This window comes from Bidens hawaiensis, unplaced genomic scaffold (assembly GCF_021521415.1).
Source record: "Bidens hawaiensis isolate Kalapana, Puna unplaced genomic scaffold, B.hawaiensis_p1.1 tig00039279_1, whole genome shotgun sequence".
Lineage (NCBI taxonomy): Eukaryota > Viridiplantae > Streptophyta > Magnoliopsida > Asterales > Asteraceae > Bidens > Bidens hawaiensis.
This window is the reverse complement of record NW_027496917.1, coordinates 52,913-124,823: the sequence shown is the minus strand read 5'-3', so window position 1 is coordinate 124,823 and position 71,911 is coordinate 52,913. Positions and strand designations below refer to the sequence as shown.

General features: G+C 35.2%; 6 protein-coding genes and 2 long non-coding RNA genes across 8 annotated transcripts; 6 read left to right on the top strand and 2 right to left on the bottom strand.

The window, feature by feature from the left end:
* Window positions 1-20,812: 20,812 nt before the first annotated feature.
* Window positions 20,813-24,070, bottom strand: LOC143591134 (mitochondrial uncoupling protein 3-like). Its single transcript, XM_077071434.1, has 2 exons — window positions 23,699-24,070; window positions 20,813-21,379 (listed from the first exon to the last, which is right to left on the bottom strand). The coding sequence occupies exons 1-2, from the start codon at window positions 24,068-24,070 to the stop codon at window positions 20,852-20,854; spliced, it is 900 nt and encodes a 299-aa protein (XP_076927549.1). The 3' UTR covers window positions 20,813-20,851.
* A 2,580-nt stretch (window positions 24,071-26,650) lies between these two features.
* LOC143591123 (anaphase-promoting complex subunit 2-like) lies at window positions 26,651-39,431 on the top strand. Its single transcript, XM_077071426.1, has 15 exons — window positions 26,651-26,903; window positions 29,135-29,224; window positions 29,318-29,549; window positions 30,042-30,280; window positions 30,368-30,681; window positions 36,227-36,640; window positions 37,244-37,445; window positions 37,533-37,647; window positions 37,732-37,820; window positions 37,897-38,016; window positions 38,105-38,193; window positions 38,399-38,480; window positions 38,762-38,938; window positions 39,024-39,092; window positions 39,176-39,431. The coding sequence occupies exons 1-15, from the start codon at window positions 26,664-26,666 to the stop codon at window positions 39,296-39,298; spliced, it is 2,595 nt and encodes an 864-aa protein (XP_076927541.1). The 5' UTR covers window positions 26,651-26,663; the 3' UTR covers window positions 39,299-39,431.
* Window positions 39,432-47,137: 7,706 nt separating this feature from the next.
* Window positions 47,138-48,254, top strand: LOC143591124 (NAC domain-containing protein 2-like). Its single transcript, XM_077071427.1, has 3 exons — window positions 47,138-47,398; window positions 47,477-47,757; window positions 47,844-48,254. Exons 1-3 carry the CDS (start codon window positions 47,233-47,235, stop codon window positions 48,219-48,221), a joined length of 825 nt encoding a protein of 274 aa, XP_076927542.1. The 5' UTR covers window positions 47,138-47,232; the 3' UTR covers window positions 48,222-48,254.
* A 3,671-nt stretch (window positions 48,255-51,925) lies between these two features.
* Window positions 51,926-53,684, top strand: LOC143591126 (photosynthetic NDH subunit of lumenal location 2, chloroplastic-like). Its single transcript, XM_077071429.1, has 2 exons — window positions 51,926-52,405; window positions 53,207-53,684. Exons 1-2 carry the CDS (start codon window positions 51,944-51,946, stop codon window positions 53,303-53,305), a joined length of 561 nt encoding a protein of 186 aa, XP_076927544.1. The 5' UTR covers window positions 51,926-51,943; the 3' UTR covers window positions 53,306-53,684.
* Window positions 53,462-54,462, bottom strand: LOC143591125 (casparian strip membrane protein 1-like). The gene is made up of 3 exons (XM_077071428.1): window positions 54,107-54,462; window positions 53,844-53,967; window positions 53,462-53,692 (listed from the first exon to the last, which is right to left on the bottom strand). The coding sequence occupies exons 1-3, from the start codon at window positions 54,451-54,453 to the stop codon at window positions 53,462-53,464; spliced, it is 702 nt and encodes a 233-aa protein (XP_076927543.1). The 5' UTR covers window positions 54,454-54,462.
* A 1,558-nt stretch (window positions 54,463-56,020) lies between these two features.
* LOC143591132 (uncharacterized) lies at window positions 56,021-57,461 on the top strand. The gene is made up of 4 exons (XR_013145607.1): window positions 56,021-56,090; window positions 57,064-57,138; window positions 57,232-57,294; window positions 57,392-57,461. It is a non-coding gene; the product is annotated as an uncharacterized LOC143591132 (long non-coding RNA).
* Window positions 57,462-57,840: 379 nt separating this feature from the next.
* On the top strand, window positions 57,841-58,566 carry LOC143591133 (uncharacterized). Its single transcript, XR_013145608.1, has 3 exons — window positions 57,841-57,982; window positions 58,173-58,236; window positions 58,326-58,566. It is a non-coding gene; the product is annotated as an uncharacterized LOC143591133 (long non-coding RNA).
* An 8,662-nt stretch (window positions 58,567-67,228) lies between these two features.
* LOC143591127 (uncharacterized) lies at window positions 67,229-69,458 on the top strand. Its single transcript, XM_077071430.1, has 3 exons — window positions 67,229-67,559; window positions 68,227-68,550; window positions 69,151-69,458. Exons 1-3 carry the CDS (start codon window positions 67,229-67,231, stop codon window positions 69,456-69,458), a joined length of 963 nt encoding a protein of 320 aa, XP_076927545.1.
* Window positions 69,459-71,911: the final 2,453 nt, after the last annotated feature.

Here is a 71,911-nt window from a genome sequence, read left to right as displayed (position 1 = left end):
AACGTACTTTTCTTGGTGAATCAAAGTCCCGTCCTTCTTTTGCTCAACTTGTAAGCCCAGGAAGAAAGTCATCTCCCCTAAGGAACTCATCTCAAATCGCTGTTGCATAACCTCAGAGAACTCCTTGCACAGATCCTCATTCGTGGACCTGAGGATAATGTCATCGACATATACTTGAACCAGAATCAAATCACTGTTGCCCTTTTTGACAAAGAGAGTTTGATCGACGATTCCTCTCTTGTAACCATTCTTCACTAAATGATTAGCCAGTGTGGCATACCATGCACGAGGTGCTTGGTGAAGACCATATAGAGCTTTGTCAAGGCGGTAAACATGATCAGGATGAGTTGGATCCTCAAAACCTGGAGGTTGACTGACATAGATTTCTTCTTTTACTTTCCTGTACAAGAAAGCAGTCTTTACGTCCATTTGATACACTTTGAGGTTCACGTACGAGGCGTATGCCAAAAAGATGCGGATTGCTTCTAATCTGGCTACCGGTGCATAGACTTCATCGTAATCAAGACTTTCACGTTGCCAAAAACCTTGTACAACAAGCCGGGCTTTATTTCTAATGATCACCCCTTGTCATCCTTCTTATTTCGGAACACCCATTTCGTTCCAATTGGCCTTTTATTTTCTGGTTTCTTTACTAGCCTCCAAACATTCATCTTCTTAAACTGTAACAGCTCTTCTTGCATGGCCTCTACCCAGGAGTTGTCTTTCAGTGCGACTTTGTAGTCCTTCGGATCCACCTGTGAAATAAAACAAGCAAAAAAACATCTGTTAATGTTACCCGAAGTACTGCGTGTTTGGATGCCAGCGGACGTATCTCCGACGATGTTCTCAGTCGGATGTCGACGATGAATTGGTAGCTGTGGAATTTGGTCGACATGCTCGACTGGTGTGGCCTCAAGTTGAATGGTCAGGCTCTCTATGGGATGAAAGACAGTGTTCATAGGGACAAAAACATTCGGTTGAGGATTAGTTCCATCTTCTTGTGGTTCAACCAAATGTTCTGCAGCAATGGGACCTTCCCATAGGTTGTCATAGAATGGAACATCAACAGCTAGAACAGAAGTTGTGTTGGTGTTATCAAAAGTTTCATTCGGACTTTGTTCAACCTGCACACTTGATGCATCAACCTCCATTACAGGACCTTGATTGTCTTCTTCTGAGGGAGGTGTGGGGACCGATTCTACCACACTTGGTTCTGCTGGAGGTGGCTCTGCTTGATCTACCTGAACATTTTGATTGTTGTCGGCTGACATATATGAATCAGAAACTGAATCAGTCATGTCTTCAACAACTGGCAATTCAGTGGTGTCGGCAGAGGGCTGCTCAATGACAACCGGTGCTTGTTGATTAGCCACAGGTTGAAAATTAAGTATAGGTGCAGCAGCAGCTATGTCAACATGTTCAAGATCTTTCAAGACAGCATGCATCAGGATAGATTGATCATCATCAGGTTGAACAAGAGGAGAAACAACAGAGGAAACCTTTGGTACAACTGGTGCCATGTACATTCCACAAAATTGCTTGAACAATCCTTCATAATCAAACATCCAGTCAGGACCATTGTGTGCATCAGTAGGGTTTAACTCTTGCCAATCAATGTTGAAGGACTCCAAGATTACTCTTGATTTCTTGTTGTATACATGATAAGCACTTTTATCAGCATAATAACCAACAAAGTAGCACTCATCCGCCTTTTCAGCAAACTTGGAAGTTGTTCCAACATTGTTTGGAGTATGGTATAAGGACATCCAAAGGTTCTGAAGAAATTTACCCTTGGCTTTGTTCCATAGAAAACTTCATACGGAGTCTAGTTCAGTCTTTGGTTTAGGAGCACACGATTCTGGGTAAAGCAAGCAACGTTGATAGCTTCACCCCAGAAAATCAATAGTAGTTTGGAGTATGAGAGCATTGTTCTGGCGGCTTCCACCAAAGTACGATTTCTTCTCTCAGCCACCCCATTTTGTTCGGGAGAGTAAGGTGCGCTGAGTTGGTGAACAATTCCCTTGTTTTGGCAGAATTCATTAACCACCTTGTTGCAGAATTCGGTGCCATTGTCACTTCTAATACATTTCACCTTCTTATCAGTTTGATTCTCAACCAACATGATAAACCTGAGCAGAAAATGTGACGCCTCGTCCTTGTGCCCTAACAGAAATGTCCAACTGAAACGTGAGAAGTCATCAGTAATAACCAGACAATAGGCTTTTCGACCTATTGCCATTGGTTGAATTGGACCGAAAAGATCCATGTGCAACAACTAAAGAGTGGAATTGATGGAATTGACAAGCTTGGGCCTATGAGGGAGTTTGTGCTGTTAGCATTTAGAGCAAGATAAACATTTTTCAGCACAGTGAAAAGATTTTACTGGCAAACCCCTCACATGGTCACCTTTAACCAACTTGTTCAAGTTCTTAAAGTTGACGTGACCCAAGCGTTGATGCCATAAGGATGAATCGTTCTCCGAGGCCTTGGACATTAAGCAAGAAATAGACCGCATGGAATAATTTCTTCTCATGTCCAGAATGTAGGCATCGTTGTGCCTTGGAGTACGCATCATAATCCATTCTTCAGGGACTTTAAAACCTAGTTTCAGAATGAGACATTCATTTTCAGTAAATAGGGTTGAAAATTCTTATCACAGATTTGAGAGACACTGAGCAGGTTGTGGTTGAGCTGTTCCACCAGATTGACTTCATCGAATGTCAAAGTACCATTCGAGACCTTCCCTTGTTTCGTTATCTCTCCTCCAATATCACCGGCAAAGAAACGTGACCACCGTTGAATGGTTTGATATCGAACAACAGCGACTCATCTCCTGTCATGTGTCGGGTGCAGCCACTGTCTAAGTACCAAATACTGTTGACATGCCGTCCAGGCTGTCCCTGCACACACGAAGAACCAGTTAGTGGAGGGTTTCCTGAGACACTCCTGTCTCGGGAAGGTTAAACACAAAATCACCAAGTTTAATTTTATGATTTCTGAAAATATAATCCTTTGGTGAATCAGAATCTGAAGAACAATCCCTCGACGAACTTGAATTATGGTTTCCTCGGTTTTGGAAAATTTTTCTGGATTGCCTTCGTTTTGGTTTAAGCTTAACCACAAAATCTTCTTGATTATCCTTTGAGAAAACTTTTGAAAGGTTCTTGGGCTTTTTAGCTTCAGACCCCTTTGCTAACCTCTTTCTTTCTCTTTAACTTAGCCAAAATGGTTTCTTGGGTTTTTCGGTTCTTTTGGATCTTAAATTTGTCTCACTGGCTGAAGTGTAAGTTTGGTTAGGCATTTTCTTGGTTTGAGCATTATACCTAGGAAATGTCTGACCAAACTTACTGTTGAAGTCTTTTTGTTGTTTATGCCAGTTCTTGCAATGCCTTACAAGATGAGACGGATTTCCACAAATGAAGCAACATTTTCTTTGGTTGCATTTATAGACATCTTGCTCACTGAGATATGTGGGATGAGGTGATGTTGTTTGGTTAACATGTTGGTGACCTCTATTTGACTGATAATTGTAAGCATTTGAATAATGAGTTGCAAAATAATTTGATTGTCTAGGTTTCTGTCGAGAGTAGTAAAAGTCACTATCAAATTGATCATAATATTGAGAACTATTGTTATAATTTGTATTTTGAGAAAATGAAGTTTTCTTGGATGGCACATATTTACATGAAGTGCTTGGTTTTTCATTTTCATAGCAAATTTTCTCTTTTATTAAGTTCTCAATTTTATTATCAGTTGATGAGCAGTTTTGACTAGTCTGTTCATTAACCTTGACTTCAATGGTTTCATCAAATACAGTTTCACATTCTGAATCAGAAGAGGAACATTCACTTTCATTGCAAACATTTATACAATTGTCATCACTTGATGATTCACAAAATACATCCTTTGATCTAGACATTAAACTTCCTATCATTGATTCACACACTTTGTTACAAACAGGATTGTTAATTGATTTTGTTAGACCCACACAGGATTCAAAACGTGGTTCTAATTCTCCCTTTGGTTTACAATCCTGGTTAACCTTCCCACCACTTACATCACCTGCTACACAAGACATGCTGACGTTAGAATTATCAGATGCTGAAATTTGAGCTGTTGATGGAGAGGCGGCTGAAACAAATTTCACTGGTTTTGGTAGTTTACCAATACCATAGGCCATCTCTTCATCAGGAGAAGTATTATAGCTAAAATGGGGTAGGCAAGTGTAATTATCATTCATTGGTGGAGGCACAGCTGAATAATCGCAACCTAATCCCGTTTTAACTTTAGTACTTCTCTGAGCTCTGATGAGATCATCTAATTGTTCAGATGATGCTTCAAATCTTTCAACTTGTTTTTCCTTTTCTCGTTTATCAGAAAGATCAAGTTTCAACTTTTCAATGTCATCTTTTAATTTATTTACAATGTCCTTGTAATAGATGACATTGTGCTCTCCTTGAAAGATTTTAAGCTTAAGATTTGCAACATCATCGTGATGTGTTTTAATCTTTGCAACATATATCTTGTCAGCCTTTATACATTCAGCATTTAGTTGACGAAGTTTTGCGTTTTCTTTCAAAACTTCGTCCTGAAGATATCTATAATATGTAACTTTATTTACGCAAGCTTGAGAGCAAAGATTTCTTTTCACCTCATCAGATGGTGACGCATCAGAACTTGCAGCAGCAGATGAAGAAGCTTCATTGTTTGTGAGAGCCATGCCAGCCATGTTGAGAGGATTCTGTAGCTCTTGGAATTGATCATCCCAATCCACGCCAACTTGGACCTCCGATTGGGAGACAAGGGCCTTTGAGTTTGAGCTTGAGTGTCCTTTGTGTGGATGACCTCCAATTCTTTGTGATGAGCTGCTTGGCTTGTGCACCTCACTCCTTTTTCCTGTAGCCTTGCTGCTCTCCTCCTCTGTCACTTCAGTCACACGAATATCATTGGCAGGTTCTGACGGATTCATGCATTCTCGTGAAAAATGGCCCATCTTACCACAGTTGTAGCAACGCAGCTTTGACTTATCAAACCCGATCCTTTTCCTGTCTGAATCATTGAAGCTATCCTTCCCGTACGTCTTCATGAAGTTAGTAGCCCTTTGCACCGCCATTGCCATCTGGTACTTGATGTCCATTTTCTCAAGATCCTTCTGATTTATATCTCTCAGATCTCCAGCTTCAAACTGTGGTGGCAATAGATTTCCTTGCATCAACTCTTCATGGCTTGACAGAAAAGCGTGAACTATTGCGATGTTGGAGTCATTTAACATGGGTAGTGCTTCACAGAAACTTGAAGGTTTGCTTGATTGGGGTTTTGAGGATGAGGAAATCCCTTGAGCTTTTAAGGCTTGGGCAACCGCACTGTCGACTGCCTTTTGAAACGAACTTGTATTGGAAGAATCTGATTGATTATTTGTTGAGATGAATGTTGTTGGTTGTGAAGGTACACTTGGGGAGTACTTGGGAGTGGTCACGGGATACACATTCTGTTGAGCTTTGCTTATGAAAGCAGTTGGCATTGAAGAAGCAGAACTCACTCTAGCTTGATTCAGAGAACTTAGATGATTGTTCATTCTCATCCATTTCAAATGACTTGATAGTGCATATCAAGTCAGTGTTTGACATCATATTTAGATTGGTAGTTCTCTTGATTGTGACAGTATTGGTACTCCAGCTGTATGGCAATGAATTCATCAACTTGTGGTTGACCTCAGCATTTGCAATATTGACACTTGCAGCCCTAATTCTTACCATCAACTTCTCAAATCTCTTTACCAAATCCAAAACAGCTTCACCTTGACGATGATTGAACATATTGAATTCTTCCTTTAATAGGGCCTTCTTGTTTTCCCTAATTTCGGCATTGCCCTCAACTTTTTCAACAAGTGCTTCCCCTAGTCCCTTTGCACTTGTGAGTTCACGAAGAGTTTCAGTGATTTCATTTGAAAGGCAGACAGCCAATATGAGATAGGCTTTCTTATCTTGTGCCAACAGGTCTTTATCTGCTTGATCATAGTTTTCTGAAGCCTTAAGTTGTTCCCCAGCATCAGTGCGAGTCACGGGAACATGAGGACCTTGTTCAAAACATCTCATCAAATTAGTCTCAGTTAATGAGATATAATTCATAAATCTCCATTTGAAATCCGCAAAGTTATCATCCAAGGTCATGTACTTTGGTGGCTTTGTAGGTGTTCCCACTTGGTTTTCCAACAACAAATACCCCTTCAGCAGCTCAGCATCGGAACTCGTCATGATTTCAGTGGTCTCAAACAGCTTAAAAATTTGAAGAATGATCCAAGCGAAGCGAAAAGGTGTCAAGCGAAGCGAAATGATGTCAAGCGAAGCGAAAGAGTCTCAAGCAAAGCGAAAGAGTCTCAAGCGAAGCGAAAGAGTTCAAGCGAAGCGAAACATCCAAGCGAAGCGAAACATAATTCAGTTTTCTAGAAGCAATCTTCCTCGGGATCTGTTTTCACCTAATCTTGTCAGTAGTGGGTCAAAAGTTGTTACACAAACTTTCATGCCATGAGAAGCGAAACAATTTCTTATCACTTTTGACCAACTGTTTGAACCGTAACCTAAGCTTTAACACCTTTTAACCCAAAACTTCGTAGATCTAGACTTGATATTTTTACCAAGAACACTTTCTAAGATATTTTTATGAAGATTTTGCCCAATTCTTTTTGTATTTTTTTTTTTTTGTTTTTGAGGTTTTTTTTTTTGTGAACTTTCTTGTAAAGAGCACTTGTTTTCTTCTTCTCAAGATCAAAACCCAATGTTGTGATCCAAAAACCCTCAACTAGTGAGCCGAAACTCTGATACCAATTGTAGGTCCCTATTCGGGTGGATCTAACAACGTCTTTGGATCAACCTAACTTAGTGCTAGCGGAAATCACACTAAGCAACCAAGAGGTCTCGGATCTTGATATTATGTTCGGATGTGAGTAGAAAGAGAGAAAGAGAGAGCCAAGAGAAGGAAAGAGTGTGTAATGAGTTTTTGGCAAAAGGTTGTTTTTCTCATGGCATGCTTCCTATTTATAGGGAGGCATGCATGAGAAGCATAATCTATATTCACTAAGGCCCAATGGGCTTCTTTACAATGGATTGTGGCCCAATACGTACAAAATGACCAATCGGCCTCAAATACATAACCGAACCAATACAAAAAACTAAAATATACAAAACGGGACCTAACATTGACATTTAATGCTAACATAAGTAAGATAGTTTTTTTGTATTATTCATCACAATGTACCTACGTGTTGATTGATATTGATATATTGAGTTGGAAGAAATTGGTTTTGGATAGAAAAAAAAATTAATATATGAATAAATTGTATTTGTGTAGGATAAAATTTTCAAGTGTAGGTTATATGTTTTTCCTGTGTAGGTTATACGTTTTCATGTGCGCGTGTAGTTTATTGATGTTGAATTTTGTGTGTCGGTTATATGTTTTTCAAGTGTAGGTTATATGTTTTATTATTATTAGAAGAAGTGTAGGTTATATGTTTTTCTGTAGATTGTGTATTTTTTTGTTGATATTTAATGCAAACACGTGTAATATAGTTTTTTGTACTATTCATCACAATGTAACTACGTGTTGATGGATATTAATATATTGAGTTGGAAAAAATTGGTTTTGGATATAAAGAAATTTTAATGTATGAATAAATTGTACTTGTGTAGAATAAAAATTCAAGAAAGAAAAAATAAGTTATAAAAATAAATGAATTCTTATTATTTTCCAAATATAATAATTTGATTAATTATATTAATTGAATAAGCAATTATTATATTTATTAGTTATATTAATTGAAAAGAGAGCATTTATTAATACTTTCCTCATTTATCTTTAAGCATTTAAAACATAAAATAAAACTAGTGACTCATATTCATTCCTCACAGTAATTTCATTTCTCTCTTGAACCATCCCCTATATATATATATATATATATGTGTTCTATCATATATTCATCTAATTTTATAACTCCTAATTATGATACGTTCAAAAAAATGATGATAATTAATGTACTTTATCTAATCATGACTACTCATCAATAGATCTTTCTTGTTCTTACCTATTTCACCAAAAACTCGGAAACACGTGCATTAACTTGTAACATGATATTTAGGTGATCCATTTTACAAAAAAAAATGAAAAAAAAAATGAAAATCATGATAAACTTAATTCATAGATTTGGAAATCTATATTCCAGATTTTTGTCCAGCCACTTTGTTACATTTATTGCAAAACTGCTCACAAAATTAATATGCTCTTGAAGCATGAAGATTGATCGAATTGTCGACTGGCACCAATTAACAACCGGATTAAGTAAAAATACTAGTTACAAACAGGAACCTTGGTAGACAGACATATAGATATGTAAATGTCGTGCTTAATTCTTTTCAATGTTTTTGTCGGTTGGTTTCATGCTGTAATGATTACTTGCACGTATATTTTGTAAGAATATTGTATACAACTATGATCTAGAGTGACAAAGACGCAAAATCTGATGAATTGTACAACTTCTAATGCGTAGTTGAGATAGGGTTGTGAATTTCTGACGCTATACGAAAACCCAACTCAAACCTAACACGAAATTTTCGTATTTGGTAAAAAACGGTTTGAGTCGACCTCGGGCGTTTAGCTTAACGAGTCAAGTTTAATTAGGACACCCCAATATGTTTATGGTTGGGTATATATCTTATGCCAATATTTAAAACTAAGCAGAAAGTTAACATAATATTTTTTTAACTAAAGTATGAGTTTTATATAAATTTATATTTTTGGTTGTAAAATGTAAATTTTAAAGTATTAATACGTGGAAACAAGTAAAAAAATCACGTTAAACGGACTATGTTCGTGTCGATCTGTGAATTTTTGGGTCATGTCCGGGTTCACGTGTCTTTCACGGTTTTCGAAATCAATTTGGGTTCGTATCAAAGTTTCAAGTTTGTATCAGGTTGCACCCGCTAACTCGCGAACAAGACTTGTTATAAACACCCCTAAGATGAAATATGAACTCCCTCAACAGCTTGACAATCATATATATATATATATATATATATACACACACACAACTGGATATCTCTAATAGACAGTAGCAGAGCCAGAAATTTTTTCTTATGGGTTCGTCATCATTTAAAGAATTGATTTATTACTATCCATCGTCAAAGTTTTCGGGTCGGATCGGGTCAGGTCACATAACACATATTTACTGGCGGAATCATATATAACCTTTTAACTCTTGAATTATTATAATGTAACTGAAACTCTAGAAACACAAAACCAATTATTAGTTAATAACCTTAACCTGGGAATTTTATTAATAACTTGGTTTGTTTACTTCTAGCAAAGTAATTTTCCAATAATATGTCCATAAATAATAAAAAATATTCTTCGATTATGTATCCTGTTGCAACGATTAAAAAAAATTTAGAAAAGATTAAATAAGTTTAACAAATCTAATTGTGAAAAGTAAAAGCTATTCTTCAATTATTATTATTTGTGAGAAAGCATAGTAAAAACTCTAGCGAAAATCACATGATCTAATAAATATTTTAATTAAATATAGTAACGGTTAAATAAAAATAAAACAAAAATGGCTATACCAATATATGAAAAATAAAATCCTAGAAAGCTAATCTACTGTTACAACATTTTCTAAATTGTGACAGTGCTTTAGTGAAGCATAATGAATATAGGTATTAAATGTCTTTAAAGCCTACTTAACCTAAAATAATAAATTACCTATTTTGTTTCTAATTCAACAAATAGACATTAGCAATTCTGACATTGATGTTCCTTTCATCTATCGGAAACATTTCTGATATGCTTTCTTTACTTTTTGTTTCTTATTTAATGGGTTTAGTCGCCAAAAATAAACAGGTTCATTCGTTAATACACTACTATACGCTTAAGATAAATATGAAACTAGAATTGTAACATTCGTTATTTTTCAAACCCGAAAACACGACCCATTTCGAATTTTTCAGTTTTTATAAAGAATATATATAAATATATATTATAATATTCTCAAGTTTCGTTTCAACATATATCGTTCATTCTTTTCTTTTTCATTTTATTTAATAAGCGAAACTTCGGGATTTGAGGTTTTGTTTAAAGGTTTAACGAGTTGCGCTGTTCCGGTATAATATAATAAACATTCAAACTTTTAACTTTTATTTCACTAGTAACAACATTCTAAAGATCAAGGTATAAATTATAAATTTAGTTCAAAAATCTATTCTTAAAACCTTTTGATAGTTCAGGGGTCTGGAGTGTAATTTGTATATAAAATTATTATATTAAAATAATATGTTTACCCAGCCCAAGACCCAGCCCCCCGTTTTTCCGGTTAGAAGTTCCGGCAAGCCGGAAACGGCTCCGGCCAACTTAAAGACCCCTTAAATCTCGCAATCAATCCAATTAATTTCTTGTATCGGCCTTAGACTTCAACAATGGCCCTTAAACATTGATAATAACGTGATTTTAGCTATTAATTTACGCATATTAACCGCGATAACCGCCGGCCATTTTTCTAAATCACAATTACTATCATTTAATGATTCCGTTCCAATTCGTACTATAAAAAGGATGTAAACCTCAAACTAAACTCGTACCAGCCTTTAATTTCATCTAATATACGCTCTACATCTCATAATAATCCGTCAAGTTGTGTTTTTCCGGCCAACGTCGTTCACCGTCAAAACGCTACATTATCGGGTAATATTTATATGCTTTATGATTGTTTTTAGCCAACTAACAAAACCCCTAAACTAGATTGAACAAACTCGGAACGAATTGATTGAATTAAGAACTAGGGTTTAGGGGATTAAGATGATGAACTTAAACTATTATATTTATTCAATATGTTTTGAGTTTATAACAAGCTCTTAAGTTGGTCCAGTGGTTAAGCAACTATGTTTTGTCCATAAGGACCCGGGTCAAAGTAATATTTTTGTTTTATTTGTAAATCTCTTATATTAATTATTATAAACTATATATTCTCTTATAAATCATTTTAAATCAAATAAAATTATTTTTAATCATAAAAATTATATCATTTTCACCTAAAAAAAACTAATCCTTCGAACCGTCAAGTCTCGTTTTAAACTCGTTTAACAATTATATATTTATCGTTCGTTAGCACCTTGTTTTCAAAATAAAATTTACCGTTAACATCAAAATTTCGTAAACGTTATAACATTCAAACGTAGCGTTAAATTAATAATATTTAAATAATATAGTTCGTTAAACTTTAATTTGTTAGCTTTTAATCCGTTAAACTTTAATTCGCTAAACTTTAAATTCGTTGGCTTTATAATTCGTTAGTGTTAATTCTTTAACCTTACTTTGTTAACATAGTTCAAGATAATTCCCATATAAAATCAATGCCTCGTAATTAGCGCAACTTTCGTATTAGCATTTAAGTCATAATATTAAATAATATAAACCGTTAAAATTTCCGTTAAGACTTAGAATAATAATCCACGCCTTAAGATAATAAAATATATAACGCGACATCTTTAAAACTAAATAATTAACCCGTATAGTCATGTTAGTTAGTCTTTGAATTTTCGTATTTATTTTTATTTATAGTTTGAGAAGTTCAATCGCTTCGAGTTCTTTAAACGCACTTTCGGTTGCTTTCGGATTTCGTTTCTCGTTTATCATCTATTTCAAAGGTGAGTTCTTCATAACCCCATTTTTAACGCTTTATAATGTTTTGGGGTGTAGCACGTCACAAGTTTTTCTTTCGTTAGTTATGCGTTTGTTTACAAACCGATTCACTTATATCGTACATGTTAAATTCGTGTATATTGTTTATGATTATACGTGAACTTGCTTGCAACGTGTTTATTGTTTTATTGGTGGAAGTTACGCAAACGCAAACGCATACACATAGTGGGAGGGTCCGACGGGACGTACCCGCGCCGTCTAACGTTACGACTTCGGTTGTTTACATAAGGTGGTTCTCATTTCCCCGACTTCAACAGCTTCGGCTAAATGAACGGGAGGACGACACTATTTGATTTCATTTACTTTACGCTTGAATATTTATTTCATGACGATTGTTGAATTGCGAGTTTCATATATATATGTATACGCAAAAACTTATGAAAACTCACCAACATGTGTTGTTGACAAAATATATTATTTTAAATGTGCTGCAGGTTGATACGATGAAGTGCCATGACAAGAAAACTAGTTATGTCTTAGGATTATTTCAAAGAATAATATTTGTTTCATTTAGATTTAATGTTATTTGTCTTATTATCAGACTATTTGTGTATTTGCGAAGTTATGGAATATGATAAATATATTGTCACTATTAATAGTGTTACGAGCTTATGAGTGATATGTACGTTGCACCCGGGCGTATTCCGCTTAAAGCCGCGGTGTTACAAGAATGGGTTCAAGCGAACCCGGAGCCGTATGAGTAGCTCCGCCTCTGCTAGTAGATCGTGTTCTTATCACCTTCAAATTGAGTATTTCGTTGGTACCTTCAAAAGTCCAATCAAGTAATTCCCACATATATATCTCTGATGAATTGTGTTCATATTACTTTTAGCTTGAAGTATTTCGTTGGTACCTGCAAAACCTGTCTGATAATTCAAAGGAATATCAAGAACAAATTTACAAATCTGTTACGAAAACAACATATTATAAATAAACCACATACCTTTATTTATGAAGAAACCATCATAATGATTCAACTGATGGTTAAAATCTTTGACAGTTGAACAATTATGTAAATGAAAAAACGCTTAGCAGAAAATTACATTAATGACAACTAATTACCACTGATAGCAACATTGTTGTCGGCACTAAGTTACCATGATGGCATAGCTACCACTATGATGAGTAGTTGCCACTAATGGATTAAATTGTCGTTAATATTCATTCACAACTAATGATGAGTATAAATGCAAATTTCCATCAATTATGCAAAGCCGAAACTACTTCAAGTAACATTCCAATAAGGTGGCATAAAAAAATTTCCACCTGAATGGGCACTGATACCCGTACTAGGGGCTTTACCCCTTGGAACCTTGTCAAGAGGGCGCTGCCCCTTGAATCCTGGATTTATAAGTGCATAAAATAATAATGGGCATGACTGAGCATGCATTCCACACCTTCTAACTCGTATAAATCAACAATTTATCATCCATTGGTCTTAAGTAAATTCCGATTAACCAAAATGACTTAATTATTCTTAAATCACCAAGACATTGTGTTCTCTTTAGGATTATAAGTTTGATATCCTAATTGTACAATTACTAAAATCCTAATCTTATAGGTACTTTGATTTGTAAGAACAATATCGTCTAAATGTGGCATCAGTTTTGATAATATTTGGCATCATTGACTTGGTTATCCTTCGCACCAAGTCTTAATTCTTAAGGGCCCTAAATGCTGGTGTTGTCTATTCCTTGTGAGATCAATCATAAAGCGAAGCAAACTCCTATGCTGTGTTTGTTTAAGTGTTTATCACGTCAAGGATATTGGCGAACTAGTTCGTTTAGATTTATGGGGCTCATTAAGACACAAGTAAAGACGAATTCAGACGTAAACCTCTTGATTATTGTATGTGACAACTCTCGAGCTATTTGGGTGCATTTGCTAATATCAAGAACTAAAGTTTATCAAAAAATTTTGAATTTTGTAAGTTCAATTAAAAGTTAGTTTTTTTTTAACAGCTAATTTTTTAACAGCTATGGTGCATTTGCTAATATCAAGAACTAAAGTTTATCAAAAAATTTTGGTATGTGCTCGGTGGCTAATCGGATTTGGGGTCTTGTTGCTTCTTGGCTTGGCCTACCGTTGTCTTCCTCTTTGGCTCCGATTGAGCTGATGTCTTGGTGGGACACTTTAAGAGTCCAAACTCATAAGAAAGATATGATCGGGATGATTATATTTGTCACTTGGTGGATTATTTGGAGATTCAGAAATGACTTGGTATTTGAGAAGAATCGACATAACAAAGAAACGATATTTGATGAAATTTTAAATTTCTCGTTCTTATGGTATAGTAGCAGAAATCGTAAATGTAATATTTCTAGGATCGAGTGGCTTAAGAACCCTCTATTGTATTTGTAATGTTTTATGTTTTTTTGTTCTAGCTACTTGCTAGGACTGTTTTTATTTATTTATATAAAATACCGCCTTTTCAAAAAAAAAATTTTAATTTCCACCCTTTTTTGGCTCTTGTAAGGTTTAACCCCTACTCTTTGCTAGGTAACATCAACATCTTTACCACCACACCACAAAGGGTGAGGCAGTTAGTTTGGTAATTAATAAAATTGTTTAGATTTGATAATGGAACTGAATTTATGGATAACAAATTGTAAGAATTTAATTATTTAATAATCATATGTTTTTTTTTTTAACGACCAACAAAATTTCATTCAAAAAAACATTAGAAAGTCGCTAGAAACACCAATACAAACGACAAAGCGTAAATAACGCCACCGAACAATACAAGCATTGGACAAAACCAATAAAATATGCCCACCTAACTATATTGATTACAACCGAAAACTACACCACTCGTCCCAAGAAAGCCCACCTCTATTTGCCCTATTTTCTATCCAAATGAATCCCATCACCTTCTATCAAGCTAAGCTAGTCATTTGAATCGGAGACCCAGAGTGAACAAGCGCATTCCGCTTTTTCCATAAGCACCAAGCCATGATTAAACAAATCCTTTGAAGAAGTTTAGCCTTTTCTTTGGTAAACGCCAAAAACTTATACAAGTCCAACACATCACGAAAGATAAATAAGATAAAATATAGCAACCTATACCATTGAGCTACTTTTTAATTTCATGTAAAATGTATAAGTGGAAGTTCACGTGTAAAATGTATTAATGGCGATTGTGAAACTTACCAATATCTAACACTTTTATTTATACTTAGACAGTGACGCTACACACGGAAAATAGACGGATTAATAGCGGACATTTACTTTTGTAACAGCCACGTACATTTTAACCGTCTTCGAATTAAACCGACCATTTCTATAATCAAGTATTGGTTAGACCTTTAAACATCAAAAACCTGAGTAACCCGACGCACGTTTAACCCGAACTACATCAGTTCAACTTTTGGCAACCGGTACTTAACCCGTCCGGTGGAGGGGAACATCAGCTCAGGAATGTGATATTTACATTAATTCAGTAAGATAAATGAGTTAAAGGCAAGATGTTATACCTTGACAACTACATCCCTTTATGTCTACTATTTCTTTTTCATTAGTTATTATTTTGAAAATCTTGTAAACTTTACCAGGGGAGACACCATCAAACAAATTAGGATCACGGAAAGTTTAAACTTCTTAGTATGTAAATAAATGTAATAACATGAAAACAAATACTCAAATTCTATTCGTGCCTCTTACACATATTTAAATATTTATACTCTCAAATAAAAAGATACAAGTTTGTCACTTGTCACTGTTGGGTTTCAGTGGTGATCAGTTAAAATTTCGTTTATTAAATCCGATTCAATAAATGTGACAAATAATAATTAATTACATTAATTAATATACGCAATGGAAAATATATGTTAATCAGCACCGAAAACAAAACCCGACAGGATCCGGTTACAAACAATACGAGTACGAGTCAAAACATTAAATATAAACTAACAATATATTTAAGTTTACCTCGGTTAATAAATAACCGGTTGAGACACCGAAGGCTAACGAACCGAGCTAGGTGACACAACGAGATCCAACGACTAACGGTGCGATGCACGAAGGCAACCCGGTAGCGGTGGTGGTGTGCGGACAGCAGCCCGCAGACAGCGGCGGCGGCGGCGTATAGCGGCGGCGGCAGGCGGTGGTCGGGCAGCGCTGGCGATGGGGTGGAGGAAGAAAGAAAATGGACTTGTTGATTGGCTTAGGGTTAATTAAACATCATATGTTTATATAACCTCCTATTATGTTTAACTAATCCCATTAGTTATAAACCTAATGGGCCAACAAGTCCAACTCTTACTCCAAAGCCCGCTCCATGTAATTTTCATCTCGTTAAAGTATCTAACCCAGTTAACTAACTTAAGCGGGTTAATGGTTCGTTACCTCACGGTGTAACTCTCACGGGTCATAACCCGGTTGGCGTATTTACTTACCCGAACCGGTCCATAATTTCAACAGTCACTCCCACATTAAACCTCACCATTTTTAACAAATTTATAATAGTAAAAAAATATTTACAATTCTTAAAAGTTTATGCTTCAAAATTTGTTAATTTAATATTTACTTCATATTTTTTTTTCAAATATTTTATATTTATAATAATCTTTTACTTTAAAACTATTTTAAAGACTATTGTGCAACGACTGTGTATTAATAGTGTTTAATATGTTATTACTTCTTGTATATCGATTATTTATTAAATATTGTATTTTCAAGAACTACCCGTATAATATACGGGTCTCAAACTAGTGTGTAAATATATAACATAATCAAGGAAAATATGATTACATAGTGGTACATCAAAACTTTAACCAAAATCGTCCTCTTAGTTTAATCCTGTTAAGAGCCTGGGCAACCACAAAATTGCGGGTCACTCAAACTAATAGCTTTTTGACGATATTTAGCAATGTAGATAATAACTGCACAATTGGTCCCGTACAGTCTACGTGACTGAAGAATGCAAATTATATAAATTTATAAAAGTCATCCATCATGATAAATACCAATAAGACCCTGTTAATACCCGATGTGCTTAGAGAAATAGTTGAGACCACACAACACGTTGGTCGAAGCTGAGCCGAACAGCAATTGACATGGTCACAACCCAAAATTTGTGTCAGATGTGTGAACCCGAACAACACACATAATTGCAGGTTGACCTGCACACAACCCGTTTGACCCTGAGTATTTTTTATTTTTTTTTGTTATTTTCATATATTTATATTTTAAAACTTAAGCTTTTACAACAAAAATAATATAAAATTGTATAACCAATTATATTAAAATCATAAATCTTGTCAATTCACCTTTTAGTTTTAAAGTTTGGATTAAGATACTTAAAACAATAAAAAAAACATGTTTTAAATTTAAAATTAAATAAAAACTGGGTTAAACGGGTCAACCAGTGAACCGATAAGGTTGACCCAAGCACGACCCGTTATAAAAAACGGGGTCACAAATTTGACCTGAAATAACCCAAAAAAATTCATATTTAGACTAATAGAAGTCAGAGAAAAGGCCCCGTATGAACTTACGAGATGATACCGTCTGTGGTCGTTCCCTTTTATGATTTCTCCTACATGGCCACCAATGGTCCAAGTTCCCTACATTTGCATCCGAGGATGGAACCCGCAACCCAATGGAGGGATAAAGTTCTCAAAATTATTCTTTCTCATTGTCGTTTGCATATACGAGAAAGAACAGTTAGGTACTTACAAGGGCGGCCCGTGTGACGGTGAAAACTAAAGCCCACACTTAATTAACGCCTCCGAATCCAAAAAACTTTCAAATAACCTGACCTGAACTATCTGAATAACCTTACCCGGATAATAAACATGATCAACAACCCTATTTATAGGCATAATACATGCATTCATTATAGGTATGTGATTTTTATACATCAGAATGGATCTTCATACATCACCTTTTGCCTATACGTCTCTTATAGGACTATACGGGTCGTATAGGGCCTAAGTTGTTGAAGACATATACGGCTTGTAAAGGTCTATACGGGCCGTTTTAGGGCCTGAAAAAGTTGTTTTGTGTGTACCCTCTATAGCCTATACGGTCCGTGTAGCCCTATACAAGTCTCATGGGTCCATACATTCACAATGATGGTGTATGAAGATCACGTCTCTTATTATATTTGTTTTGATATAAGTATAAAAAATGGGGTTTTCTAGAGCACCTCATTTTTGCTAAAAACACCCATCAATACGCCCCGTATATAGCTATACAGGGAGGGGGTTTATACGGGACATATTGGACCCCGTATAACCCTCGTATAGCCCTATACGGGACGTATTAATATGTGTATGGGTATCACTAGAAGGACCAAAATAATATAATAACTTTTACGATAATAATGATGCTTACCAATTTATCCTCTTTATTTATTTATTTTTTTTTGTTAACGGCTTGAGAATGTCTAACGCTTTTTATTTACACTTTGATAGTGATGTTACATATGAAAAAAAGACAAATTAATTACTAGGAATTCTGTGTCGTACAATTAACTGTTCTACAATAATAGAACAGGAAGCATTTATTATTATTATTATTATTATTATTATTATTATTTATAACGACGAATTTCTTGTATTTAGGCTACCGTACTCATTAAATTTGGAGAGACCCGACGTCCCACTCTGACCAGATTATGTTGTCTTAACTGGGCCACCCTGGTTTCAGAGTTTAGCTTGGCATTCCCCCAGGAAACCATACCGTCGACTACCACTTTACAGTCGTTGTGCCACCACAAGAGCATAGCTCTTGGCATAACATACGGTGGGATGAAAACCCAGGTGGGCTCGGGGTTCGAACGGACAACCTTTGCACAAGGCCTAACTCAATTTCTTCATTGCCAATATCCACCTAAAAGTGACACAAGTGAGATTCGAACTTAGGTCTCCACTGAAAACCCAAGCCTCCTGCCACTATGTCACAAGTGGGGGATTGAGTATGTTTTTTTTAATATCACTATTTTACAAGAATAATATAATAATTTGTATAAAAATAACTAATGACGAAGCTTGGACGAAAACGTGTGAAGGGGGCTCAAATTTTCAGATGAAAACGAGTAAATTTTCAATACCGAGAAAAAAACGCAGGGAGGGGCCGTGGACCACCCTGCCATGCATATGCTCCGCACTTGATAATAACATAATTTTAGTTTCTTTCATTTAGAACAAATGCTCAAGCATGCCTTAGATTGCAAATATGAAACAGTTTCTTTTAGACAGACAATAGTTTTCGGTTTATTTTTGTTGGGTTTTTGCATAACAATCAATAGTGTTTGTCTATTTGCGCACACATAAATACAGTGTCATCTAATGTCATGCATAGTTGTTTCGGTTTATCATTTATAGCCATGTTGTTACCATATAACTATGCTTTTATAATGGTATAAATAACTATACGATTGTAATGATAAACAGTAGTTAAAACTAATTGGTAAAATTAAAATTGTAAAACAACACAGTTACAATGATAATCAACATAATTATCACATTGTATGTTCGTAAACCTATTTAATTTTTGCACATTATATATGCCACTATTGTACTCACATTAAGGGGAATGAAACTCTCAGGTTTTTAATATACTGCTTTTTAAATAACAAAAGTACATATAAGAGCACCCACAAGTCCACAACGATACGCTTATTTGGACTACCAGTTGTTGGCGCCGGTTGCGGTGGAAGTGGTTGTTGCGAGTCTGCGACAATGGACGGGGCGTGTGGTTGGTGCAGGCAACAATGTGTATGTAGTAGTCTAGTGGAAACAAACAATGGTAAAGGGTGATGTAACTCATTTGGACTACTAGTTTTATTTTGATTATTTTTTACTCCTTGAATAATTTGAGTATGCTTAAATTAACTCATACAATTTTGTTTCGAGTCCAAGTCAATTTTTTAAAAAATATTTATATGTAATTATTTTGTTTTGCATAAGTAGGTATGGCTATAACAGGGGCTACAATATTTCCACTAATCAAAGCATTGGCCTACAATATATATATTGAGATAAAAATATACCTAAATAAAGTTATGTGGCCCAAAATGGTAAGTTGTTGGTTGATGTCTTATAAGTGTGATGGCTTATATTTTCATACCCATGGTTGTAAAATTTATGGTCTATTGTTGTTTAGGTATATTTGCTAGACCACTTTACTCTAGTTTTATTGCTAGTTTTCTTAACTTGATGTTTGAAGGTTTGTCAAGCATTTAATAAATGACAAAATCAAATCAACTAGTTTTAAAATATCCTTTTTAGTGTTTAAATATTATTTGATTTAGTATTTTACATTAAAATCCATCTATGGCACTAGTGAGTCCTCTTTTCATTTTACCTTTTATAGATTCATACCCGTGAAAAACAATAAATCACGTGTAAACCGAACCATTTATCTTCTAAATCGTCTTAACCGACCAATTTAGCTCATTTTGGGCACTTCCTTTTGATATTTGACACATTAAATATACTGACTTAACGCCCTAAAGTCATGTATGTAAAAGATTTAGACCAAGAAACTAGAGAAAAACGGGTCTTTTTATCATTCACTCTACGGTATAAGAACCTATATAAGGTTATAACTATGCTTAAAGATTCACTATTAAATAAAAGGGACAACTTTATAGAATAACAATAAAGTTTCAAGTTTGTTCCAATTAAGTCACTCATATTTTATTTTGTCTCAATTAGGTCACTCAACTTTTAATAAATGTTCTAATACTATATTTTTTTACCTTCATATTATGTGTTTTTAAATAACTTAAACGTCATTAAAGCCAATTTTTTTTTACTTTTTATCAGTAAATGCATCAATTACGATAATATAGTAGTCATCCCTCTCGTTTTACAACACAAATAGAAATTTAAGTTACGTAATTGAGACAAAATAAAAGTTGAGTGACCTGATTGGGACAAAACAAAATATGAGTGACTTAATTGGTACAAACTTGAAACTTAGTTACTATTCTATAGTAACAATTATGATTATTCAAATGTTTAGGAGAAGAAACTAATTCATAAAGATTAAAAAAAAAACACAATGCAAAATATGAAATAAACTAAGCTGGATGAACTTAAATCCCATCACTCAAACGGGCCGAAACCGGTCCAATCGGTCCGGGCTCAAAACGCCCGTGTTAAAAGGAAGGAAGCCCAGCAATCAACCTAAACTTTTCATAAGAAACCCAAAACACGAATTGCCAAGGCCCGAGCCGAGCCCAAGTAGGAAAAAGCCCTTTCCACAAAGCTCTAAACCCTTCAAATCTCACAGTTTTCACCAAACAATCATAACTACTTGTATACTCATTACCCACCTGGTTCATCATTCGTGTCTTGACCACGTCAGCCGGGCAACTTATGGTTGTAGCCGAGAGGCCGGACATCATAGAGGCTAAAGTGTGCGCGTATATGTTATCTTTAGCAATGTTACTATTAATAACAAAATGTTTTGCATGATCATAACAAGCTAATTCGCCCATGTTTACCAAAAACGCTCTTTGAATATTGGGAATCACTCCCCTCCAAAGTCCTTTAAACCCGTCGGTGCTAATGATTTTAGTTAGAGCGTCAACTGACCCAGAGTACCGTGGCTGGAGCCCTTGGCTAACCATTCGCCCATCGGCTTGCATCCTGACTTTAACCAGATCAGCAGGGCTAGCCACTACCTGCACTATTAATACCAAGATTTGACCAGTTTTGACCCACGTGCACAATTTCAACTAGGGGTGCAAGCAGGCCGAGTGGAGCCGTGCCCTAGCTCGAAGAGGCTCGAGCTCTTTTTCTAAAGCTTGAGCTTGTGTATTATTTATTAATTAATTTATTAACATTTTTAATTATTTTAATATATTTCGAGAAACATTAAACGAGCCTAAGCTGGAGTCGAGCCTGTGAGCAACACCTTAAAGGCTTAAACAAGCCAAAGCTCGAGTCAAGTTCGTGGGCAGCACCTTAAATGAGCCAAAGCTCGGCTCAAGCTCGCTAGTGTAGTGTGGAACTAATACATAGAAGTCCAAAAGGTTAAAATTAAAAAACACACAAGGGTCGTTAAGACTCGACGAGCCTAAACAATCTTCCCATACAAGGCTCGAGCTCGATAATTAAATGAGCTTTTTTGAGGCTCATCTACTTCTAGTTTCAAGCTTTTCATCGATCCGATATTGAGTAGCTCGTGAGCAGCTCATTTGCACCCCTAATTCAACAGCAGATTTGCAATTTCAACACTTTTTAAAACCCTAAATCCTAAATTTGGTACAAAATCCCAAATTAAACAATTTCTTCCTATACTAAGTTAAACTAATACCATCTTCTGTGTACGAATTCATATGTTTTCTCATCCAAAGAACTTAATTCATCAAAATTCATAAAAATTCGTAAGAATTTAATAAATCTGTAACTCAAATTATTTAGCTCAATAAATCTGTAACTCAAATATATACTAATTAATTAGTTACTAATTAAAAATATATATATTTTAAGCCCAAATTCATTATTTTGATCCAACTTTTTTCCCAGACCCCAAATTTTCAAGCTTAAATGGCAAAACCAAAAAACTCGAAACCCAAGTTTCTGTTTTAGCCCGAAACCGAATCAACTCGAATCATGCACATCTAATTTCAACCATAGGTAAAGGTTTGCAATTTCAACACTTTCTATAAACCCCAAATCCAAAATTTTCAGTACAAATTAAACAACCTTCTCCAAAAACAAGTTAAACTAATCCATCTTCTGCGTACTAATTAGTAGGGGTGCAAACGAGCCGAGCTGCTTGAGAGCTACTTGAGATCGGCTCGTGAAAAATCTCGATCGAGTCGGAGCCCAAGCTTCAATTTTTGAGCTCGAGCCGTCCTGCGAGCCTAAACTAGCTTGTTATTAATATATATTTAATAATTAGTAGTTAATCTATATAATATTATGAAAAAAGAACTAAATAATATACATTATATTATTACTACTATATATAATACTATATATAAATATGAACTTTGACGCCGCAATCGGCCTATTGGGCCACTTGACGGCACCATATTAGTCGGTGAATTTAGTTTCTTTTAGTTCAGTTCCCATAATAAACGTAATGGAAACCGACCAAACGTCAATTTTTTTTTTGTTTTAGTTCCGGTACCATAACAAACCTGAAAGAAACCGACCGAGTTCGCGCAGACTCGTGGCTGTATTTAAAGCTCATGAAAGACAACGCTCAGGTTTTACCAATGGGCAAGTTTACCGACTGACTCCTGCCCCCCACCCCCAAAAACACCTCAATTTTTATATTTTTTTCGTTTTTTTAGTTCCGATGCCGTAACTTACGTAATCAAAACCAACCGAATTCTTGTCAAGTTACCGCCTCAATGATCGAGACCGACAACGCTTGAGTTTTTCCACCGCCCGGTTAACCAAATAAACATCGTCTTAAATATTTTTGTTTTCTTATATGTTAATTTTTTATATGTTAATTTGACGAATTAGTTTTTTGGTTTTTAACGTTCACATTCTACCAATGGTGTCTATATCATAACGAACATATCTGACTGAATTTGTGTCGACTCATCGTCGTAACACTTGGGCTTTAACAACGCCCGCGTTTCAACGCAGGGGTTTTGCCACGCCGGGTAGAAAAACTAGTTATATATAAGTTATAATTCAAAAACTATATAATTAATATAAATATATAACAATTAGTTAAGAAACAGTACACTAGCTGAACTCAAGCTTCAAAACCTACTAACGAGCCAATCTTGAGATGTTATAACTCGTTTAAGGGCTATCTGGGTTTGGTGAGACAGGTCAAATGCATGATAAGCCTCCGTTTACAAATAAAACAATCTTGTGGCTTGTTTTAAAGGTTTCGTTTATATATATTTAAGATATATAATAAACTTAAGTATATAAAAGTTAGTTAAAAAATAGTAAAAAGCTTAAACAACTACCGACAAGCCAAGCTTGAGCCTAGTCGAGTAACCATGGTTTTAACTTATTAAAATTACCTGAGCAATAACGCCGGAAACACCACCAATTAAGGCCTTAATTGGCAAAGCAACAGACCCATTATTACCATCACCATGATCGACAAAAGCATGACGCAATTGCTCGTAGCCAACGGTTCGAATGGGCGTATAGAACAGGTGTCTGACAATGGCGGGAGAGAGGCCGTTGTAGAGGCCAGTGAGGCCTTGTTTACGGAGGATGTCGGAGGCCACGTGGAAGGCGGAGAGTGGGTGGTTGGTGGAGTGTAATTGGAGTCTGGTTTTGGTGATGTCGATGGGGAAAGTGGTGGTTTCGGCCACCGTGGCGGAGAGTGATGCCAGAATGATCTTGTTGATGGCTGTGGCTCGTGGTTCGGGTTGGTCTTCAGCCATGGAGTCTGATCTCTCTCTTTAGCTTAAACCAACTCATTTTCTTTTAGTATGACTATGGAGGCATCGGTTAAATACATAGTATCATGATACACTAGTATTTTTATTCGGGAAAAAACTCTCACCTAAAAGCATTCTCAGCAGCTCCTCTAAAATACTATGAGTAGAGGTGCACAAACCGGTTTAAAACTCAAAACCGGTTCGGTTTGGTCAATAAAAATCAAAACCGGCTTATAATCGGTTTCGGTTCAGGTTAAAACTGGTTTCGTGACTAGGTTACCATCGGTTTCGGTTCGATTTTTGACCAGTTTTGGCCGGTTTTCGGTTAGGTTAACCGGTTTGAAACTAGTTTTTATGAAGAAAATTACAAACTGATTCCAAACCTACGGTTTCCATCGGTTCCAAACCAGTTTCTATATAATCGTTTTGAAACCGTTTCGGTTTCGGTTTGATTCTTGGGTCGTTTCGGTTAAACGGTTTATTTGCTCACCTCTGATTGTGAGTGAGAGCATTCACAACAACTCTATACTATTACGAGAGAAATCTTTAAATTTTTTAGAGGGTTGTAAGGGGTTGTGAAAGAAGAAGATAAAAATTTTTAAGAGATTATAAATTTGAAGAAACATTGTTCAACTATTTATTTTTTAATATATTTGAAAGTGGTTGTGAGTAGATGAGAGAAAAAATGTAATAATAAAGATGTAAGAAAATATTATTTAATTGTATATGAGAGAGTAAGGGGCTGTTTGGGTTTCCTTATTTTTACCTCCTTATAACTTATTAACTTTTGTAAGTTAAAATAGTGTTTGGATAATATAACTTATTAAACCTTTTAAAGAAGGAAAATGAGTTTTTCATAAGTTAGGATTGAGTAACTTATGAAAAACTCTTTATATAAGGTATAAGGAGGTGCAAATAAGGAACCCCAAACACCCATTAAATGTAGTGATTTTTAGTGTAATTATATAGATAAAGATAGAGGAACTGTGAATGAAACCTCTAAAACTTTTTAGAGGATTGTAAGTGGTTGTGAGTGAAGGAAATAAAACATTTTTAAGTGATGAGTAAATTTGGAGGAACACTGTTCATCATCTATTTATTTTTTAATATATTTGGAAGTGGTTGTGGGTGGATTAGAGAAAAAATGTAATGATAAATATGTAAAAATATATTATTTAATTGTATATGAGAGATAATATCCAGTGTTTTCTAACGTAATTATATAGATGGAGATAGAGAAGATACCGGGAATGCTCTAAGGCCAATCTTGTGAACACTCGCCTGAAGGCACGACAGTATGGTGAGATAAAGCTCGTTCAGTTCAATGATCCAACTACTGAACGTCACCTACTCGCCTAATCTCTCATCTCCCACTCAGTTAAAATAAACTTGGTCACATGAAACACCAAGACTCTTTCTTACGGCTTCACCACGAACTCATTGGCCACCAAAGAAGAATGCACCTATCACAATTATTAAAAAAAAACACTAATCTTTCAATTTAAGATTCACCATCTTCGTTATTCTTCACCCATAAAAATGAAAATAGCTTGATGTTTTCTTTCAATCTTGTGATTGATGCTTGCGATTTATTCAATAATAAAGTCTTATTTTTCACCTTTCATAAACACCAACATAACGTAAAGATTTAAATAGTTTACTCTTTTATCATAATAATATAATAATGATTCGAGCCAAGTTGACGAGTTGAACCTCTGAACCAGCCATGTAAACCGGGCATTTAACTTTTATGTCACATATGACTAGTTTGATTTATCGTTAACCAAAACCAAACCATTGAATTAACCTGCCATTCACCTAAAGCATGTCCATCAACTTGGCCCACAACCATTATACTATACAAAAATAAAACTTACATATTCATAAGAAGAAAAAAAAAACTAATCAATAAATTAATGATTTTCATCCCCATTTTTGATTTATTGGCAGGAAGGCTTAGGTTATTCAATGACGACTTAAATTTAATCCACTTGTGTCATTTTTAGTAGATTATGACAATAAGGCTGTTCATTATGGAGGGGTTTTAAAACCCCTTCGCGTCATCGCCACGTAGGAAACAAGGCTTCAAAGCCCTTCTCCTTAACACCTCGCTGTGGTTTAAAGCCTCATTTTATATATACACGTATATATATGTATGTGTGTGTATGAGACATGTCTAAAGGATTTAAGTAAGACCTTATGCAAAGTTGTCAGTTTAAATCCAAAGTCACTCGGATTTTAGTCTTACTGTGTGCTACATCATATTTATGCTCCTTTGGCGACACAACAACTGTCAAACGACAACTGACAGTATAATTTTTCAGAAAATATCCAAGACAAACTCTGAAGCCAACAAAGAACTGGAAGTATAATTTTTCAAAAAATATAAAATATATAAACCGAGAAGCAAATCATTATTGTTAACCCAAACCCGAATTCATAATACTTGAATACATACCAAAATGGCGGCAAAAACCTAGGGTTCTTCATTCTTGACATCCTTCATACTTCAAATTAGTCTTCTTCAAACCCCAATTCGCACGTTAATTAATCCTCACTACTCTCACCATAAACATTTGATCAAATCCGCCACAAAATGCCAATAGACGCGATATCATCAATGTGTAATTTGGGGGTTTTGGATTCGGTTAATAAAGCTTCGATCTTTGAGATGTTAGAGAACTGGAACAGCTTCTGTTTGGTTACGGAAACGATCGTTAATGGTGGTGGTGTTAATTTATCGGATTATTACTCCAAGTTTCAGTTGGATGTGTGTGGGTTGTGCAAGAATGGTCTTAGATCGTTGGTTGAAGAACAGTTTGTTGTGTCGTTACAGGTGTGCTATGTGTGTTGTTTCGGATTTGAAATTATGGGTTAGAACGGGTTAGGGTCGGAACAGGTTGATTCAAAAAAGGTTATTTTGGTTCGGGTCGAAAGGGGTCGGGGTAAAATGGGTTGGTTTAAAAAAATGTTTTTTTTAATTGTTGTACATTTTAGCTTTGCTTCTGGTTTTCGGCACTGATGGTCAGAATGGGTAAGGGTCGGAACAGGTCGATTCGAAAAGATTATTTTGGTTCGGGTCGAAAGGGATTGGGTTAAAATGGGTTGGTTTAAAAAAAATATTTTTTTTAAGTTGTTGTAGATTTTTGCTTTGCTTCTGGTTTTCGGCACTGTGGTCAGAACGGGTTAGGGTCGGAACAGGTCGATTTGAAAAGGTTATTTTGGTTCGGGTCGAAAGGGATTGGGTCAAAATGGGTTGGCTTAATTTTTTTTAAATGGATCAAAATTGCGGTACATTTTAGCTTTGCTTCTGGTTTTCGGCACTGATGGTCAGAACGGGTTAGGGTGGTCGGAACAGATCGATTCAAAAAGTTTATTTTGGTTCGGGTCGAAAGGGGTCGGGTCGAAAGGGATTGGGTCAGAACATGTCTCGGGTCAAAATGGGCTGGGTTAAGAAGTTTTTTTTTTAATTGATGTATATTTTATTGGATTATTATTCCAAGTTTCAATTGGATGTGTGGTTTGTGCAAGAATGGTCTTCGGTCGTTGGTTGAAGAACAGTTTGCTCTATCGTTACGGGTGTGTTATGGTTTTCGAGTTGTGTTTTGTTTCGGGTTTGAAGTTATTGGAAATTACTAGGTTGTAATAGTTTAGCCGAAAGTTGTGTGAATGGTAGGACTGGCAAATGGGTCGGGTCGGGTGGGTTCGGGTCATGGGTCGGAACGGATTTGGGTTGGAATGGGTTGATTCGGAAAGGGTTATTTTGGTTCGGGTCTAGACCGGGTTGGGCCGAAGGGCATCAGGTTAGAATGGGTTTTGGGTCAAAATGGGTTGGTTTAAAAAATGTTTTTTTTTTGGGGTTGCTGCACATTTCAGCTTTGCTTCTGGTTTTGGCACTGGTTAAGCATGTTCATCAGTCGGTTACGCATGTTTAAATGTCAGCTGCGCACGTTTTGGTGCCGGCAAACGCATGTAGCCTGGCCCAGTATGTGCTTAACCCAGCGCTCTGCACAAGTAACTGGCGTCGGTTACATGCGCAGCGTTGTTTACAGTAGACAGGCATCAATTTAGTCTTGTTTACTAAACGGGAATAGCAAAACTAATGCTGTGGTGCTAGTTTAGTCAAAGAGTTTTTAGCTTTGAATTATGCGACTGTTCAGCATGAAAAACTAATTCAATGCTGCCTAATCTAGAGTTAAAACTTGAATTTGAATCACAGGAAAATTATCATCATCAGGTAACTCAAAAAGATAAAAGTTAAAAGCTATATGATTAGACAAGTTCACTATCAGGCAAGGTTTAAAAGTACGGAATCATGCCTCGAGGCGTTTCCTCTTAGCCTCATGAGGCATATGCCTCTAGGCGAAATGAGGCGTAAGCCAGAGGCGGAATAAAAGATAAGTAGAAAAAATATATATTTTATAAAAAGTTAAATATAAGGTATAAATTTGTGTATTAATGTCTAGGGTTAAATTCAATAAAGATGTAAAGTTGGGGTTAAAAAATGAAGTTTTGTGAAAAAAAAAAAGCTTAAAAGGAAAGAACGTGTTTTAGAAAATATAAAAACTAGGGTTAAGGTAGCAATGGAAACAAAACTTGGGTTCTAAGCGTCGTTTGAAGACCCTCGCATGTTCTAGGTACACATTTTGCTCCATTTAACCCTAGCAATTGCCCATTGAAATCATTTCCAACACTGCTACCGCCTCACTCATCCGCCCAGCCTCACTCAGATTTCACCGCCTCAGACCATAGAGGCGTACGCATTAAAGAACCATGTGAGGTGCTGCCTCATATTCGTTTTCTCACCGCCTCATCTCGAGGCGCCGCCTCAGACCGTTTTTTAAACCATGCTATCAGGTAATTCAAAAAGATATAAGTTAAAACTTGGCATAGTGGTAACTCGATAGCGAAGCAAATATGTGTTCGTGCATGGCTGTATGCTATCTTACCAAGGCTTCCTTGTTGCTGTCTTTTAGTATGTTTAAGCATGTATTTGTTGGTTATAATGCTGCCACGTGTATTGAATTGTCACTCTTCTGAATCATTAATGTCGCTTGATGTAAGCAGGGCATGTTAGAGAAGAATTACGCGCCTAAGTTTTGGAAGAATTTTGATGCTTATAAAAACGTCACCGACTCTGAAGTTAGTGACGGAAATGTACGACATGCATTTGGTTTTGTCTCAATTATTCAGTTGCTATTAATATTTACATGTGATTTGAAGTTATGTATTTGGTATATATTCAAACAGTTGCAAGACGAGGCGGTGGAGTTAGTATTGTGCAAAGCTTTGGAAGAAATATCACGGGAAAAACAATATCAAGAAAAGTGTTTATTGATGTTGGTTAACTCTTTACAACTATGCCAAGAAAGTAATACATCAACAGATGGGTACTCTTTAGATATGGAAAAAATCTTCTTTTCTAAATATCGATTAATTATCTCGTCTGTTCTTATGACCACCATGCCACGCCACTTTACTGGTAGGTGTTTCTGAAGGTTATATTATGCACTTTCTTGCTCTTTTTAACCTAACTTTTATCTCAATTCTAAACACACATTTGTTAATCATGCTATTTTTTTAATGGTCCATTTGCAGATAAAAGGTAACCACTTTTGATCAAATTCTTATTTCTGGGTTGTTTTCACCTCATTTAAAAAGCTTAAATCTTAAAAAAAAAAAGAAAAAGAAAAATATATTTAGGGGAATCTTGCAAGTAAAACGATTTTCAAGTACCACGTCAGAAAAAAAGTCAACATGGTCAAACTTAGCAACACGTCAACTGCCATGTCATCAATTACCCTTTATGAATTCTTTGAAAGATTGAGCCTTTTGAAGATTACAAAATTGGTTACCTTTTTATGCAAAATATTTTTTATTTGGCAAGATAAATAATTAAAGACCACAATGATTAAAGTGAAACTTAAACCGAGTTAGAATTTCGAATATTTATGGCGCTTTAACATGTTTATAGAGATACTTCACGTGTACTTCAAAAGAAGATTAGAGGAATTAAGTACAGTCATGGCGGGAGATTATGAAGACAATGATCAACCTAGAAACATGGATATTGATGGAACCTATGATCAGAACAAAACCTTGCAGAACAAGTTAGTTAGGAACATAGGAATGGTTGTTCATAACCTCAGAAATCTTGGATTCACATCTATGACCGAAGACGCATACGCATCCACAATATTCTTGCTCTTAAAGGTGAACATTGCGTGTTAAACTTATTAAATACTTGTTTTTTATTATAAGTTTTTTTTATCTTACGTTACATTTTATGAACCGTTACAGGCTAAAGTTTTTGATCTAGCTGGCGATGATTACCGAACGTCTGTTTTGGAATCTATTATGGGATGGATACAGGCTGTACCTCTGCAGTTTTTACATGCACTTCTTGATTATCTTGGTGATTCAATGAGCTCTCTTAGCCCTGAAATAGCTAAATCTCCCTTAGCATCGACTCCGTCATCTTGCTATCAAAAAGCTGGTAAACCATCTGAAGGAATAATCAGATGGCAGTTAAGATTGGAATATTTTGCTTATGAAACTTTGCAAGATTTGAGAATCGCTAAACTGTTTGAGATCATCGTGGATTATCCGGACAGGTTAATTTTCCAGATGTTGTTACTTATTAGAGTTGAATATGGTAGGTTTATTTTCGTAACAATCAGCCCACTAACCCCATCCAAAATTTACGTTAACTTTCAATTAAAAAGACCAAAATACCCTTGGAATACTTGTGTTATTCAAAATAATAAAATCTTTGGGACCCACTTAAATTATTTAATTTTGTGATGTTTTAAATGGGCCCTAAAGATTTTATTATTATGTTTAAGTAGCACAAATAGTCCAAGGGTATTTTGGTATTGTAATAAAAAGTTGACAGAATTTGGATGGGGTTAGTGGACGGGACTTCAATTGATACTGATGCAGTTTCTCACGCAATCACGTCGGAATTAAACACACGAATAAAAGCTGGAACTTATTTGTATATAAAAACTCAAAGAAAATCAATCTCCCAACAATGACAATAAACAGAGTATTTAAAGGCAAACCCTAAAGCTAAATAAAAGGAAACACAATCATAGATAAATTCAAATACTCAAAAAAAATAAAGACTTAAATTAATAAATGTTCCAGCTTGTTCTGCAAGTCACCAGCCGACCCCCTTTAACTTGGGCCTTCCTCAATCTGCTGTTCCTGCTCCATGTATAAGCCTGGGCCTGTTGGGCTTCGATTTGGGCCTGCTGAATCGGTCTGGCCCAACGGACTAACACGAACATGGATTGAACCATTGATTGCATCATTCTCCCCCTCTTTGATGAGACTCGTCCTCGAGTTGAACGGATCATCCATTTCTGGCAAATAAGGAGACAAGTCGGATATATTGAAAGTAGCAGAGACATTATAATGGCCCGACAAATCGATTTTGTATGCGTTGTCATTGATCTTTGCCAACACCTTGAATGGACCATCTGCGCGCGGATGTAACTTACTCGCACGACCACCAGGGAAACGATCTTTACTAAGATGTATCCAGACAAGATCACCCTCCTTAAACACAATATTGTTATTGACAATCTGTTCACGAACCTGCTGGTGTATTAACTTGATTTGCGCAGCCCGATCTTCACCTTCCGCACTGAAGTGTTCTGTTGTAGGAAACAGGGCAAGGTCCAACGGTGTAAAAGGATTACGCCCATAAACAATCAGAAAAGGAGTCATACCTGTAGACCTGTGAGTAGACCGATTGTAAGCAAACTCGGCTTGTGGAAGAACTAAATCCCATTTTTCGGATTAGACCCAACAAGGCTGCGCAACAAATTTCCTAAACTGCGATTTGTGACCTCCGTCTGCCCATCACTTTGCGGATGGTAGGCGCTACTAAAATTCAGGCGCGAACCCAACCGCCTCCACAACGTCCTCCAAAAGTGTCCCACAAACTTGACATCCCGGTCTGAGGTTGTTTTAGGCACACCATGCAATCGCACTATCTCAGAAAAATATAATCGGGCCACATGACTTGACTTGCATCATAAGTCTTAGCACAGGGAATAAAGTGTGCCATTTTAGAGAACCTATCAACAACAACCATTACCGAGTCCTTTTGGCGTTGAGTGCGGGGTAGACCGACAACAAAGTCTAAACTGACATCTTCCCATGGCCCGTCAGACACGGGTAATGGCATATAGAGACCCGCATTAGAGTGTTGCATCTTGGCAATGTGACAGATCCAACAACGTTCAACTATCCGGGTGACATCCGTACTCATCTTTGGCAAGAAAAAACGTTCTTTGATCAACTTAAGCGTTTTATCACGGCCAACATGCCCCGCCAACGCCCCTCGGTGCCCCTCTAAAACAATGGCATCCCGCAACGAACATTTAGGAACGCATAATTTCATCCCTTTAAATAAAAACCCGTCCTGTAGTGAGTACTCCTTAGGCGCTAATTGGCAGGAAGCCCAAATTGCCGAAAACTCAGGGTCATCGGGATAAAGGGTACAAAACGTGCCAAAAGCTTCAACCCGAACTTGCAGAGAGGTAAGCAGGTTGCGTCGCCTGCTTAGAGCATCGGCTACGGTGTTTGTAACGCCCGATTTGTGCCGAATCACAAACGAGAACTCCTGTAAAGATTCAACCCATTTAGCATGACGCGGGATAAGCTTATGTTGGCCTTGAATAAACTTCAGCGCCTGATGGTCAAAAATAAAATAAACTCGTTTGGTAATAAATAGTGCCGCCAATACTCCAAACTTCGGTTGATAGCATAAAACTCTTTTATCATATGTGCTATACTTCTATCTCGCTTCACTAAGCTTTTCACTAAAAAACGCAATGGTCGAGTATTTTGACTTAAAACACCCCCAATTCCAAACCCGGAAGCCTCACATTCAACTTGGAAGGTGATCTGGAAGTCGGGTAAAGCGAGTACAGGTGCTTGAGTCACTCGTAGCTTTAATTCTTCAAAAGCCGCGGAGGCCGCGGGAGTCCACTTAAAATGGCTTCCTTTGAGGCAGTCAGTTATAGGAGCCACAATTGAGCTGAAATTCCGTATAAAGCGGCGATAGAACGATGCCAACCCATGAAAACTCCCAACATCGTGAAGGGTAGAGGGTGTTGGCCAAGAAGTGATAGCCTCGATCTTCAACTCATCCATCCGAATCCCATTCCCCGAAATGAGATACCCCAAAAAAAGGACTTCGTTTAACAAAAAGTGACACTTCCATTGGCGTAGAGTTTTTGTTCCCGAAGGATAGAAAAAACTTGTCGCAGATCTTGTAGATGTTGTGGAAGACTTTTGCTAAACACCAGGATGTCGTCGAAATAAACGACGACGCATCGCCCTATCAGATTTTTAAATACATGGTTCATAAGGCGCATAAAAGTACTTGGTGCATTCGAAAGACCAAACGGCATCACCATCCATTCATATAATCCGTCATGCGTTTTGAAAGCTGTTTTCCATTCGTCCCACGGTCTCATTCGGATTTGATGATACCCGCTTCGCAAGTCTATTTTAGAAAATACCTTAGCGCCGCCAACTGATCGAGATGATCATCGAAACGCGGGATAGGAAACCTATATTTTATAGTGATTTTGTTCACGGCGCGACTGTCGATGCACATGCGGTATGTACCATTGGTTTTAGGTACTAACAACGCGGGACCGCGCAAGGACTCATGCTTTCACGGATAAGACCCTTATCGAGGAGTTCCATCACCTGTCTATGTAGCTCTTCGAATTCTTTAGGATTCATTCGATAAGCGGGTTTGTTCGGGATTACCGCCCCCGGCACGAAATCAATGCAGTGTTGTATCTCGCGCATAAGGGGTAGCCCAGCCGGTATATCAGTTGGGAAAACATCACTGAATTCAACCATAAGAGGTTGCAAATCAGTTGGAATTTCGGCCACCACGGGGTTGCTTTCAGCGACCACCATAGCAAACATAACTGGTGGTTTCGAATAACGCGTGAAATCTAGAAAAGCTGATTTAGTCAAGACAAGTGCTTCCATTCCGGCTTTGCGTGTGTCAAGTGGTGCCAATGTAACGTTAACTCCATCTTTTTAAAAGAATAAGTATTGTTGAACTCGTCATGTCGTGTTTTCCTATCATATTGCCATGGCCTCCCTAACAGAATGTGACACGCATCCATTGGGATAACTTCACACCAAACCTCATCTGAATAACGATTACCAATACTAAACTGATCAACACATCTCTGATGGACTTTCACCACATTACCTTTTTTTAGCCACGTCAGTTGATAAGGATCGGGATGGGGTTCAACTGGTAATCCTAGCTTCTCCACCATACTGGTAGCAACCATGTTTTCACAACTTCCCCCCATCAATAATAACGGTACAAACTTTGCCTTTCGATGTGCATTTGGTTCTAAAAATATTGTTGCGAAGCCACAACATATCGTCAACAGCTCGTGTCGGGACGACACTTAGGACTCGCTGTGTTATTAAAGTCTCCCCATTATCGGGATAAATCACCTCGGCTCGGTCGTCATCTGGTTGTTCATCATTGGTGTCATACACGGGATTAGTATCGTCGGTGAGAGTGACGAGCTGTTTATTCGGGCATTCTCGAGCAAAGTGACCAAGGCCCTGACAACGATAACATTTGGTTAACTTGTTCGTGGCAGATGGGGTGTTAACAGATGGCATCGTCACCGAGGAACCTTCAGGTTTGGTTGACCCGATTTTAGAACCCGATGCCGCTGTGGTGACTCCGGTTCCCCTCGCGGGTTTGGCTCGGGCTGGACCAAATATTCCTGCCGTTGTTTTGCCTTTTGCCTTTAATTGTTTTTCTACCTTCAGCGCAAGTTGACACACATCGTTATACGACCAATATGGTTGTAGCTGAACCACATCAGCAATGTCAGAACGTAACAACCCTAAAAACCGGGCAATCACTTGTTTTTCTTCCTCGTCGGCTCCACAACGCATACGTAACCTATCAAATTCAACAATTATCTCCTCAATGGTGGAAGTCCGTTGGGAAAGGTTATGATAATCCAAGAATGCTTCTTGGCGATAGTTAGGTGGTAAAAACTTATTACGGAGTAACTTCCGCATCTTGTCCCATGTCTCAACCTTCGACCGCCCCTCTTGAGCCCATTTTTTTTTACATGTTCCCACCACGATGCATATTTTCGTAATTTAATGGTGACGAGTTTTACCTTGTATTTGTCGGGAATGTCACGTAAATCGAACACACGTTCAACCGTGTGTAGCCAATCAATGAATTCGTCTGGTTGAGCTCTTCCTTCGAATTCTGGTACTTCGATCTTCATCCCAAGACCTCGCAGGGGATCGGACCTCTCCACATCACGTGGATGTTCACGTCGACCAAACGGATTCCACCGCTCAGGTTGCGCGAACGGGTTTTGATAGCCGGCTCCGTCATCCCGGATAACAGAGTCGGTCTCCGTCTCCTCGAATTGATCTTCGTACTGCCACTCCAAATCCCAGATTCGTTGTTGCAGCCTTGCGATCTCTTCTACACGCCTCGTTGCCTCGGTCGGCGTTTCTATGGGGATGTCTCTGGAAACGGTCACCTCGTGCATCCATGGCTTTAATACCAATTGATGCAGTTTCTCACGCAATCACGTCGGAATTAAACACACGAATAAAAGCTGGAACTTATTTGTATATAAAAACTCAAAGAAAATCAATCTCCCAACAATGACAATAAACAGAGTATTTAAAGGCAAACCCTAAAGCTAAATAAAAGGAAACACAATCATAGATAAATTCAAATACTCAAAAAAAATAAAGACTTAAATTAATAAATGTTCCAGCTTGTTCTGCAAGTCACCAGCCGACCCCCCTTAACTTGGGCCTTCCTCAATCTGCTGTTCCTGCTCCATGTATAGGCCTGGGCCTGTTGGGCTTCGATTTGGGCCTGCTGAATCGGTCTGGCCCAACGGACTAACACGAACATGGATTGAACCATTGATTGCATCAGATACGAAATTGAAATTATTGGACTAAAAAAGTCAAATTTAAACTGATGGACTAAAAGTGTTTGGGTCAAACCGCAGTGATTTAAACCGTATTTAACTTTACTTATTAATAATACTTCAATAAGTTCAAATTAAAGCTAATAATAACAAATGTTTATAATTATGGCATTAGTGCTCCAGTGATTGAAGATTTGAAACAATGTCTGGAGTACACCGGTCAACACTCGAAGCTTGTCAACTCGTTCATCTCCGCTCTGAGATACAGATTATTGACAGCCGGCGCGTCAACGAATGATATATTGCATCAATATGTTTCAACTATAAAAGCGCTTAGAACAATAGACCCTGCAGGAGTGTTTCTAGAAGCTGTTGGTGAACCAATTCGGGAATATTTAAGAGGAAGGAAAGATACCATTAAATGTATTGTGACAATGCTTACTGACGGTACAGGTGGCAATAATAGCGGCCAGGGAAATGGAGATAGTCTTCTAGAAGAGTTAAACCGAGATGAAGAAAATCAAGAAAGCAACAGTCTTGATGATGATATTCATGCTGATGACAAGCAAACATGGATAGATATCCAACGGTATGTTATAATTAAACTTTAACCAAACAAACGATCAAACACGAATAGTTGAACAAACGGGGTTTTTTTTGTTCATGTTTGTTCGTTAAGGAAATGAACTTGTTCATGTTTGTTTATTATCGTTTTTTAATTGTATAAACGATTGGTTCATGAACGAATATAACTGAACATAGATGAACCAATTGAAAATTAACATGAATATTAATATGCTGAGCCTAAAAAGGTGATAAAACTAGATTAAGTTGTAATGAGTGATATTTTACTCAAATAAAACTAGACATAGTTGTAACGGGCTTAACAATAAGTGAATACATAAACGAGCAAACTTAGCTAGCAATCATTAATGAGCATAAATCAACGTTAACAAAAATAAATGAACGAACACGACATGTTTTCATGTTTGTTCGCTTAACTAAATGAACAAAAAGTTTTGATCATTTTTCGTTTGTTTTATTTTAAATAAATGAACATAAACTAACTTCCAGCCGACCAGTTCACTGAATGTTCAGTTTGTTTACAGGCCTAGGTTCGGGTCAAAATAGGTCTGTTGGGTTGACCCGAAACACCTTTTGTCAATTTTTTTTATTTTCTTACACGTTTCAGGTGGGAACCCGACCCGGTTGAGGCTGACCCGTTAAAGGGGAGTCGATACAGAAGAAAAGTTGATGTACTCGGGATGATTGTTAGCATAATTGGTTCAAAAGATCAGTTAATAAACGAGTATCGTGTTATGTTAGCTGAAAAGCTTCTTAACAAAACTGATTACGACATCGACACTGAAATACGGACATTAGAGCTGCTTAAGGTAAGTGTTTTGCAAATAAATATTATGACTTCCGGTTATTGAATTATTAGCATCTAATTATATTATAATTCTTATCATTACATTCAGATACATTTTGGTGAAAGCAGCATGCAGAAATGTGAAATCATGCTTAACGATTTAATTGATTCAAAACGAACAAACACGAACGTAAAAGCCACCATAAATAAATCATCTCAATCAGGTATATAATAAATTTAACATTATAATGCAAGTTATAACAAACACCTTTCTTAATACATCTGTGTTTTTTTTTTTTTTCGGTTAGCATTGTTTCCAATTTATTCAGATAACGAGGTTTCATTTGATATCCTTGATGCTTCGATCATATCTTCAAATTTCTGGCCACCTATCCAGGTATGACTTATCACTTACAAGTTTTAAATATTTGTATTTACCATCAATAATATTTTAATTAAATATGAAATTACAGGAAGAGGATGTGAAATTACCAGAGGCCGTTGACCGGCTTTTGACCGACTATGCTAAAAGATTTCATGAAATCAAAACTCCCCGTAAGCTTCTATGGAAGAAAAACCTCGGTACTGTGAAGGTCAGTCACATTTTTATTTAACTTTATTTTCGATTCGTTTATTTATCGTTATTACTTTCTAAACGGAAACTTTTGACTCACGTGACAGTTGGAATTGGAATTTGGAGATAAAACTTTGCAGTTCACAGTCACTCCGGTACATGCTTCAATCATTATGCAATTTCAGGATCAAACAAGGTAAAATTTTGATTTACACAAATGGCCCCTGTGATTTATCAAAGTTTCACTTTTGGTTCTCAAGTGTTGGAAAGTAAACCACTGGTTCAAACTTATGCGAACAAACAAACGCAACACAAGTAGTCCCGTTGTATTATTTGTAATAGTAGGGGTATTTTGGTCATTTCACACCACTTATCTGCATATTTTATATTTTTTGTTTCAGTTGGACCTCCAAAAATCTTGCAGCTGCTATTGGGGTCCCTGTAGACACACTTCAAAGACGGATAAACTTCTGGATAACCAAGGTTGGTTTTTATGAGAATTTGTATGTTATCATATTAGTTACAAAAGAGAGACTATACACCTCTATATATAATATTATAACCGAGTTTGGTAAGAAATAACTAACTTACGTAACAAAAAACTAACTAACAAAGCCAACCATTTGGTCAAGACTCGCTATCAGTAACTAACAAAGTCAACGTTTGGTAAACACTAACTGATAGTATTTAACAAAGTCAACATTTGGTCAACACTAACTAATAGTAACTAACAAAGTTAACTTTATTAACTTAATGTGATGCAGGGGATTGTTGCTGAGTTAGCAGGTACAGATTCGTCTGACCACGTGTACACACTGGTGGATGGCATGGCGGATGGTGGCAAAACCGTAAATAATGAGGCGTTGGGCGCAGACGATGAAGCTGAAACATCGGTGGCTTCAGTTGAAGATCAGTTAAGAAAAGAAATGACCGTGTTTGAGGTACATTTTTAATATATTAACGATATCAACTGTACGGTACTAAAGTCATTTCACTAGTAGTCACATGCTTCAACTTTTGGTACAGAAATATATCTTTGGAATGCTTAAAAATGTCGGTAGCATGGGACTGGAGCGGATTCATAACAGTCTCAAGGTAACCGACGGTTTTTTGTTTTTACGCAAGGGTATTTTCATCATTTCATTAAAATAAGACAATATTTTGTTATGGTGTTGCAGATATTTTGTGCAAACCCTCCTGTTTATGACAAATCAGTCCAACAACTTCAAAGCTTCTTGTCGGGTTTAGTTGCAGAAGAGAAGTTAGAACTTAGAGACGGCACGTATACTATAAAGAAGTAAAAGCAAATGCTAGGAAATGCTTTATTTAAATTTGTCAATATTTATAACTGTATGTTGTTAATTTGGTTGAAAAATTAGAAACATTCAATCTTTCATGATTTTTAGATGACTTTGATTAATGAAACTTAAATTTGTGGTTGAGTAAAGGTAAGGTCTTGCTCATTGCTATGGATACAAACAATTGGAATCATACTTCGTTGATTATATTGGGGATAATTTAATGCCACCACTCGAACCTTGAGCTAGCTGGTTCTCTCCGAAATGCGTTGAGGCGCAACAGTTAAAAAGGGATGATATTTGCTCTTCTCTAGGCTTTTAACTTGAGCAATTTTGTTTTTCTTGATATTTTATTTTCTTTCTATAAAGAAAAGGTTTCTTAATAATTATTTTATTTGTTTTTCTTTTAACTAGGCTTTATTTTAACTTGGGCAATTTTGTTTTTTTTTTAACTATGCTTTATTTTATTTTATTTCTATAAAGAAAAGGTTTCTTAATAATTCTATAAAGAAAAGGTTTCTTAATAATTATTGTATTTGTTGTGTAGAGGTTATTTATAATTCTTATATTTTATACCTCTTAACTTTATCATATATCTAAACTTATTATTAAGTCTATTTCTTTCTTATCTTTAGTGTGGAATGATTTGTAAGGAAATAGTTCATTTTTTGTATTAGTTTTAATTAGGGATAGAAATAATATCTTATGCTAATTAAGACAAATATATCAATCATGATTTTTAGTCTAGATGCAAGAAAAGGTGCATGAGTTGTATAGATATTTTCCTTCTTGAAGTATATATAAAAGAAGGTGATGAACTTATCCTCAACTACGCCTCTATTATTTCTGTTCAATTATTTGTAACTTATATACATTCTTAGACTCAATTGGTCATGCCCATGTCAATCATTACACAAAGTTTTCCACATTTCCTCTTTGGGGAATTTTTTCTAGAATTATTATTAATTAATATGAAAATGTTTTTGTCTTGATTTTTACTTTTGTTCACCATAAGATTAGAATCTTCAATCACTTAGAAGAGGAATGCCACTAGACTAGACTAGAAGAAGCTCTTTGGTATAAATAGCTTGATATGTTATTTATAAGTTTGCGTGCCCAATCTTTTTAAAACCGTTTTGGATCAGCCGGGTAGATGAAACCACCTACACATTTGGTTTGGTTGAGTATTCTACTCTCTTTTTGACTTGGATCGGTTGTTTATGAATTTGACTGGTTCATTTAAAAATCTTATTTACTAATTCATTTACTACTTCGTACATCATAATTTTTCAGACTCTTCTTTTATCGGCATTGCAAATTCATGCAAAAATATAAAGGGGGTTTCACTTAAAAAAAATAGTTATACAAGTATATTTAAATTTAAATTGTTTATGACGCTATCTCGTTTTTAAAATGGTCTAAATAATAAACCAGTAAAATAGTCAGATCGACAACCGATCTCTTATAAAAATCTAATGTCTATTTATACATACTATGCAATTAGCCTTCAAAATATATGTTCTGGAGTGTATTCATGGAATCATGTAAGATAAAACATAAAAAACAAAAAAAACATAACTTTCAAAAACTTTTATAATTTAACATCTTTGAATATTATTGATAAAAAGATAACTCAATAGTTGAGGGCATTTGCATTGATCTTATAGGATAAAGTTTACAAGTTCATTGAATATGTACTTCACATCTCTTTTTCTCATGTTATCTAATCTTTTTTAGATGTAGACTGAAAAACAACACAAGTGTCAATCATGAAATGCTATCTTATTTTCATGGGAAATTAACAAAAACAGATAAATTAATAACGATACTTTTAACAGATCAGATGACACGTAATTATATAATTTGGATTATAACTTTAAAAAAACTATTAACATATCAGATGTCACGTAATTATATAATTTGGATTATAACTATAAAAAAACTAGAACTGATACACCGGCTAATAATATTGACCCTGACCCATAAGTCACGTCTACTGTGATCCGTGTATGAAGTTTTACCTAAGCTTGGTTTTTTCCATGAGATTTCACCAAAACATTAACAGTTTCTATCTTCACCGATGAATTTTTTTCGTCAGTGAAAATTCTCTAATCCATGGATTATTAAAATCATTAACTTTTGTTTTCAGAATATTGGTTTTAAATAATCCCAACTATGCCCTATTGGTAAATAACGGTCCTAACTTCAAAGTTGCCTGATGGTGGTACCAACTAAAGGGGTATTTGTTTTAAACGGCCCGCGACTAACGGAAGTTAACTCCGTTAGTGATTTTCTGATGTGGCACGCCTAGTTGTTAAAAATTAATTACATAAGCAGCTTACTTGGCATCTGATGATGATGAGCAGGCAGGCACATCATTTTTATACATTAGTCAACAATCACAAATCAATATAAACCCTAATCATTCAAACCCAAAAAAAGCCTCTGTAAATTTTAATTGACAAAGGGGTTTTGATAAGAGAATGAAGATGATTAGAATGCATAAAAATGTTTACCCGATTGAAAATGAATCGAAGAATTTATGGCTCGTCAGAGTTCCGATGGTGACGGTGTATCAACAGAGGGCAACGTATGCTTTCATAGGGTAAATTTCGTGATTCCGTCGGCTATTTAAGACGCATTTAGGAAACGATCTATAGCCTGTAAAAGCATAATAGAGGTTGTGTCCATCTTGGATTGGGGTTACGAATCAAAAGATGTAATCAACTAGTAATGAACCTTAATTTGGCGTTTCGGTCATTAATTTGGCGTTAAAAGCTCGCTGGAGTAGATGCCGGAAGCATCGGAAAGAAAAACGTGAATGAAATGATGAAGATGGAAGTTGTAATATCATGTTTCATTTCACACCCTTGAACCTTGAAAGAAAACCAAAACCACCCTCAACTTTTTCCACATAAGCATCCACGTATTCGCCACATAAGCATTTGACAAGTAGGCTTGCTACGTCAGAAAATCACTAACGGAGTTACCCTCCGTTAGTCGCGGTCTATTTAAAACAAATACCCCTTTAGTTTGTACCGCCACCAGACAATTTTGAAGTTCGGACATTTATTTACCAATAGAACATAGTTGGGATTATTTAAAACCAATATTCCTTTTTTTTCTATACTGAAATAGTTATCATATGTGATTTAACTAGGATAAAATTATAACTATATTTAATTCGCTAAAGTATGGGATAAGTCTCGACCGTTATTAATTAGAACATTTTTTTATAAACGATTTTCTTAGATCCTCCAACAAGATTTATTTTAATGTAGAACCCATTTGTTTAAGTATTAAGCTAATCATTTGTGGTTAATTAGTGGTTAAATTAAGGCTGTATTGTCTTAATCAACTTGCCATGCAATGTCCACCCACACCACTAATTGTGGATTATCTTTATTATGTTATACTCTAATATAATAAGTTAAATCTTATTTGATTCTACTTTGTCACACGACGCATAATTATATATACACTTGTTTACAACAAGTTAAAAACAACTTCAAATCAAAATAAATAACTTTTATAAAGATGAAAGAAAGCTGGGTTGGCTTGAAATGGATATCCTTATCCACTTATTATAAATTTTTATAATTATTTTTATACATAGAAGCGTTCAATAAAAAACGGATTTTCAGTTAAGAAGAATGATAACCATATAAACACATGTAACTTTTGATTTAACTATATGCAAGACAATGTGTAATCACTTACGGCAATCTCTTTCGAACTTTTATATCATATCTAACAAAAATCACGTACAAGTAGATTATATGATTTAATAGTTCTTTTACTTAAAAATTTTCTATATATTAAACACGTTATGATATGTCATAAAGAAAAAGAAACCATTATTGCGCATCCTCTTAATGATAAAAGCGTAACACTTGGTATATACTTTATTAAAATTAACTTTTCGTAATCGAAGAAAAGAATGGAATCAACTTGGGTTTTGTTTTATAATTTTATTTTCTTTTGTCGTTTTGATTTTAAAATAAATAAAACAAAATAGCTTTTATTTAAAAAAGAAAGAGCAATGAAATGTACAATTTTCTTATAAGGTCTGCTTTTTAACAAACTGAGATTTAACGTACTTTATTCCTTTTAACAACAAATGATAAAAGGAGCGAGAGAACACACACCAGCTTAACAAAATTAAAAACCTAAATAAGTTAAGCCAAATGAGTTAAGAGATCTGAGTTTATTCGAGTCCGAACTCAAGTCTAAATTAAAGTTCATTTAAGAAACAAGTTAATTTGAACCCCGAAGTTCATATATAAAGCTTGATTAGGTTTGTGAACTTAATTGACTAAGTTATGTATATAAACATGATAAATATTATTGCATGTCTATATATAACAAATAATATATAATTAACATTAAAATAAGTAATAATTTTTTAAATCAAATCTGAAATATTACTCAAGACAAACTCAAATTTGAGAACTCAAAACAAGCACCTCATACTCTCTTCACTAATATATGCTTAAAAGAAAATCACATTTACTAGTGAAAGATGTAGAAGAAAAATTCAAAAATATATTAAATAAATTTTTGGACTTAATAATATTTTAATATTTGCTCAGGAGTATCGGAATACATAAAAACAAAATGTCACACTAATTATGCATTTTGCATAAAAGTTAAGAGAGTATCAAAAAATATAAAATAAATATCATAATAATTAATTTTACTCTTTTATTTTTATTCTCGTACCTTTACACCAAACTATTGGATTGGTCAATAATAACAAGCCGTAATGTTCTTCTTATCTCGTACATTGAGATCGGCAATCTTGTCACGCCACGTGGAAAAAGTGATGGAAATCAGGTTCGACACGTGGCACTGTATCATCCAATAGAAACTCATATATATGACGTGGCAGGATAATGGCTACAAACGTATTATTATTTTTGTTTTTTACCTCAATGTTTATCCACTTGAGTAAAGAAATCACATATTATTTGATATCAAACTAGGGTTTTCCCTACGCGTTATACCGGAGCAGGTTGGTAAAACCGGAGCAGTGGCAACCCAAGCGGTGAGGGTAATACGGGTGTTAAGATGGTAAGTCAACGCAATTCGGTGGGTTTCGGTTGTGTTTGTTATGGTACCAGAACTCAAACAAACATAAAACCAAAATATTATAAAAATTGAGGTAGAATAATAGGGTGATGTCGATCAGTTTTTAGTAAAACTTAGGCATAGTAAAACCCGAACGTTGTTGATCCGGGTTATTGAGGCGGCGAGTCTATGCAAATTCAATCAGTTAATGTTATGTTTGTTACAGGTTCGGAACTAATAAAAAGAAGAAGAAAAGAAAATAAAACAAAAACAAAATTGACATTTGGTTGGTTTCCGTAATGTTCGTTATGGTATCATAACTAAAACAAAATGCGGCATGCTAGTCTGTGCGAATTCGGTCGATTTCCATTTACTTCGTTACGGTATGGGAACTAAAATATATGAAAACAAACAAAATTAGCATTCGATCAGTTGTTATTATGTTCGTTACGATAGAAGAGATAAACAAAATTTATAACAAACAAAAATTCTAGAATCAATAAGATGTCGCAAAGTGGCCCAATATAGAAACTTGACGAAAATTCTTAATTATTATTATTATTAGATAAGAATACTTTAGAAGTGGTGGGAATAACTATTTATTAAATTTTAAAAATGGTATGGGGCTGTCTTTGAGGACCCAGATGAAGGCTTTGGTTGCAGGAGGGCCAATCATTTCATCCCATGCTTTTTTATTTGTCATGGGTTACTCGTTTTGTTTTGTCATGCACTCATAGCGCATAAACGAGCAAAGCTGTTTGTCAGTTACTCAGGATTAACTTACTAAAGATTGAATCAAGTCGAACATAAACAAGCTCGAGTACAAGTCCGGGCTTCACTTATCAAGCTTGAACCAGCTCATGATCGACTTGACGCATGTACACTCATAATCAGAGGAGTGACCTAACTCATGCTAGTATTTCCTTAATCATTGAGTTTTTTCTGGAAACGATGCGAGAGAGGGACCAATAAACCCAAATGATTCAATACAAAGTGAGCATATGCGTTCTTCAAACATTAAACATGTCACAATATAATCACTAGTTATAAAATTAAAGAGAGATTCCATATTTTCATAATTTTTAAGTTTATTATATAATCGCTAGTTATAAAATTAAAGAGAGAGGTCATATTTTTTTAATTTTTGAGTTTATATTGGTTATCATTTAAGCATCTATCTGAATTCATATATATGTTATAAATTTCTAGCTATTATAGTTACATGTGATTTTTCATGCAAACGTAAACAAATATTAAAATACGACATATTGGCATATGCAGTTTAGGTGAGAGTACGTATATATATTTCAATGGTTTGATCATATCATTATAATCACATAGTTTATTCATGCGTTATAGATGTGAACCACTTTAACACAACCTTGTTTGTTACAGACACCGTTACAACTAATTTATACACTAATTTTTTAACAGTGCATCAACAAACCCTACGTCAATAGCTTAAGCAATGACGAAGCTTAGTTAGGGCCGGGGGTCCACCCCCTCCCCCCGGTTTTTTCGCGTAGTGGTGTAAATTTATCCGTTTTCGTCCAAAATTTTTTATGCGTAGTGTAAATTTAGGCGTTTTCGGCCGAAAATTTGAGCCCCCCCCAATCATTTGTGAATTTTTGTATACATTTTGAGTCCGGCCTTCCGATGTCTTAGTCCAAACTTCGCCATTGAGCTTAAGGCTTTGAAATTTTCAATTATTTTATCACTTTTTAACAGTTTAAAAATATCCAAATTCTACTTCCTATACTTAGCATAGAAAAATAACCTTTTATCTGTGTGTTAAATTCTATATAATATATATTACTAATACTAGAATATGGTAGATGGGCATGATCTTGATAGACTATAAAAGTCTACATTGTAACCAACCACTTAAAGTATGCATTCACTTATTCAACATAGAAATCTTAATAATCAAATCATAACCCATAAGATAATATTATTTAATCACTATCTTAAGATTTTTCATTTTTTATTTTAATTATTAAATAACTCTACCAAAGGCTTTAGCCTGACGTTATTTGTGCATCATCTACTAAGAGATGAGAGTTTGGTCTCTGCAATGAAGTATTAAGTGGATTTAATAAATATAGCTTATGAGCCATTAAAAAAAACTCTAAAAAATAATTAGACAATATTGTTTCTTAAAGTAACTAAAATTACTTCCATTTTCTTTCTCTCAAATTTTTTAATTAAAACTCAAACAGGTTACAAACACTTCTACAAAGCTTAACACCAACAAATGATCCAACATTCAGCACAAAATCAAATGATGAACTAACAACATTTTAGCACCTCTAGTTGGTTCAACCAGGTTATGTCATAACGCTTGAAATATTTGCTTTTTATGTCAATAAAAGAAGAGTATACAGTTATTTTAATAATTGACGGTGTCCTGTAAGTGTCAACAAGAGCTTAAATCATATTCTCATGAAAACTATTTATCCTTACCTCTTAACTCTATTGAAAACAAATATTTATGCTGGTAATTATTTCAACAAATGGATATCTTAATTTAGACTTCTAATTGAGTATGCCCATACAAAAGTAGTTTGTTAAAGCACCACAAATAAGAAAAAATAAAAGGAAATATTCCCATATGGGAATGGCTGATTCATATTAAAATAATACTTGTGTGTTGTGTGTGTAACCTATCTATTGGTATGTATATAAAAAGTCAAAAGTCAAAACCAATCAAAATGAAGAATGAAGCAATCTCTATTTCACAAATGGACAAAAACTTACACAAATAAATTCTCGTCACCTCGCTTTGCAAACATTTCAAAGGCACACACTTATCTTCTATTCTATTCTCATAACAAATTTTTCCAGCACCCTTTTCATAACTTTTGATTATGGTGAGAAATGATAACTCTAAGCTCCCTCCAGGCTTTCGGTTTCACCCGACTGATGAGGAGCTAATCATGTTCTACTTAAGGAACAAAGCGTCGTCTAAACCTTGTCCGGTTTCTATAATCCCGGAGGTTGATATTTACAAGTTTGATCCTTGGGAGTTGCCTGGTTAGTAATTTAAACAAAGTTATAGTATAACTTGTTGTGAAAACGATTATGTTAATAGTTTTAAATTGTGACATGTAGAGAAAACAAAATCCGAAGAAAAAGAATGGTATTTCTTTACTCCACGTGACAGAAAGTACCCTAATGGGGCTCGCCCAAACAGGGCGGCTGTTTCAGGCTATTGGAAGGCCACAGGGACAGATAAAACTATCTATAGCGGATCAAAGTACGTTGGTGTAAAGAAATCCTTGGTGTTCTACAAAGGTAGGCCACCAAAGGGTACTAAGACTGATTGGATCATGCATGAATATCGATTAAACGATTCAAGATCACAACCCATTAAGAAAACTGGATCCATGAGGGTATACACACTTTTTTATATACTTTTCATTTTTGGTGAATTAATTAGTTGAACATAAGACTTACCTAACCATACATGTGCTTTCAGTTGGATGATTGGGTCTTATGTCGAATTTACAAGAAAAAAAGTACCGAAAAACCTTTGGAACAAAGAGAAGAACATATAAGTACTCAAGACACCCCTAGTGATGATCACAATGCCGTGGAGATACAGCAAAAGAAAATTCCAAGGACATTTTCACTTGCTCATTTATGGGAGTTAGAAACTTTAGGCTCAATCTCTCATATTCTAGGCGAACGCAACACGGACTATGACAAAAATATCGGATCCACAGTGCCACAATCGTCAACTTTGTTCCATGAAACAAGATTCTTGGAGCCTCATGTCGTCAAGTTTGAAGACGAAAATCCTAATGCTTACTTGAACCAAACAAGTTTTTATAATCCAATGCTTCACTTCCAATGATTCTGTTAATGGAATTGACATATATAGAAGAAAATGTTAGTCAGTTTGATCACTTTGATGCATATTAAAATGGTGTGTGCTGGGGTGGGGGCTCATTTTGCCATCATCAATAGTTGTTAAACTTCAAATGGTTTAATTCTTTAGTTTCCAATTATTAGTGTTGTAATGTATGATAGTTTGGGCCTAATAAAATATGGTTTGGTAATACTGATGAAGCAAAACTATCAAGTATGTAAATAATGATTACAATATAGTTGAAAAAACTAATAAGTATATAAACAATGGTTATAACATGATTGTAACATAAATAATTGAAGTATATAAATAATGATCATAATATGGTTCATTTGATCTATATGATGGGGTTATGTTATTGCTCACGAATAAATTTAAGATACCTTTTAATGAATATTTATTTTGAAATATCTTTATAGTTATGAAAAGTTGTTAAGTTGCTTATATAATAGCCGTAAAAGTACATCTTCTTTTTCTTTTTTAACTTAAGATTGCACAACCGACATAACACCAGGCCAAACCAAGCCCAAAGCCCATATGAACTCTAGCCGAGGCGTTGTGCCTTCGTAGCGATGAATCGGTGATCAAGTATTTCCGACAACCATCTGACTTATGCTTTGCATCTTAATTAAGTCTTGACACAATTTCAATACATATTCAATTTTGTAGTATTTAACATATGCCCTTTATTGAGCCATTTAGAATAAACCCTAACTCATTTAAAATAACTAACCTAATAGAGAACCCTGAATATTACTTTTATTGTAAATCATAAAACATATAAAAACTCGTATTCGTTAATGTACAATCATAGAACACATCTCTTATTACAATAACAAACTCAAATCAAAAATGTGCTTTACTTATTATAATTTGACCAGTCTTATCATCTTATCGTACAGAATACACACGTATAATACACTATCTAAAGGAGGCTCCAGATACTTGTGATATTAATGTGGATAGGTATAAAAATATCAAAGACCACTTTCAACCATACGTTGCATGTATCGTGTTTGTTTTGATTTGAATTAGACAAAAATGGAAAGCTTAAAATGGAATTAATTGGTGAATTGGTATGGTAGGTGTGGACCAATTAAAATAAAGTATTGGTTTAAGCGTTAACTTTTAATTCGGATTAACTCTTGTTTGGAATGACTTTACATCACCTCCAATTATTTTTTTTTTTCAACAGCGACTTTCTCAGTTAAGTGGTATCGCGACCGTAATACGGTCCCATCACCCCTCAGGCCTGTTGACATTATCGGGGCCCACGCTGGCATCCAAGTGGCTTGGCGTTCCTGGTAAAACCCAGTTGGCTCACCCCGCCCGAAGACACGACAAGTTTTTATGCTCTGAGAAAATCCAGTTGGCATCAAGGATCGAACCCAGGACACCCGGGTCCCATCACCTCCAATTATTAGGAAAGTGTTTTCACTAGTTAAAACAAAATATAAAACTAATTTTAGTGTTAACTTACAATATATCAAAAAAAGGTTGTTACCCGTCGCGTTGTGCCATGGCACATTGGGCAGTTCTGTGTTGGTTATACCTGGGCGTCGTTTCCGTAAGTTGACGTGAATTCGGTTGGTATCAGTAACGTTCTTTACGGTATCAAAACTAAACTAAAAAAATAATTCCTCAAACTAACGTATTTTAAATAACCACACCACCTTACTTTTTCATTGTTTGATTAAGTATGAAATCTATAAATACAAAAATCTATTTCTATTTAAAAAACAAAAAAAAAATGGCTTCAAGAAGGTTTGAACTCGGGACTTGCAAGTTGCAACAACAAAACAACACCACAATAACAGCTTTCTTTTTTGTTACTTTTATTACTTTCAAATCAACAAATACTAAAACACTACCAAAAAAAAAGACGCCTCCAAGAGGCTCAAACTCAGGACCTACAACTTGGAACAACACAACAAAACCACCACACCTGCTTCTATTTTTGTTACTTTATCTAGTTTCAAGTCAATAAATTCTAAAATAAATTTAGAAAATAATAAAAAAAAGAAAGAAACTTAGTAGCTAGCACATGACAACCACTTATTAGACCACAATTCTTTTTCCTATAGCTATAGGTTCCTTTTATATGTAGTATAATTTATAGAGTATGAAATAAATATGAAGGACTAAAGTATTACACAAATCAACAAATATGAACTAATTAGCAGGTAAAAGTAAAAAAAAAGATTGAAAATCTTATGCCACCGATCTGATTTGTGGTTCAATAGATTAACACTTAACAAGCCGAATAAAATCAAGAAAGCTTAAGAGTACTCAATTTGACCAATTGTGAAGATGGTTGCCTATTTGAAGCGAATTGAACATAAGCAATAAATTATAAAATTTAAATGTTAGGTTAGCTATTAGAATAAAATATTACAAGAAATATAAAACAAACCTTTAACTACTGAAGAGAAACAAACAAGCGTAAATCATAAATCAACACATTACTGAAAGTTTCGAACACAAACAAACGAACGCAACCTCTGTTCATGTTTGTTCATTTAACTAAGCGAACAAAATTTCTTGTTCGTGTTCGTTGATTTATTAAACGAGCGAACGTAAACGAACTTCCAGTCAAATAGTTCAAGAACTGTTTGCTGAACGTTCGGTTCAGTTACAGCCCTACTCGTGCATTGTGCTAACTCAAACTTGATTCGTGAATGAACTCTAACGCCGTCACTGATTACTTTCCCTAAAACCCTTAAGCTCATGTGTTACGACGAGGACGGAATGGGAACTCGGTGGATATTGGTTTGGTTAATTACAATAAAGTTCTAAAAACTTTGTTGACAAAGTTGAAAGTACAAGAACTTTGATGTTTAAAAGTTTTGCTTCCAAAGTTGAAAATCTAAAAATTTTGTATCTAAAGTTAAGGTGAAAAATCTAGCAGGGCCGGTCCTAAGGGGGGTTGGGTGGTCGACGGTCACAGGCCCGGCACCACGCTAAGCCCGATTTAAAAAAAAATTATATGCATTTTTATTAAACCAAAGAACCAAAATGTTAAGGTTCTAGTCTCATTTAAGACATGTTTAATCCTATTTTTATACAAAAGTTTTTTACACAAACCTAAATTATAACCAAGTAAGCACATATCAAAATTAAATTGTTTAAACCCAACAAAATACTTCTTTTACTTAAGGCCCGAAAAAATTTTCGCCTTCAACCCAAAAGTTCTTTTTGCTTTTTCGAAGCCGGCCCTGAAATCTAGATGCGCAAAAGTTAAAACTGTAAAAATTTTATGACCAAATTTAAAGTATAAAATTTTTGATGTATAAAAGCTGTGTTGTCAAATTTAAAAATCTAAAAGTGTTAGTATCCAAAGTTAAAAGGTGAAAAATCTAGATGTGTAAAAGTATAAACTTTGTTGGCCAAACTTATAATATGTTAAAGCTTTTCATGTTAAAGTCTTGATTTAATCAAAGTTAAGCAATTTATTATTTAAACTTTTGGATGGAACATTTGAAATGAAAACATTATAATACAACCATGACACGACATCGTGTACTCTAAACTTCAAGGTCCATTAGTCACTACAAAACAAACTAAAGATAACAAATTCCACATCATCAAAAACCTAAGGTCCATGTTGGATCACGGGCAGCAACTAAAAACCTGCCCGAAAAACCTCATCAACAAATTTCACAAATGTTAACCTCATACATCAACTCCCACCATATCCTTAAACAACCATGACCAATATTACCAATCCCACCACCCTCTTCCACCCCATAACCACCACCACCCGCCATCACCGCCACCATATTCCACCTATACGAGCCACATTACCCGGTCAAGAAACCCGTAGGTTGATCATTGCCACCTCCATTTCTTTACTAGGATTAAACACTCTTAATAATTCACATGTTGCATTAGCCGAAAACTGGGGCACACGGTCGTTCATTAAAGAGCGGTATTTCGAGCCAGGGTTGTCTCCAGAAGACGCGGTGGCACGAATCAAGCAAACTAGGGAAGGGTTGCATAGTATTAGGAACATGTTGGAGACAATGTCATGGAGGTACGTGTTATTTTATATAAGGTTAAAGGCAGCTTATCTTTCGCAGGATTTGAAGAATGCGATGTCGATTGTACCCGAAACCATGAAGAGTTCGTATGTTAAAGTTGCTAATGAGTTGGTTGATAACATGGCTGAGGTATCTTCACTTGCTTCATTAATTTCTTGTTCTTTTATATTCTTTGAATTAGTTAATTATAATTAAAGCATCTTTAAATAAAAATAATAGTTTACAAATGTAGGGTGTTGTTCGGTTTGGATTGGTCTGGTCTGATTTTCGGTCTATTTTGTTTGAGTTTTTATTCGGTCGTAACTGAACGGAATTCAATAAGTTCAAACTGAACCAGATAATCGAATTTGAATTCAATTCACTTTTTGGCTTCGACCGAATAGACTGATTTTTTTTCTTCTTCTGTATATATTTTGTAACATTATTAATTGCTATTAAATTGGGTTGGTAAATCAAAAATTTATAATTGGATTGATGAAAATGAACAAAAATAAGTTAAATAACCATTAACTTTATTCGGGTTATGTTGGTATTCAGGTTGAACCGGATTCAGATATTGTAATTCAGTTCGGTTTTAATTTATTTCGGTTTGATTTAATTTTCTTCGGTTTTATCGATTTCAAACCGAATAACAAATATCCCTACCACGTATAAGGATATGCCGGATTACGCAAAACGACCGAAGATAAAACTCCTAAAGAAAAATCATCTTTAAAGATTTTCAATAAATTAGGTTTAAAATATTAGTTATATTGACCGAAATTTATATGTTAGTTATGTTTTCTATTTCGTTTAAGCTATTAGTGAATATGTAGGTTAGTTTGACCGAACTGAATGCTTAGGTTACTATTATGTATAGATAGACGCATCTGATACTTTTTCTGCTTCAATAATTTTATTTTATAACGAGGTGTCATATTCCTTTTGCAGTTTGATTACTATGTTCGAACTCCAAAGGTGTACGAATCTTACCTATACTATGAGAAGACATTGAAATCTATTGATGATCTTGTGGCTGTACTAGCTTAGCAAATTGTATAAAATTAAATTGTCACATACATGTCTTTAAACTTTTTCATTACATTTCATGCCAATAATTCACACAATATCAATCAAGGTTCAAGAACACACAAGGCGGAATCACACGCAATTGAACCCACATACACCCAACGATTTGATAGTAAATCAAAGCCTGTGTTTTGATAGTCTTGATAACGCGATGGCACCAAGCAAGATTACTAGTATAAGCACCACGATAGCTCCGAATGACCCAATGAGTGAACCGGATGCACCTTGACAAAAGTCCCCGTATTGTTGGCACACAGGTAACCAGTTTGTTGAACTGTTACCGTTGTGTGCTAGATACACTATTGATGCAGCTGTGGATGCCCCCGCGGTTAAAAGAGCTAGCATGATCTTTAAAAAAGAGAAATGTTTAAAACTTATTAATTTTTATTTAGAAAAACTCCAATAAAATCATATTTTATTGTATCCCTGCATGTCTAGAACATAATCTAGATCTTGCAGGGATACAACGAATCTGTATTAAATATTAATGTCTAATTACCGTGTCGAGGATAATCAAGAGTATTCTGGTTCCTCTTGCCACACTCCTCATAATATGAACAATGGATAACGGGATTGTGAGAAAGAAATACGCACATACTATTGCGTTCACAATCACAAACAACCTGAAAAAAAATTGCTTTAAAATCCATATTTTAAACACATTTTTCTAGATTTTTATGTAATACTTGATGCCATAAATAATAAACAAATATAAAAACTATTAGACAAAATATATGCACGAGGTTATGTGGTAAAACTTACCTGAAAGACCTGAAATCGTCGTATTCTGCTTTGAAACTTACAAACCGGGTGAAGAAAGGTAGTGTTTGTTCATTAGTTCCCATGGCAATAGCGGCACCTAAAGTACCCGCGATGCCAACAAGGCGCAATATAAGGTCCGCCACTGAAATCCCTTTGTTTGAACCGACTGGCACTGGGATCTTGGATGCATCACCCTCTTCCAATCGTCTGGCCTTCATCATTTTTGGTTTTCCGCTCCTTTTAACTGTCAAAAAGCCTAAGCAATAAGTAGGAAATGCTGTAAGATGGTATTGAAATAGTTTGAGAAAATGTGAGGGGAAGTGTGAGATTATATAGCACATAAACATAGTTGAGTTGGTATATAGGGTTTATAAAACACGGGTTTATTAGTTGTCTTATGAGGCCTTTTTGGCTTTGGTCAATATATGTAATACCATAACCTGCTCAACTTTGAGCACTAACTTCCTACTCCATCAAATTATCCATTTCTTGAACTTTTTGCTGGATTTTCAAGAACCACTCTAAAGTGTTTTAAAAACCGGTTCAAACCGGCCGGTTGAACCGGTTAAACCGGATTTCACACAGCAGGCCGGTATTTTGAGCCGGTATTTTTGGCCGGTTTGCTAAACCATCGTACCGGCGGTTTTTTCTAAAATACCGGTTTTTACCGGCAAACCGGTTTTTATGTCCAAGAAATTTTTAATATTTGCGGCCCATATTTTATCAAAATTACTTTTAACCTAACAATTAATATTCAAACGTGTAAACTTTATCACTCTTTTTATAAAATTGAGTGCTTTTATATTATTTTTTTAATATGGATTAACTTTTGGATTATTTTTTGTTATAAAATCATTTACTTTTAGGTTATTTTTAGAAAAAAAGTTGTATTTATAAGAAATTATAAGGTAAATTATTCAACCGGTTGTACCATTTTTTAACCCAATCCGGTTCGAGTAAAAAACCGGTTTTTAAACCCTTTTATGACTACTTTATGGAAAAATAAAAACAATTATTTTGACCTTGAAAACTAGAAACTCCACCCATTTGACATAAAATATTATGGTAATGCCCATTTGACCCTTGAAAACTAGAGATTCCCACCCCCCACCCACCCCACCCCACCCCACCCCACCTTTTTTTTCCTAAGGTGTTGTTATAGTTATACATATATATATTGAAATTGGATGTAATCATTCACCTTTGGTCTTACAACTAACTGATTGTACTAGGGGTGGTGTTACTGAACAATCATTGACTAACCGAGTCCACTACTTCGGTTTCACTAACCTGAATTTGCTTGCAGATTTCACAAACAGAGCCAATTGTGCCGGTGTTACCAAACAAGTCTATAAAACCGATACAGTAGCCAAGTGGTGTCTTGAGTACCCTTACACATGGTGTATATAAATATTGTAAAGTGTTACGTAATTACGTTTTAAATAAAATATAATCAAATGCTGATTAGTCAATTTTTCAAAACACACCTCTCACAAACCTCATGATTGTAATCTATCAAATCAAATAGCCTCGCTAGCATTTGATTGTGATCTTTTTTTAACGACAAACAAAGCCCGATCACCCGGTATACCCATTAACGAAAGACCACTCGCATATGCAATCACAAACAGTGCCTGCAACCCGAAATTTATTATTAGTGCAGTAACACCTCTGACCTGCACAAAACATTTTCTCACAGACGAGACTCGAACCAGTAACTTCCCTTAAGATAAAACCGGATATTTGATTGCGACCCGAATACCCGATCTCGCATTATTCAAAACATGTTATGGGCTATGTGCCCACTTCGATAATGGGCTAAACAATAATATTCTTGATTGATATTTGACCATTGACAAGACCGTGTTTAATCAATCAATTAAGTAAATTTATTTATTATTATTTTTTCATATTATAAACCATCAAACAAAGAAAACAAATCTTGATTTCAATTTGCCAATTTCCCTCAAGTTCATCGATTCAGGTAAGAAGTGAAACCATAAAGTCAACTCCTTTATTTTTCAAGCTTTATTGAATTGATTGAGCATTTCCTGCAATTAATGATGTGGGTTCTTCATTTCTTGAATTAATTTGACTTAATTCACTTAAAGATTCAAACTTCATAATTTTAGGGTGATTATTTTTTGTGGGTGTTTGAATTTATGAAATTATTTGACTTTAATGTATGCATAAACTTGTGGGTTATATCTAGATCTTGCTTTTATTGTTATAAAAGATTATGGGTAGATAAAGATTAAAAATAAAAACCTTAGATATTGGCATTGGGGATCTGGTAATGGTATGGATCTTGGTTCTGTACACGTGGCATGGAACCCAATGGATCTTGGTTCTGTACACGTGGCATGGAACCCGCGCTCATTTATTGGGATGTAACTTGTAAGCGAGTCAGGCTGCTAGCGAGCTACTCGATATCAGCTCGTAAAAAGCTCGAATCGAGCTTGAGCTTAAATGAGCTTGAGCCCTAGCTCGAGCCTAAAAATTAGCTTGTTTAATTAATAAATGAGCCAAAGCTTCAGTTATCAAGCTGAAGCCGGCTCGCGAGCCTAAACGACCCCATTATTGATGTAGTTTTTATCTATTATATTTAATACATATTTATTTAATAATTATTATTTTATATGAAATTATGATAACAATAACTAAATAATATATATTATGCTATATACCTAGTTATAAAAAGAAATATATATAAAATTATTAATATTAATTAATAAATAATAAACGAGCCAAGGCCCAGCTGAACTTGAGCTTGAAAAACTACTTACAAGCCGAGCTCAAGTTTTAAAAATAGAGCTCGGAACAACTCGAACTCGTGTTCTCCATAAGATAAACGAGCCGAGCTCGAGCCTAAGCGTTTATAAAAATGGAATCAAGGGTTCTTTCATGTTTTAATTTTTTTTGGATTAATTGATGTTAAATGTTTATGTTGGTCATAGGTTTCAGTCAAACATACCAAGCACCAAATGGCTGAAACTAATGAAGTCAACTCCATGCCCTCAAAGGAGCAAGAGGTATATTTACATACTCAAAAACATTATGTTATAATTATTCACATTTAGAAAAAACAAACAAACAATGTTATATGTTCTTGATGTGTTGTGTAGGAAGCTGTGATCAAGAAAAAGTATGGTGGGTTGTTACCAAAGAAAAACCCGTTAATCTCAAAGGTAAAAAAAAAGGGTTTTATTAGTTTTCTTGTCGTCGGGAAGCAAGACGACTAATAAAATTTAGATTTTGACATCTTTCTTGGCTAATCTTGTATAGGACCATGATCGGGCTTTCTTTGATTCTGCTGATTGGGCACTTGGGAAGGTAACTAGTCGAACCCTTTTTTTTTTTGTAATCCACGTGAGAACTTGTTAGGGGTGTGCACTGGTCGGTTTTGGTCAGTTTTGAACGTAACTGAACCAAAAAACGAGTTTTTGAAAACCGTTCGATTTCGGTATTTTCAGTTTTCTGTATGGGTTCACTTCGGTTTTATCTTTTGGGCTTGAATTTTTTAGGAATAAAAGGCCCAAAATTATGAACTTGGGCTTGAAACCTTTTGTTAGTTAATATTTGGGTAACACTATATATTAATTTTTTATAAATTACTTAAAAGTTCAAATTTAAGATTAAAAATTAACCATGAATTCGGTTAAGTGGTTATCACATGCAAAACCGAAACCGGACCAAAAGTTCGGTTTTACGAAAGCATAAAACCAAACTGCCAGTTTTTGTTTGGGTTTGGTTATTTTGCTTTGATCTTTTTTGGGTTTTTTCGGTTACAGATTGGTTACTAATAACTTATTATTTGTGCATCAACAAGGACAGAAGAGCAAAGGACCGTTAGAAGCACTCCGTCCCAAATTACAGGTATTTGATACTTTCGTCATTAACGTATATGTGGAAGTTATGTATGTATATAATTATAAATACATAACTTCCACATATATGTTAATGAATGATTATATGATTGTTAATATTACTTTACTTGAAAATAATCATTTTGAAACATAAATGGAATGAATTTGTTTCTTATGAAATTTGCATTTTGTTTAACCAGCCAACACCACAACAACAATCGCGTTCAAGGCGCTCGGCTTATGCTCCCGCTGGTGAAGGGGAAGGTATCATTATCGACTTTTGAAACAAACAAGTTTTAGTTTTTGAAGCAAAGTTTTGAATTTTTTTGGTGTATGTTGTTGTTTCGTGGCAGTAGATGGTGGTAACGCTGACATGGATAATGACGATAAAGATCAAGAAACCGCCAGGTGTGATTGATTAGCTATTTTAAGGATTGATATTATGATGCATAGCATTACTATAAAGCATAAACTATATTGTTGTATCTTTGGGAGCAGCTGATCTTGTTGGTGATTACCATAAACCATATTGTTGTATCTTTGAGAGTTTTAGCATTGGGCGATAATAAACTAGTTGTTTACCGTGTGTTACAAGCGTTTTTAAGCGCATTTTTTGTATTTGGAAGATGATTGATTTTAGCTATTTGCTAGTCCTGGCCGTCACAACCCACGTCCCACGCCATCATTAACGGGCGAGTTTGGGGTTTTCTTTCTTTTTTTTTTTTCACTTTCAGGCTCTCTTGGGTAAGTCTACACTCAAGAATGGGTCAAGCCGGACACAACCAGAATGCCGTGACAAGTGGGCCCGAATGGGCCGAGACAAGTTACTAATATTTAAGTAAGATGCTTCAACAAACCAGGTCAAAAAGAACACTGAACGAAGTGATGGGCAAACCACTATTCTGTCTGTGAATGATCATGATACAGCTTGTTCTGACCCACACCAGTTCCAACCCGAATTGAAATAACCTTTTATTAAACTGGCCCAACCTGACCTGACTCTTCTGTTTCGCCATGTCTTCCATTTACAAACACCTCTACTCACAATACTTCATGGACTTGCATCCATTTAGATATTTTGTGTGGGCTATATTACAATAAAGGGTGATCATGATACTAAATTGTGTGATTTATTTTCTCAATCTATGTCAAAACTCACAAATAGAAGTGTACAAAACCGGTTTTTCTTGTCAAACCGAACCAGTTCGGTTTGGAAACCGGTTTAGGAGCATGAAAGATCGAATAGGTCCAAATCGATTCAGTTTCGTTTAAAACCAGTTTTTTCCCAAGCGGTCTGGTTTTAAAACCGGTTTGGTAGGTCATAAGGGGAAGTGGGGAATTGGTGACAGAACCGGCGGGCTGGGTCGGTTTGGGACGCAGCTTGGTTGACGCTGGTTTTTTTATCAAACCAGTTCGGGTTCGGATTGCAGTGACTGGTTTTTTTTACATCTCTACTCACAAAGACAGTTTAGTTTACTGGGCCGGTGGTGGTAGGAGTAGGACCATTAGAAGTTTTGGACTACTTTATGTTTGGGCCTTGGGGTGCAAAAAGGATCTACTTGGATTGCCGTGGCCCATGCCAAGGAGGCCTTAATAGTTAATACCCTCCCAATCAATCACCACCACTCTCAAGTTATCAGGTCCTTTGGATCAAGTTCTTTTAACAACGTTTGAAACTACTCTTAATATTGAGCAAGCCTTCCTGAAACAGGATCACGTCAATCATCAATACTGATTTTTCTTACAACACCAATTTTTTTTACTAGAAAACAATATAAGGTCTTACAGTACTTGAATATATACTTCTCACGCCTTCTCTTTTCTTAAGCAACCTTCTACTTATAAGATAAAGGATAATTTTCAAGCACAAACATGCCATTTAAGTTTAACAACCAAACATGATGTTTTTTTTCCAACTAATTTCTATATCAATTTTTTTTTAATAATAGAAAACTTGTTATTGTATCACGTCCAACATTTTGTTTTATTATTTATCACGCAAGTTCTGTTTTGGGGGTTACAAAACAAATTTCAAGCGAGGCATGTAACCAAAAATAGAATAAATAAGGTGAAGAAATTTTCAAGCAAAGCAACTCACTTAAATTCAACTAAAATATAATAAAAATAGTAAAATAGTTACTATAATCTTTTTTTCATACCAAATAATTATCTCAACATTTTTGCAAGATACCCAAAAATTAATCAAACAATTCTTTAACAGACATAAATAACATAAATATTCTCTTCAATTTTGTCCTTGCCATTTTCCAATGTTGTATAGTGGTACGAAGCCCGGGTTTTTTAATGTAGACCCATGTTCGATTCTCACAAACAACACTTTAGGCCAGCTAGCGACGACCAGTGGGCCTTCAGGCAGGTGGATATCCTCCGAAACTGGAGACAACTTGAAGATGCTTAAGGATTCCTTATGACTAGATTGAGCCAGCTAGCAACGACCTTTTGCCATTAGATCACCTCAAACAAATTACCTATGCAATCTTGAACACATTAAATGTATATATTAATTATAACAACCACCAAATCAATGGTCCATTGCCTACACTCGCACCACCTGACTACAACAACCAAATCTTTGACCACATGATGAATTGCTATTAATTATAATAACTGTTATTAACACCCATACTGGCACTCAACAGCTTGCGTACACTATATAGCTTCATCATTGAAATAGAGTTATATGAACACTATGTATAATATATTGTAGAAACTATAGTATTACATTATTTATGAATAATTAGAAACCCTAATTATAGTATTACATTTTCTTGACAAATTAAAATCGGATTTCATTGCTAATTAAACTCAAACGATTACAATAAATTAATTGGCAAGGAAACGGGCAACATATTGTGAAGCAACCTTCTTTTGCATAGTAAAACCGATTCTACTAAAAAGAAGCAAGATTCGAATGTATAATCCGCCGAACCCTGGTCGGAAAATTCACAGTTTTCGTGGCCAGGATACCAAATAGTATTTTTAAATATGTATCTTTGGGAAAATTCTCAAAATAACCACTTTTAGGAGAGAAAAACCTCATATGGCTCATTTTATTTGAATGTTTCTTAAATATTTTTGCAAAATTCATCTAAGGTGACACATTTGTAATCGAGCCGACAGATTTTAACAACCACTAGTAATATGCCACTTGTCAAAAATCTAACAACCCAATCCAAGCTTGCACAAAATCTGACTTCCAAGTTAGATTCGGTTGTAAAATCCGCCTTCCAAGTTAGAATTGGTTGTAAAATCCGCTGTCCTAGTTGTTTGCACCCAAATTTGTTTAAGTTTTGTTTTAATATTATATTAGTATAATTAATTTCATTTATATTTTATTTTTCTTTTATAACTTTTAAAATATATCATTTTAAGAATTTTTGAATACACCGTTGAGATGAGCTTATTTTTATCTATGTGTCGACACGAATTTTACTAAAAAACGAGTTAGGTCAAATTTGTGTGGAAACAATTAAAACCTAACCAGACTCGGTTTTAAATAAAAAATATATCAGCACGTAGATAAAAATAAGTCCGTCTCAATGGTATATTTAAATTTTATAAAACTTTATACTTTAAAAGTAATAAAAGAAAAACTTATTATGAGTAAAATCAATTATAATAATAAAATAATAAAGAAATAAAAAAATCAAATTTGTCAGATTTCAAAAACACAGATTTCAAAAAGGGTGGATTTTTCTCAAAAGCTGTCGGAGCTGATGTATTTTGTCTAAAAGTTATCTAATCTGACAAGTTTGGTTTAAAAGTTGTTTGAAGACTGATTTTGTTCAAAACTCATCAGTAAAGATAGATTTGGCTCAAAACTTTAATACCCGCTGACAGTTTTGAATGGACATTTATAGAATTAAAAAAAAATAGACGTATTTTAAGAATCTCTCCTATTTTGAGAATATTCCTTATCTTTTTAATCTTTTTATCAAAGTTGGTAGCCTTTTAGTTTGATAACAAGGTGAGGTGTGTGTGCACACACACGTGCACACTAGACAGTTCACAAATTGTCCAAATCTGAATAACCAAACACAAATGTAACACAAACACTTTCTCCACCAATCACTGGACCAATGTAAGATTGTCCTTTCTCTTTTTCACTACACACGTAACCTAAATATTAAATTAAATCATCTTCAACAGATACTGACAAACACTAGTCAACCACTCAGCATTCACTAGTCAACACATGCACATGCACATGCACATGCACATGCACATGCACATGCACATAACTTCTTCCCACCCCCATCTGTAATTACATAACTACCCCTCTACGTTTCTTGTATTTATGCACCCTAATTCACTTATCAGGCCTGCTTCAATTGTACATTTTTGACTGTATATAACAGGGTGGGCCCGAGCTCGACTGGGCTCGTTTTTACTTACGAGAGATTGAGTTTGAGCTTGGCTTGTTTCGAGTTTTTTTCTATAGTTCGAGCTCGGCTCATCAATTGCTTTTTTAAGCTTGTGATTGACTCTTTTATTATTTTTTAAGTTATATAATAATTATTAGTATATATTTTGAGAAAACCTTAAATGAATGTAAGCTCGGCTCGAGCCTGTATCACCTTAAACGAGCCAAAGCTCGACTCGAGGTCAACTATGCAGTATAAAAGTAATACATAAAAATTCATAATTGGTAAAACATAAAAATACTCAAGGCTCAACGAGCATAAACAAGTTTCCCATACAATACTTGAGCTTGGGCTTGGTAATTAAACAAGCTTTACTTGATACTCGGGCTCGAAAACACTCGGCTAGTTTCAAGCTTTTTATTGTTCCAACCTTAAACAGCTCGGCTCATTTCACCCCGAGGTGGGTTTGTATCTTTTGAAAGATTCGAAGATCGATAAGGATGATTGTAGGTCTGCATAGTTCTATGTGTTGTTAACATCTTCGTACTAACTCATAACAAACACAAGAAAAGCCGAACCATAACATCAGGTGTGTGTCAATATTACACATGGGAATTATATATCTACTAGTAAAGTAGACAGTTGGTGCCCCAATGCCCTGATTAGGCCAAATGACACCATCTTAATGGTCCAATTTTCTTTTTTACTTTTCTTATTTTGCTGGCTAAAGTCTATTTCTTTTTGTTTTTTTTCCTAGATTCATGACAAACGTTTTGTTTTTTGTATTACCGAATTTGTGTCGACTCACCGCTACAACGCCCGGGAGTGACAGTACTCGGGTTTTACCGACTCACCTTTTATTCTAGATTCGTAACGAACGTTTTGTTTTTTGTATTACCGAAGTTGTGTCGACTCACCGCCATAACGCCAGAGCTGACAATACTCGGGTTTTACCAACTCGCCACGCAACGTCTAGTACCGACAACGCTCGGGTTTACCCACGCCCGGGTTTTACTGAACTAAATTTTAGTTCCAGTACCGTAATAAATGTAAACGAAATCGAAAAAATTCACATTGACCCTCCACCGAAAGGCCCGGATTTTACCAGCGCCCCAGTTTTACCGACTCACCACCGGAACACCCGAATACGAGTCGACGCACCGTTGCAATGATCGGGCTTTACTGACCGAATAAACATTGGTTTAAATATATTAACAAAATAAAATTATAATATGTTATATGAGTGTCGTAGAGCCACTGCCTCAGCTTCTGGGACCGGCCGAAGTCACCCCATTGGCTCACCTCAATTTTTATTTTTATTTTTTGTTTTCATTTTAATTAAGTTCCAGTACCATAACAAACGTAGCTAATATTGACTAAATTTGCTTTGGCTCGCCGCCGTCGTCCGGGACCAACCGACGCCACCCCATTTGCCAACCTCAATTTTTGTTTTTATTTTTTTGTTTCTGTTTTGTTTTACTTCCAGTACCGTAACAGACGTAGCTACCATTGACTGGATTCGCATTGATTACCCACTGCAACACTGGGTTTTACTGACCGATTTTACCGCGCAACGCGCAGGTAAATTACTAGTTAAATATTATTTGACAATTTTTGGTTGCTAAAATTAAAGTATAAATAACTATACTAGGGTGTTCATTAATACCGTATATCCAATCACGTGTTAGTATGTTTAAACATGTCTAGTGCATCATTTTTGTAGATAAATAAAGTACGGAACGATTATTTATATAATTTTAATGATCAAATTTCAATATCCTATGACGGTAATTCCTACACCCTCTATTTATATCAGTAAAACTATAGTAATCCTATTTAAATACTTCTCTCAGTTGTAATCTAATGCTAACACTATGTAATTATCTCTACTAATTGCATCAAACTAAATAACTCTACATTTGAAATACCAATTAATTAAATTAAACTTACACTTAACCCCTTCAACTTTCTTGTAACTTGTTTCAAGATTAGCGTTCAACATTCCTCTTTAATCTTGAAACCGACTCGTTAGTCCTTAACATAATCCCAGATCCAACTCTTCACCAGCCAAATTCGCCTCTTTATCTTTTGGTTTCGGCTCGTGCTTTCATATCCAAAACGAGCATACTCTCTACATCGATAACACTGAACTCTCGACTTGTCTCGTCCTTCCACCGATTCTCATCGGTCATTGCTTGAACTAGCTAGGATGACTCTCACTATCCCTTCCTCTTCCCCAACTTAGGCCTCTACCATCACGGTTAACCCATCCACGCCATTCACAACCTTGTTGACGATAATCACTAACGCTTTCAATTGACCCACCGCTTCTTCAAACGGTATATTCTCGATCTTCGAGTATTGCTTGATTAATTGAGAGCAAGCAAGTCAAATATTTTTCTAATTAAATGTTTATATTCTGATAAGTGGTTTACGTATTTGACTGGATTAGTAGGCTTGTAGGATGGCCTAACAATACTGGTGGTAAAAACATTGAACGCCTTTTATTTGTGTTATTAAATTAAGTATCCATTTATGGCATATTTGAAGCTACAAGATCCATCAGCTCGTGTGCTCGGATAGATTACACTCATCAATCAATCTTTCTTTCACTCACTCTCCACCCCTCGTGACTGTGCAGGTTTTGATTGTACTGTGCCATATGATATTGTCCAAGTTTTTGTAGAATATCAATAGACCTAGCTACCTAGGCTAGCTACCATGCATTGGAGTTATATATCTTTCTGTGAATTGAACCAACATATTGTCACGTCCAATACAACATCCGAAAAGAAATTTCAGGTTAAGGATTAAAATTGTGAAGAAAAAAAAATATAGGCAAATTGAAAATAAATACAACTTATCTCGAAACGGTGATCCAAACGACGAAACCGTGTTTCAATTCGAGTGTTTGAATTTCCAATTAACAAAAATCAATCCATTTGAATCATCGTTTCGAGTTAAGTTTTACATAGTTGCCTCGTCTCCTTACGATCAAAAACCCTAAAACATCAGTTTGAAACTTGGAAAAAAAATATATAACGGCGTCAAGTGTTTTTTAACGGATGACCATAGTTGAAATGTTGGACCGTTGGTAATGATTTTTAAAGGTAGGATTATTATCGGCAAATACACAAAAGGTGAGATTATTTATTTCCAATTTGCCAAACAAAATATTATGCTATCATCCCTAATAATATTACAAGACCTTCTGCGAAAGCCTAAAGAGTTGCTTGGTCCGACGTGGGAGAAAGAGAATGAGACACGTGAGACCTGTTCCAAATAAACTCTACCATATCCTCACAAGGAAGCCTATAACACTTAAGGTCCCTGAGGTGGACTTGAGCCTGTAATCATCGGGTTTGAAACAATTTCATTTAACTAGTAATCGTTCTATGACGGCATATAATTTAAAATAACTAGCCCTTAGAGGTGATGCATGGTAAGCGAATGATTTCTCTCTAGAAGAGATCTTAAGTTCGAACCTTACTTCAATTGATTTTGCACCACAAGCTATTGTAGATCACTTGCTCGACCCAGCACAAGCTGTGATTTACCAGATTTTGTTTCGAGTAAATTACACAGTTGGTTTTTATGGTTTAATCAAAACTTTGTATTTGATCCTTAAACTTTAAAACGTATGGATTTGATTATTTGAACCCTCAGGGTTTGTTTTTTCTTTTTCTATGGTCCAATACACTAATTTGGTTAAATATGTATAGTTAAGTTAAGGATTAATTTGGTTAAACATTTTTTTTTAATTATAAGTAACCAATGAACTAGATACAATTAAGGATCATACACTTAACTTTACTATAAGTATATTAGGAAAGTTCAAAGGGAAAACAAAAACAAGAATCTTTTGGCAATGCATGAGGCCAATTAAGTTATTTCTAACAGTGTAGAAAAGCGTCCCCAATACTTTGCCAAATAATAATAATAATAATATAATATTATTATTATACATTCGCTGTCTTCGCACATCACTCGTCAAACCAACCAACATGCTATTCTCCCATCACCATTGTTTATACATCTTTAAAGAACATTCGAATAACTGATCTTATCCGACTATTGAATCGCTCTGATACGACCTATCACTAGGTCGTCTTTGGAAGTTTGGATCCAACAAGTGTTAAAAGCATAAACCAAACAAAAACGGTCGTCAAACACGTGATCTCATAATTATCCTACCATATTTGATTTCATAATGGCTTATATTCAAGTAAAACCAAACTTCCAAGAAATTAAAACAACTCACAACCTAAATGATAAACTCAAAAATCTAGAAGGCTTTTAGACCACACGTAGTAGTGGTGAGAGGGAAGCGCAGCAAAACGAGTGCCTCGCTTGACCACCATGCAAAACGAACGTTGTAAATACAACGAACCCCGACAAAACAAGGACGAAAACGAGGGGCCGGGCAGTCTTTGGCTCTTTGTGGAGCCCTAAACGAACCCACTGCGTGGGTTAAATACCTTTATCTTTTTACACGAAAATTTTCACTCGCATGATCTCTTATCTTTGAACCCACCCCACGAGTGTGTTCAGAGATTATTGAGACTTCTGTTAAGAATGCTTTTCCTGTTTCTGTTTGTTGCTCCAAATCTACTCTCTCTCTCTACACACACACATACACACTCACACAGTCACACACATACACACACAATCTCTCTCTATTTCAAGATTTCTTTAACCAGGATATGACGTTTTTGTAGCAGTGACCGCACGTACGTCTCTCTCTCTCTCTCTCTCTCTCTCTCTATCACACACACACACACACACACACATACACATATACACATCAAGGTATCTGCTAATTTATATACCAAATTATTAAACACAACAACCAAGAACCTAAACTATTGACTATGGTTTTTTCAGACTCTTTTCGTTCACTCTCTCTCAACGCTCACAACACTAATATAACCAACCATTTCATCCATCCATCATCATCATCTTCTTCTTCACTAGATCATTTCCCAGTTAGGATATTTACCAACCATGAAGATGAAGAGGATGAAGAAGAACCAGAAGAACTTGATCTTAACCTCGGTGGCAGAATGAATATTATAAGACAAACAAAGACATGTGCAAGAGGCCATTGGAGACCAGCTGAAGATGCTAAACTTAAAGAGCTTGTGGCTCTTTATGGTCCCCAAAACTGGAACCTTATTGCTGAGAAACTTGAAGGGAGATCTGGTACTTCATTTGGCCATATATGTTGTTTGTATGTGTCTTTTTATAAAACTAAATGATTGGCCTAGCTATAAGTTTCTAAATTTATAGCATCTACTGCCTAATTAATTTTCAAAACTTCAAATGACACTTAAAATTATTTATTTATTTTATAAGGAGGACGACTTTCTTATATTTAGGCTATTGCTCCCGTAACACTTAAGTAATTAAATATTTGAATTTAAATATAGGATCTAAACTTGTCATTTGAATAGTCGAACATCAAGAAAATGTTCATTTAATGAACCTTTCTTAAAATGATCAATGTTAAAAATCGTCCAACAAGTGACTTTTTAGTACAAGATTTTTAACCAATTAAATTCTGTCAATTGCTCAAAATAATCTCGTCGGAAGCCAAAATAGCATCTCAATGTTTAAAGTTAACCAAAATAATCTCGTCAGTTTTAGAACAAATGGTAGAATCTGGTTAACAGAATTATATTAATTTGGACATTTTGGGAAGACGTCGGATAAATGGACATTTTATATTTATTAATTTGACTAGTCAAACGGACATTTTGGTCACCATCCCTTTAAATAAAAATTAAAGTTACGTCAATTGAAGTTACATCAGTAACTGATTTATGCTAGAATTAATATCTTCTCATCAGTTTTGTTTTTTAAACTTTAGGGAAGAGTTGCAGACTGAGATGGTTTAACCAACTAGATCCAAGAATTAACAGAAAGGCTTTTAGTGACGAAGAAGAAGAAAGACTAATGACTGCTCACAGAATGTATGGCAACAAATGGGCTTTGATTGCAAGACTCTTTCCTGGTAGAACTGATAATGCTGTCAAGAATCATTGGCATGTAATCATGGCAAGAAAATATAGAGAGCAATCAAATGCTCATAGGAAAAGAAGAATGCTAGGTCAAACTCAAATCCAAACTGGTTCAAGATCAGACACACCGCCACCACCACCACCACCACCATCACCATTTGGGCTCGTCTCAGGTCAGTTTTTCTTTTTTTTTTATAATGACCAAAATGTCCATTTGACTGGTCACTGTTGAAAAAAATGCCCATTTGACCAAATGTTTAAACTCGTCGACTTGATCCCCTTTTTATCACGACTCAACGGAATTTTAAACAGCCAGATTCCGCTAGTTGTTCAAAAAAATCTCACCAGCAACCAAAATAAATCTTGGCAAAAATGTCTCTCATCTAAAGCCAAAATAATTATCTGACGCCTAAATAATCCTGTAATCCCGTTGTCTGACGAATTTTAAAAAGATTACCACCCAACGGTTTTTTGACGCATGACAGAATATGATTATTAAAAATCTCGTAAAGTAATAATTAAATAGGATTGTGGCACTTTTATCTTTATTTAATTATTTACGTGTCAAGTCAGGTGTTTTCTTCCTAACTTTCACTATACACTCACTCATATGAGTACACACTTTAAAAGGATGAAAAGACTAAATTGACATATGGTTATAATTTATCAATGTATGATGCTACAAACTATTAAAGTTTGAAAGTACATGGACCCATGCTAGTACTATAGCGTACCCTCTTTGATGAGATACATCTTTGATCTTACTATTTCAGGTGGCAAGAATAATACTCAGATTAAGAATATGATGGACCTCTTTAGTAGCAAGAACACATCATGGATGAATGGTTCCAACTTCTATGATCATCATCAACATGAACAGCATGCAATACCAATGATGATGAATCCTCAGTATTTCCATGATCATGTTTACAACAGAAGCAGCAGCTCAGGTGTACATAATGTTAGTACTACCCCTTCAGTATCACCAGCACCACAAGTTTCACAGAGCCAGCAGTTTTCTGAGGCTAATATTGACATTTCACCACCACTTATAGACTTCCTTGGAGTTGGAGCCACTTGAAAATTCATATTTAGTAAAGAAATTTTTTTTTCCTTTTGTTGTTTTTTTTATTAGCCTTGTTTAGTTAATGCAAATTAAGCTGTCAATTTATTGATTAATCACTCTCTTTTTATATGATATTTTGTGTATTAGTCATAATAATTTTAATCTTTAAAAGTTACTACCAACGGTCCAGCTAGTTTTTGTCTCAATGGACCTCTGTTAAATAATGCTTAACGTTGTTATGTTTTTTTTCCGAGTTTCATACCGATGTCTTGGCGTTTTTTAATCGGAAGAAGAATATGAGTCGTCTGATTTTAAAACTTAGCGCAAACGGTAATCGAAACGAGAAAACAGTTTATCAATTCGGGTGTTTAAATTTTCATTAAACAAAAATCAATCCATCTGAATCATCGTTTTGAGATAACTTTTATATCGGTTGACTCGTATTCTTTTGCCAATTAAAAGCCTTAAAACAACTGTTTGAAACTCGGAATAAAAAACCTTAATGACACTAAGTGATTTTTAACGGAGGTCACTGAGACAAAAATAGTTGACAGACTAGACGCTGGTAGTGATTTTTAAATGTGAGATTATAATCGGTAATACACAAAATATGAGATTATTTATTTCCAATATGCTTTTAAAAAATCTCACATGTTTGAGACATGTATGGTATTAGGTGATACTTGTCTAAAATATATTATTATACTATATAATCTTTATAATAAATAGTATTTTTGAATTTGTTATAAATTTGGAATTATAAAAAAGAAATGCTAGAAGTGTACTAAAATATTTGGTACCAATAAGTATGATAAATATCGATTAGAGCATCTCTAACAATAAACTCATAAACTCATAATCCAAACCTCTACCCTGCTATCTACATCGATTATCGCATATTTTTACAATTATGCAATATATACCAAGTTACTTATATTATAATAAATTTATACTTCGTATTTATAAATATTATAATCTAGCGTATATTGGGTATCGTATCAAAATACAGGTATACCTGATATCTCAAAAAAATCTGAATTTACCATAGACAACATCAATATTATTTAGTATTATTGTAAAGTATGCATTATTGTATTATGTAAATATTATCAAAGAGGAGTAACGGCCAAAAATCCTTTCAGCAGAATCTTCGCAGGTGTGATTGTTCATGTTATTCACATGGGCGTGGGCATGCATGTAACAAGCTGCTAACAACATTGTCATCATCAAACATATGTTTCTGTGGGAACATAACAGAAATAAGTTACATACCATACTTAGATGAGACTGGCCCCAATTTGGCATGCATCATCAATGTGGTTAGCTAGTAAACACCTTTATAATGGTTTCTTTTTAACGAACCGTAACAAAATCAACCGTTATCAAGGACGATTAAAGAAACCGAGCTTTGAGTTCTCCTTAACGATCTTATCAACAAACATATGAATCATATGTTAAATGGACCGTGTTAGTAAATAAATTAATTAATTGTATCACCACAATACTCGCTTTTCTCTACCACTATCACTACCACTACCACTAAGTTTGGTGTCGGCTAAGTGCCGATTGAGCCACTTGACGGCACCATATTAGTCATTGAATTTTGTTTTTTGTTTTAATTATTTTCTGGCACCGTGACGAATATTACAGAAACCGAACGAATTTGTGAGAATCACAGTCTTAACGACCGGGACCGAAAACGTTCGGGTTTTACCAACGCCCGATTTTACCAACCGACACCGCCCCATTGGTCCACCTCATTTTTTTTATATATTTTTCCGTTTTTAATATCCGGCACTGTAACGAAAGTAACCGAAACCGACCAATCATGTCGAGTTACCGCCTTAACGCCCAAGATATTTTTTTTTACTTTTGGTATCGTAAGGAAATCGACCGAAAGCAGTTTTTTTTCTTTTTTTTTGTTTGCTTCGGTTCTGATATTGTAACAAACATGACATAAATCGACTGAATTCACGTAGACTCACCACATTTTGTTTTAATTCCGGTACCTTAACGAATTTAACAAAACCTACCGGATGCCATTTTTTTCGTTTTAGTTCCGGTAATGTAACGAAGTTTTACCGACCGATGTCACCAATTGGTCCACCTCTAATTTTATATTTTCTTTTATCTTTGTTTTTTACTTCCGGTATTAGAGCGCACTTAACCGGAACCAACCGAATTCGCGTCGACTTACCGCCTAAACGCCCGGGACGAATAACGTTTGGGTTTATTATCGTCCGGGTTTTACTGACCTGTCTGGCGCAACGCGCTAAGTAAAACACTAGATATTAATAAATTCAGTCGAGTTCACTTCTTTTTTTTCAATTAAGGTATCATAACATGTGAAATATAACCACCAATTGAGTAGGTCTTTGCTCATATCACCTTTCTTTTTTAGTATTTACTTTTAGAAACTCAATTTTATTAAAGAAACTATCAAGACGCTAGCAGGATTAAACGACTAC

What these genes read in the sequence shown, in the direction of transcription:
- LOC143591134 (XM_077071434.1), bottom strand. Translation starts at nt 24,070, where the DNA reads ATGGCTGAAGACCAACCCGAACCACGAGCCACAGCCATCAACAAGATC. An exon ending in TTTCCGGCGTTATTGCTCAG is followed by an intron (nt 21,380 to 23,698) that starts GTAATTTTAATA and finishes TTAATAGTGCAG; the next exon opens with GTAGTGGCTAGCCCTGCTGA.
- LOC143591123 (XM_077071426.1), top strand. Translation starts at nt 26,664, where the DNA reads ATGCCAATAGACGCGATATCATCAATGTGTAATTTGGGGGTTTTGGAT. An exon ending in AAATAAATCATCTCAATCAG is followed by an intron (nt 37,648 to 37,731) that starts GTATATAATAAA and finishes TTTTTCGGTTAG; the next exon opens with CATTGTTTCCAATTTATTCA. An exon ending in CAATTTCAGGATCAAACAAG is followed by an intron (nt 38,194 to 38,398) that starts GTAAAATTTTGA and finishes TTTTTGTTTCAG; the next exon opens with TTGGACCTCCAAAAATCTTG.
- LOC143591124 (XM_077071427.1), top strand. Translation starts at nt 47,233, where the DNA reads ATGGTGAGAAATGATAACTCTAAGCTCCCTCCAGGCTTTCGGTTTCAC. An exon ending in TGATCCTTGGGAGTTGCCTG is followed by an intron (nt 47,399 to 47,476) that starts GTTAGTAATTTA and finishes TGTGACATGTAG; the next exon opens with AGAAAACAAAATCCGAAGAA. An exon ending in AGAAAACTGGATCCATGAGG is followed by an intron (nt 47,758 to 47,843) that starts GTATACACACTT and finishes ATGTGCTTTCAG; the next exon opens with TTGGATGATTGGGTCTTATG.
- LOC143591126 (XM_077071429.1), top strand. Translation starts at nt 51,944, where the DNA reads ATGACCAATATTACCAATCCCACCACCCTCTTCCACCCCATAACCACC. An exon ending in TGGTTGATAACATGGCTGAG is followed by an intron (nt 52,406 to 53,206) that starts GTATCTTCACTT and finishes TTCCTTTTGCAG; the next exon opens with TTTGATTACTATGTTCGAAC.
- LOC143591125 (XM_077071428.1), bottom strand. Translation starts at nt 54,453, where the DNA reads ATGTTTATGTGCTATATAATCTCACACTTCCCCTCACATTTTCTCAAA. An exon ending in GACGATTTCAGGTCTTTCAG is followed by an intron (nt 53,968 to 54,106) that starts GTAAGTTTTACC and finishes ATTTTTTTTCAG; the next exon opens with GTTGTTTGTGATTGTGAACG. An exon ending in TCTTGATTATCCTCGACACG is followed by an intron (nt 53,693 to 53,843) that starts GTAATTAGACAT and finishes TCTTTTTTAAAG; the next exon opens with ATCATGCTAGCTCTTTTAAC.
- LOC143591127 (XM_077071430.1), top strand. Translation starts at nt 67,229, where the DNA reads ATGGTTTTTTCAGACTCTTTTCGTTCACTCTCTCTCAACGCTCACAAC. An exon ending in GAAACTTGAAGGGAGATCTG is followed by an intron (nt 67,560 to 68,226) that starts GTACTTCATTTG and finishes TTTAAACTTTAG; the next exon opens with GGAAGAGTTGCAGACTGAGA. An exon ending in ACCATTTGGGCTCGTCTCAG is followed by an intron (nt 68,551 to 69,150) that starts GTCAGTTTTTCT and finishes TTACTATTTCAG; the next exon opens with GTGGCAAGAATAATACTCAG.